A 72089-nucleotide genomic window follows, 5' to 3' on the forward strand; every position below is an offset into this window, starting at 1 on the left:
AAACACGTCTTAAAATACATATCGCAATTTATTCATATATCTAATTCTAACAGTTAATATTCCTTATTATTGTATGTGTCCAAATTACGTTATTTAAACAAACACTTTACCATTTATTCCGAATACCATTAAACATGAATGATTTCCCAAATCAACGTGGACCTCACAACAGAAACTCGTAATAATATTATAATTCTTAAGGGACTTAATAAATATCTTTTAATTCAATCGTTTGGCATAATCTTTTAATTTCGTAGCTAAATATATCAATCAGATAATCAAACCAATAAGTTTAATGCACAGTATCATTTTCTTAACACTTTGTTATGTTTTCAAGTTATAGTATATATATATGTATCTATTTACATATAATTGTTCGCGAATTGTTGAGAACAATCGAAGGGTATTTGAATAGTTTAAAATTTTGAGATTCAACTTCATAGACTTTGCTTATCGTGTCGGAAACATTAAAGATTAAGTTTAAATTTGATCAGAAATTTCCGGGTCATCACATTTTTGGATATGCATTAGAGTCTACTGCAGGCATACTCGATATGGTTCCAACCAAGAAGGTATAAAAGACACCATATGAGTTATGGCATGGGAAGAGTCCCAAGTTGTCTTATTTGAAAGTCTGGGGTTGTGAAGCGTATGTGAAACGTCACACTTCAAATAAATTGAAACCCAGAAGTATCAAATGTCACTTTGTGGGATACCCAAAGGAAACAATGGGTCACTACTTTTACTACTAAGCCGAAAACAAAGTGTTTACTGCTTGGTTTGCTGAATTCTTGGAAGGAGATCTTCTCTTACAAGAAGTAAGTGGGAGTAAAGTATATCTTGAAGAAATTCGAGAATCATAAAGTAACTTACCTTCTGAAGGCACTAGCCAACCACACGTTGAAGCCGAGCACACTGCTGGTGAGCCAGAACGTGTTGCACCTATACTTCATAGATCTAGTAGAACCTCACCTAGGAGGCTTAATCTTCTGATTAATTAAGAAGAACCTCATCTAGGGGATTAAGATCAACCCTCTAGCTATCATGAGGCCATATCAGATCCAGAATCTGAAAATGGCGAGATACTATGAACGCAGAGATGCAGTCCATGAAAGATAATCAAGTATGGGACTTGATTGATCTTCCACCCAATTGCAAGACAGTGGGGTGTAAATGGGTCTTCAAGAAGAAGGCTGACATGGACGATAATGTAAACACTTTTAAGGCTCAGTTGGTGGCAAACTGTTATACTCAAGCTCAAGGAATTGATTATGAGAAAATTTTTCACCAGTCGCGAGCATTAAATCAATTAGGATACTTATTGCCATAGCTACTTTCATGATTATGAAATATGGCAAATGGATGTCAAAACCGCTTTCCTAAATGGCGACTTAAGAGAGGATGTATATATGGTTCAGCCGAAAGGGTTTGTGAATCCTAAGCATCCTAATAAAGTATGCAAGCTTCTAAAATCCATTTATGGATTGAAGTAAGCATCCAGGAGATGGAATCTCAAGTTTTATGAGAAAATTTAAAGAGTTTGGTTTTTCTCAAAACAGAGATGCGCCCTGTGTTTACATTAGAGCTAGTGGGAGCAAAGTAGTCTTCTTGATCTTGTATGTTGATGATATACTACTTATTGAAAATGACATTCCAACTTTTGTAAGATGTCAAGTCTTGGCTTAGAAAATGTTATTCCATGAAGGATCCTGGAGAAACTACTTATATTCTTGGAATCGGGATCTATAGAAACAGATCAAAAAGGATTATTGATTTGAGTCAAAGTACATACATTGACAAAATCTTGCGTAAATTTAACATGCAGAACTCTAAGCGCGGAGCATTGCCTGTGCAAAAGGGTGTAATATTGAGCAAGTCTCAAAGTCCTATCACACCTGATGAGATAAGACGAATGAAAGGTATATCGTATGCTTCGGCTATAAGATCCATAATGTATGCTATGTTATGTACTAGACCTAATGTCTCGTTAGCTTTGAGTTTGATAGAGTCGTTATAAACAGAATCCAGGTGAATAGCATTGGATGGCTGTTAAGAACATTCTTAAGTATTTGCGGATAGCTAAAGATATGTTCTTGGTTTACGGTAGTTTGGAAAAGAGTTGAGTATTAACTATTATACAAATTTTAGCTACCAAACTAATCGATTTCTTAATCCTAATCAAGTTGTGTCTTTGTCATGATGGTCCAGGCAATTGATCGGAAGAGTTCAAAGCCGAGCAAGGTTGAAAAATCTACAACAATAGTAGAATACATTGTTTCCCTGAGAAGTTTCTCAGGAAACTATCTGGATAATCTCTATAAGGAAGTTTATTGTTGAACTCAAGCTCCCAATGTTAAATCTCCTATAATAATGTACTGTGATAGTTCGAGTATTATTATACTTGCGAAAGAATCACAATTACCTAAAGGTATCTGGCACATTCTTCAAAAGTTTGACTACATTCATGAAGTCGTTGAGAAGAATGAGATCAGTATTCTTAAGGTTCATACAAATGATAATGTAGCTGACCCGTTCACGAAGCCCATGATGTACAACAAGCATGATGATCATGCTAGTAATATTGGACTTCGTTATGCTACTAATACTTTTCATTTATAATTTAGTATTTTGATATTTTTGGAACATTAAACAGTTTTATCATAATGAATTGATATATTGATGGTATGATCGTTTTTATTTATATCACTGTGTTCTATATTAGCATGTTTAATTCACGAATAATTGTTGATTGTTCAAAATCTCCATAATCGATCATGTTATGGGATTAACATGAATTAAGATTAATGTGAATGTTTGGTTATATTTATTAATGATAAATAGTTAACTTGTAGAGACCAAATTTCATATGTATTCATTGATGATGAATATTGAAATGACCCAACCATGAGATATCACTACATGGATCATAGTCAGTAGTGAATCTTTTAGTGATTATGTCTTTATGTCCTTGGACTTGAGATACACGCAAGTCTCGATGTGTGGAGCATTGTACTTTGATATGGTTAAACGTTGTCCTGATAAGGCTGTAATAAAGGCCATCATTGGGTATAATGTAAAGCTCGTGACAGACACGTGTATGCAATATAGGATTTGTTCCTCCAAAATGTTTGGAGTTAGATACTTTTGAGCTCCTCGATGAATGAATAAGATATTTGTGTGGCCACTGAGATAATACTTAATTAATTTGGTGATCTAATTCAGTTCTAAGATCGAGAAATATAATTGTTAAACAAATGAGAATGACTGATGATCCATATCTCAAGTTTAACTAAAGTATCTGAAACAAAGGGACGAATGACATTTAACACTTACTATAATCAGTTTTGAGAAATTACCCTCACGTGAATTTAGGGACAATGGCATGTTGCTAGACGGTATCCATTGTTTGTATAGTTACTTGTTGTGTCATACACAAGTGGGAGTCTGTAGGATTTGTGTGCAAGGTACGACATATAACTATATGGCTTAATTCATTTGAGCTTTCAGGGTCACACATATATACACCTAGACGTCAAAAGATATATATATATATATATATATATATATATATATATATATATATATATATATTACTCAAGTAACGAAATAAATTAAAATATTTAATTTTGATTTAATTAATTAGTTGTGTAATTAATTTATCATAATAATGGAAATGTCGATTTTCAGTTAAAAAGGATATGGGCCGTTGTTGTTTACGTTCATGGCTAAAACAAGGTTTATAATTATTTTTTCTTCTAAGTCAACTTTGTATAATAAAAGGAAACGGTTTTAAATATTATAATATATCTTTCTATATATATGAATATTGAAAACGAGAATATACGCATTTTTTAACTAGGCTGACTTTGGAGTCAGACTTGGATATATGAATTAATATTAATATTAATATTAATTTAATATACTATCTAAAAGACAAAACTCTGCAGCACTATTCATCAATAGTAACCAGAGATATTTCCGTTATTTAACCTTTTTTTCTTGTCTCCAACGATAAAAGAAGCAACTTTCGTAAAAGAACCAACCCTTCAATGTTACCAAAAGATATCGAAAAAAATTCTTTTTTACAAAAAAATCAACTACCTTTTTTTTCCCTCAACGATAAAAGAGGCAACTTTTATAGAAGGAACAACCCTTCAATGCTACCAAAAGATGTCGAAAAACATTCTTCTAAAAGACAAAATCCTGTAGCACTATTCATCAATAGTAATCAGGGATATTTCCGTCATTTCACCTTCATTTTTTTTTTTTTTTTGTCTCTAACGATAAAAGAAGCAATTTTCGTAAAAGAACCAACCCTTCAATGTTACCAAAAGATGTCGGAAAAAATTCTTTTTTACAAAAAAATCAACTACCTTTTTTTTTTCCTCAACGATAAAAGAGGCAACTTTCATAAAAAGAACAACCTTTCAATACTACCAAAAGATGTCGAAAAACATTCTTCTAAAAGACAAAACCCTGTAGCACTATTCATCAATAGTAACCAGTGGTATTTCCGTCATTTCACCTTTTTTTGTCTCCAACGATAAAAGAAGCAACCTTCGTAAAAGAACCAACCCTTCAATGTTACCAAAAGATGTCGAAAAAAAATTCTTTTTTATAAAAAAAATCAACTACCTTTTTTTTCCCTCAACGATAAAAGAGGCAACTTTCATAAAAGGAACAACCTTTCAATGCTACCAAAAGATGTTGAAAAATATTCTTTTTTACAAAATAGATCAACTAACTTTAAAAAAAACAGGAACGCTAAAAGAAGCAACTTTCACAAAAGGAACAACCCTTCAATGTTAGATGTCGAAAAAAATTCTTTTTTACAAAATAGATCAAGACTTTTTTTTTTAAAATCGCATTCAAAACGTAGCTCCACAACTAGTTATATATATTGGCTAGAATCAATCTTGTTGAGATGGACATAAAAAGGGGAAAAATAATATATAACCCTCCTTACTGTTGTCGCACAAAAGGGAAAAAACATCCCACCATTCCTTTTGTTTTTCTTTTCGGCGTAAAAGAGATACGAGTATTATTTATTTATTCTTATTATAATAATTTGATTATTATAATACGTTACTTGGATTTAAAATAGCATTCATTGGTGTCGCTTGAAAGTGTAGTGGACTATCCAAAAAGATGATCATACTTTTGGTCATAGGTTTCTCTCTAACAAGACGATTCGTTTCAACATACAAGTGAACGTCAATTCGCAAAGGCATATTACTAACCCACTTTGTGATTCATTATTTAGACAATTATTAGTGGTGTAACTGGATCTAATTGGAGGTTTAATCGTGTGAATGTTTATTAAATATATGATTATTTAATTTTATGAATGTTTTATAAAATAATAAAAGATTATTATTCAACTGTCCGCTGCGTTAATCTGATAAAAAGTGCACACGATTTTCCATCAACATCGCCGTTAAAAAAATTTATTTATTATTTGTTTATCTACATTTTTTTTTTCATGCTCCTTTACTTAGACTGTTCCTAAAGCAGCGTGAAAATTTCTCGTCAACTGAGGTGGGTTCCAATGTGGCACATGTTTGACGTCATTGACGCCCCTAATGCGGCGTCAAATTTTGACACTTCGGGGCGTCAGTCAAAAAATTAACGGAAGAAAACAGGAGTGTCAAATTTTGGTCAGCCAATCAAATTTCGCCACCTATTTTATATATTACTAATTAATATATTTTATACTCAACTACCAATAATATTTTACCACATCACCCACAACAAATTTAACACTCAAATTTAACACTAACTTTTAATAAACTTCACTTATTAAGACCAATCCCAACAATGACGCCTTTCTCAACACTTCCTCAGCGCCACGTCAGTTTTCTCTCTCCTCCTTCCTCACAACTTCCTCACATAACACTCCTGTAACACATCATTGTCAACCATGACATGCTTTCTCAAATTTTATTATTATTATTATTATTATTATTATTATTATTATTATTATTATTATTATTATTATTATTATTATTATTTTTAACTAACAAATAAATATTGGTTTTTGAACATCACATTTATTAAATAACAATCATACGGTTACATTTAAAAAAAACGACATAATTGAAAACAAACACAAGTACATAAAACAATAAAAACTACTCGTCGTCGTCGGATAACTCAAATGCTTTTTGGTATTTCTTGGTGATTTTTGTTCGGACTCTCAATACCAAAGCGCGTTGTTCCTCCGTTAAGTCGGGTGCACATGGCTGGGTGAGAAATGACAATTGATCCAACATTTCACGGGTCTCGGTCGCGTCGTATATTCAATCCATCGCCCGCTTTGTAGCGTTGGCGGTTTCAATCAATTGTAAACGAGCTTCGTTGGAAGACAATTGTGAGGTCGCATCGGATAACCCCGAACTCCTTTGACTCTTGGTTCTTGAACGACCTGGTGGACGACACAGAGGTTATTCGTGAAATAACCTTTCAAACTGACTCGGATCCCCACCCGCACCTTCACCCGCACTCGCACCTTGGTTCGAACCTTCACCCAGTCTACTCACAAGCGCATTGTAATTTTCTCGGATATAACCCCAAAATGAATCTTTTGTTTGACCCGTTCCCGTTACTTCGGAGGCTTGCATCCACACGTTCGCCAAAATCATACTTTCCGCGTCCGTCCACGGCACTTTTTTGCATCTCACTTTCTTTTTTGCTTTTCCTTTTCCTTTCGGGTCACTTTCACCTTCGTCTTCAACTTCTTCGGGTTGAGTTTTTGGAACAGATTCGAGATCTACATCATCAGATTCGGTATCCGTTGGAATTTGTGTAGGAATTTGATTTGGGAAGATAGGTTGCCGTATTGTTGGACGAGTTTGTTGATGAGTAAATTTTTGTTGTAGAGGAAATTGTTGTTGTTGAGGATATTGGAATTGTTGATAAGGTTGAGTAACGTATTGTTGTTTGTGAGGATAATTGGTGTATTGTTGATTAGGAGAAAAAATTGGTGAAGATGATGCGTATTTGGCAAATCCCATGTCTTGAGCCGGGTTGAAAGATGACCCGGAAGGTGAGTTGAACATTTGGGAGTCGAGTAGTGTTTGAAAAAAATCGTTACTTCGTTGAGTATCGACAACTTGCTCGATCGGTTTGTTTTAAGATGATTTTTTAGGCATTTTGATAAAAGTATTGTTAGATGAAAGTGTTGGGAGTGTTGTGTTAGAATTTTTTAGAGTGTTGTATGTGTTTGGAGTGTTGGAAGTGTATTAGTTATATAGTGTAAATAAGTAATAAAAAAAATAAAAGCCATTAAATCAACGGCTTTGGTCGAAAAATTCAAACAAATAAATATAATGTCCGTGCTCCAATATGCTTAGATATGAAAATGGTGAGGGCGAGGAGCTCGAGGGAGGAGGAGGGCGGCGACAATGCCATCGACGCCCTCAAGGAAGGTTGATCATGACATGTTTGATAACGTGTCGGTGGGATTGGTCTAAGCTTGCACAAAAAAGTATATCACTTGCATTTAACTCACGGGTTTGATTGGTCAGATTGTTTTAATTAAATTTTTACTCTCTTCCATATTTATATATATTTTCTCTCCAAAACAAATCATTTTTTTCTGTTCCGTTTACTTTACTTCTCCAAAAAAAAAAAAAAAAAAAAAACTCGGGTAGGGATCGGAGTGAATTTAGAAACAGTTATAGATCCCCATCCTCTCCTCTCCTCTCATATTCATTTCATTCTCCTCTTTATTAAATATTTATTTCAATTTCAGTTTCAACACACATTACTGTACAGTTGAGTTAGGGCTCAAATAGTAGGAGCTATGGAGCTGATTATGGTCACTTTAATTATTGGTTTATTATTGAGTTTGTTATTTTTAGTCCCTCGATTTATCAAATCAGGTCCGTAAATATTGAATGTCGGTTACTAGTGATAGTTGTTCAAATTTGAATGTTTAATAATCCAGTATTTTTTTTATTATACAGTTCTTGTGTAATGCAGATAAAACAAATCATAATACTTATTCGGATGCCAAGAGTAAGGTACTCTTTCACAAAATTTGTAATTTTTGTGTGGTAATATGGAAGTTTGATGAGATATTAGCAATAATGTGTGTGGTCTGTTTGCATGTATAAGTTTTTGATAATGATTTGTTACCACTTAAGGGGTGTTTGGGATAATAGTATATAGGGCTTTGGCTGCCGAAATTGTTTATTACAGATCAAAGTAAACAAATAAGCACTTGCTGCCTTTTACATTCAAAAACTTAAAAATGCTTATTATCTTTATGTAAATGTAAATGTAAATGTAAATGTAAATGAATAAAGATATAAAGCACCTTAAAAGGGACGTGTGCTTAGAAAATTGATGGATGTACTTAATCTACCGAATTTATAATAGAATAGAAGCTAAGAAACTTCATATAATTATCATCAGATGTTGACTTAATGAAATGATTTTTCTGGCTTTGAAGCTCGTGTATTGTTTTGAGAAAGATGAAAAAAATCTACTTTAAGTTCGTATCGGGGAATCCTTGCTTTTTTTTCTTCTATTGTTTGAGTAATGTATATACCCACTGCACGTCAAATATAATAACTTTATTAGTGTGTCTCAAACTATTTAAGCTAAAGCCTCTTATTAAAGTGTAGATGACGGGCGTTTAGATTAAAATTATTAAGTACTGTTTACTATCCATACAGACTTTAAAAGGCCCAATCTCTCAATAATTTATTTGTAAATGCAGACTGTAAAAACATACAACATATCTGAAATTTCCTTGCACAACAAGAGGACAGATTGCTGGATCATCATCAAAGAAAAGGTTCTTTTATTAGGTTATATAACATATTATATTACTACTTAGTTGTGCACAACGAGTATATAAATGTGAAAATAAGAAAATGCCTAATAGATATTTGATTATTGATGAACCAATCCAATCATTAATAGGTATATGATGTTACTCCTTATGTAGAAGAACACCCTGGTGGTGATGCAATTCTGGCACACGCGGGTGATGACTCAACTGAAGGATTTTTTGGGTGAGCCCTCTACTTCTAATTTGCTGCTTTATGCTTCTTTCGTGCTTCTATCTACAGAATATTTATCTGAAGTAATATGCATGTCTGATACTCTCTGATCTTGAAATGCTAATTTTATCAATGCTAATCGATCAGACATTAAAACAAAAATACTTTTTTTTTTTTTTGTCAAAAACCTGCCTTTTTCTTTTGCTGTTTTTGACAAAAAAAAAGAGCACAAAGTTGTAGGCTCTTGCTATGGTTTTGTTTAGAAGCGTCAAGCTCAACCCGTTCCTGATAATGATTGGGGCGGTGTTCCTGATAATGTTCAGGGCGGTTTTGATTACACTACGTATAATATTCCAATCATTAAATAGTTATAGTTTAAAATAAAAAGAAAAAAAGTTGCAGGGAAACGAATCGAACGGGTCAAATGGATCAAAAGTGACCCTAAATTTCTTTTTAATGTTTTCAACTCTTTAAGTGGTTTATTAAGCAAACGTGTTTTGACCCATTATTACGATAAATTGCACACGATCTATACATAATCATATTAGACACCCTAACTATTTATAAAAAAATGTTGAAAGTGTTTTGGGCGACCCCAAGTTATGCTTGTAGAAATTTTGATATAGGAAGTACCTAGGACTAATGCATATTATATGTAAATAACGCATCTACATCGTTTACTCTATGTTAATCGACTAATCGTGTATGTATGTTTATGTCTGCAGGCCTCAGCATGCAACCCGAGTGTTTGATATGATTGACATCTTCTACATTGGGGAGCTAGAAAAATGACTGTTAAAATCATTATTATCTAGGATGTAAAAACTTGCTTCCAGAATCACGATATTTTTTATTTGGATTTCTCATATTCTTTGGTATAGTCCATTTAAACAAGATGGGGTGTTATCATTCAGGAATACAGAGTAAAATTTGTCTAAATACAGAGATGTTAATATGTTATCGTCTCACGTCATTTGGAACTTTGTTCCTTCATGTCATTGTATCTTGTTTAATTTTAATTGAAATAGAGAGTTATGTCTTCTTGTAACTGCAGCTCAACTAAATTCTATTGATAAAGTTAGTGATGTTCATTGTCATCAACTTTGTATGAAGCAATTAATACAGTGAATGAACTTTTATGGTCTTATTCAGTTGCAAACATCATGTGTTTACCAATCACAAAGTTATTTTTTCATGAATGGTCAATTTAAGACGAAAGACTATAGGTACAATTTTTTTTAATAGTTTTGCAAATATACCTGATCATCACTGGAAATATGATTAAAGTTGTATTATTGTTGAACTACTACACAACATTCACAGTTTCACACCCTAACATCTGTGTCCAAAATCACTCAAGAAAATAACAAAATGATTACAAAATACAAGAAGGAAAGACGAAATATGATAACATTATGACAAGAGACTCGAAAAAACAGAAACTCGAACCATATAGGAGTTGGCTAATTGTTTATCTGTAGCTTCGGTAGTTAGGAGTGTACATACAGCTCTCTGCATATTTCACTAGATCTGCAGGGCGGGGTAGACGTGTTGCCAAACCTGCAATTCATAGCCTCGATTTGTTAAATATTAAGACGACGAGTTACCATTGTCTTTCTAAATCCTAAATTTGGAACAGTTAAAGTAGAAAAAGAAAATAGTCCCTGAAAAAGGTAGCTCTTTTCTTATTTACTTAAGAAGGGGTCGATTTGGTTTATGTTCTATGTTTAACAGGTTACCACAAGTCAAAAGACACTAAACATACATATTCACATCATTCTGCTATTCAGATTAATTTCAAATAATCTGATTCTTGTAGTTTGTCTAGAATTGAAGTATCAGACAGAAAGTGGTTGGGGTCAACCAATCCAGATCTGAACTCTTCCAACTGTTAATAATTGTGCCAGAACCACCTGACCCGCCCATTGTGTAATAGGTAAGTGAAAATGGTACTCACCAAGTTCATATGCTTTAGCAGCAACACTAGCAGCAATATTAGCCGAAATCTTTCTGATGTTAGTGAGCGGAGGATAAATCATCCCTTTATCGTAGTGCTCTTGTGTTACTTGATTAGCCAATGCTTCCGCTACATTAGTGACACGGTGATACTTATTTACAACATTATAAAAAAGATTCATAATTATTTTTTATGTTAATTATTTATATTTATCATAACGCAATCTTAATGGTAAAAAGTAAGTATAATGGTACTTACATGCTGCCAAAAGCATCTCATCATGTACACGGATTGCACCAGCGATGACCAACCCAAAACCAAGTCCAGGAAAAATGTAAGCATTATTTGCCTGAATACATATTATAAATAAGTATATATGAGCATGCATGATCAATCCATATGTTGTATGACATCAACACTTCAATGTAAAAGTGAAGTAGTATGACCTGGCCAGGAATGAAGAGTTTGCCATTGTATTCATAAGGATCAAAAGGACTGCCACTGGAAAATATCGCACGACCCTACACAATGATGGATTAAGTGCTAAGTTAGTTTTAACATGAAACTCTTTATATGAAAGTTCAAGCAGTAAAAATTTGTTAGTTTAGTTACCTCAGTCCAGGTGTAAGCTTGTTCAGCAGTGCATTCAGCTTGTGAAGTTGGATTGGATAGAGCCATAATAAGTGGTGTCTGCATACATAGTTTTAATCATTACTTTAGTAGGTGTTTTTGAGTTTCCCTGATATATATGAAAACAAATGTGTGTGTGTGTGTGTGTGTGTGTGTGTGTGTGTGTGTGTGTGTGTGTGTGTGTGTGCATCATTCTATCAGAAAAAGAGAGAGAACCTTGTTGTTGGCTGCCATAGTTTCAACCACTTCTTTTGTAAAGGTCTGTCCTACCCCAGATGTTCCAATGAGGACAGATGGTTTGATGATCTGATAGTAATTGGAAAGGGAAATAAAAAATTACAAAAAATTAGTCATAAGTTTATCATAAATAGGTTAAAAAACAGAAAATTGTTATGTCGTCTCACCTTGACGGCATCTAAAAGAGTCGAAAGAGGTTCATGTTCATGGGCCCATGGTTGCTTGAAGTGCTGAAGGGATGCTTTACGGGAGCTGACAATCAACCCCTGAAGAAGGAGTTGCCATGTAAGAACAAAAGGAGCACAATAATAGAAGAAAATATTGATTACGTGTACCCACCTTAGAGTCCACAAGCCAAATCTTCTTACGAGTCTCTTCAATAGGAATATTTGTCTGTATACATTAATAGTGATAAGAAAACTAGCAATAATCTAAGTATGTTACAGAGTAATTTTGACAATTAAGCTTGTACCTTTGTTGATATCTCGAGGGCTATAAGATCTGCTATGCCAGTTCCCGCCTAAAATACAACGGGTTCTTAAAACTATTGAAATTTTAAAAAGTGGAATTTGTACACGAATAATATAATATCATAAAGATAAGAGTCTCGAGTCTCACTTCACCGGCACCAAGGAACATGAACGTGTGATCAGCCAAACTACCACCAAGTAATTTAAGTGATGCAACAAGTCCTGCAAGAACCACAGATGCAGTCCCCTGAAAAAAAATAAACAAAGTTATATACGAACACAGAGTTTAGTACAGCAAAAATTCATCAAAACCGGCTGGGTATATATACCTGGATATCATCATTGAACACCAAATGAGAGGTTCTATATTTGGACAACAGCTCAAACGCATTGTGATTTGCGAAATCTTCAAACTGCACAAGAACTTTTTCACCATAGTTCTGCTTGACTGCAGACATGAACTCTTCAAGTAACTCATAATATTCCTATACAGAAGAAAAATAGTCAAAAAGATGCTAAATTTGGCACCATGGGACATAACAAGTATGTTATGACTCTGTATCAGTTATCGATGTACCTTTCCAGTGGCTCTTTTTTGTTTGAGACCAATATAGAACTCATCATCTAGTAGCTTCTGGTTGTTTGTTCCCACATCAATGGTTATAGGTAAGCACTGCATAGTCAAGTTAGGAACCATTACAAAATTTGCAAACAAAAACATATATAATTTGGAAGTAATCATATAACCATTTTTTGGAATCATGACATAAATAACGAAAGCTTACCGCAGAAGGCCTAACTCCACCAAGTGCAGTATATAAAGCGAGTTTCCCAACTGGTATTCCCATACCCTAAAGTACAAATTTAAAGATTTCCATCTTTAGCAGTCAATTATGTTGCTAAAACGAAATAGGACTAGTTTATTTTTTATTTTACCTGGCATCCAAGATCACCAAGTCCCAAAATACGTTCACCATCTGTCACGACAATAACTTGAATACTCCTCTCAGGCCAGTTCTTTAGTACTTCAAGAACCTTTCCCCTGCAAATTTAGATTACTTAACTGTCAACTAACACTAAATTAATACAGAGTACAAATTATATCAAGTAAACATAGCTCAATTTAATAGTCATACTTCTCTTTCAAACTAATGTAAAGACCCTGAGGACGCTTGAAAATACTTCCATATTTCTGGCAGGCCTCTCCAACTGTAGGAGTGTATACAACTGGGAGAAGTTCCTCCACATTATCAATAAGAAGCTTGTAGAACAATCTCTCGTTTCGCTCCTACAAACCAAAATAAAATGTTCAAACCATACACCAAATGAGAAACTACTAAATTTGATCATTTGCTAAGTTAAATTTTCAATAGATTTGATCACTGAAAGTCAAGGAAAAAAGTCAATGAAGTTTCAAGTGATAGATACCTCTAATTCCATCATAGCCACATACTTGTGCAGGGGAACATCATAACTTCTAATATTTTGCATCAATTTCTTTTCCTAATTAATCACAAAACACAAAATACCTTACATAAGCATAAACGACAATTTTCAAACTAAATTGATCATTAGTGTTCATGAAGATTTCAGAACAAACTTAAACCTGAAGCTCTTGTGTCGAAATTGCCGGCGGCAACAAACCACGCAAGTAATGAGCATCCCTTTCCCTCTCAGTAAAAGCAAGTCCCTTGTTATGGTGTGGATCCCTCAACAAAGTGTATCCACTGCAAATAATCATGATTTTTACTTTCAATAAAATTATAAAAAATAAACCTAACTAGTTTAAACTTCCTTTTCTAAAAATCTGTTCAAACAAAATAAAATAACTTAAATCTGCATATCATAACTCAAAGGTCAAATCATCATCAGTTAGATATAACTCCGAAATTGATCAAACTGGATTTCAAGCTACACATCTACAGATTATACATAATGATTCTGTATACAGTTAGTATATATATCTAATATGAATATCATATTTTATAAATTGAATCCAATACTAGTAAAATTAACTTGCAAACTCAAATCATTCAAGCTTAATTTCAAGCAATAGAGGCGATCGATAACAACGATTAGTAAGTGATATAATATAATATAATTTATTAATTAATTAATAATTAATAGATATACCTAGCGACGGAAACAGTCCACGGAGTGACGAGTTGATCCTCGGTGGCACGATCTTCACCGTAAACATCCTCAACGCCACCGCCGACGGTGGAGTTAGGGTCAACGACGGACTCACCGTGCTTTGATGTGCTCTCCATTTTTTTATAATTTTGTTTTAAATTTTATGTTTTAGCTCCTCAAATTCTGTGATCAATTCATACATACATGCACTGCTTAAATATAGAGAGAGACACATGCCAACTTACCGAACATATATACGTGTAATAGTCAAACTTTATGTATTGACTTCTGAGATGGTATCAATTTAATCAATTTAAAAATTGTTTATTGGGTAACAACTTTATTGGTACTAACTGGTTGTGGAGTCAGCTGTTCTCAAACCAGTTCAATAGAGTTGTAACAAGATTCTAATGGGCAAGATAATTTTATCTTTGCCGGGAGCTCCATTTTGAATGCAAGTTAAAAAAAAATCTTGATCTATTTTGTAAAAAAGAATTTTTTTCGACATCTAAGATTAAAGGGTTGTTCCTTTTGTGAAAGTTGCTTCTTTTAGCGTTAAAGTTAGTTGATCTATTTTGTAAAAAAGAATGTTTTCCGACATCTTTTGGTAGCATTGAAGGGTTGTTCCTTTTAAGAAAGTTGTTTCTTTTATCGTTGGAGACAAAAAAAAATGTAGCACAGTAGTGGCCTATATGGGTCCTACTGTTTGAACGCAGTTTACAAGTTGGTAAAGCGTGGTGGGTGTTATTATTCAGTATTTTTGGTTTGTGATGGGATAAATAATAATTTAGAATATAGGTATAAAGTGGGGGGTTCGATTTGTATTTTAATGAAAATTAGGGGGTTAGGTTTGTGAAAAGTGAAAAACTGAATAATACTATTCATAATAAATAAGACAAATTTTGTCTATTAGTTATATTGGTAAATTAATAGACCAACAGTTGCGGTTAGGGACGTGGGTTGGTGGAGTGGGTTACTTTTTATACTTTTTTGATGAGTATGATGAGTGAGTTTTTTGTATGAAGTAGTGGTAGTGTGGGTTTTTGGTGTGGGTTATTAGTGGAATGCTGATGTAGCATTATATTTTCAATTTTTTTTGTTATATTAATGTTTTTTGTTATATTAATGTTTTTGATACATTTGTTGTTGGTGGAAAATTGTCCAACTTTGTTGAGGTAAAGGTTGATTTAACCCGAATAAATTCCGACTTACGTTGTCAAAATTTTGAGGACTAGGCGTATGGATTGGTTGAGATGATAACCTGGGTGTATTTGCTCTACCGAACACTAAAAGATTTTGTAAATTACCGGATTGATTTAGTGGTGTTTCGGGATCTTCGTTATCATTTTGTTGGGTGAATGGAGTATTTGGAGTAGACATTTTTTTTTAAAAAGTTTTTGAGATGAAGAAGAGTGTTTTAGAAGTGGTTTGAGATGAAGAATATGGTATAAAATTAAAATAAATAGTATAGATTTATATAAATTAAATAAAAATAATTTTTTTTTATTAATGTTCAGACGGTCAAAATGGGCCAACCAACCACACATCGCCACATGCTACTCCTGCCCGTTGCAAAATTCGTGAGATTCTCAGGCACGCCCAACAATTTTTTTAAACTGCCACCCCACTACTAGACCTAGGGGCGTAGGATTGGTGCCACATTAAAACTCACGGTCTTGAGATATAGCCGATACAAGTAGTCTAAGCATTAATCATGCAATTTTTTATGCTTTTATAACATTGAAATAAAGACCATTAAATTAATCTATATCATGTTTTGTTACAGAGATGGTCATTTAACTTTTATTTACAGAGTATTATTTAAAACCTAATTTTGAAAGGTAAATCCAAACACCGTTAACACTTAGGAGGGCGATCATCAGGTCAAATGTACACGAATAGATGCATAACGTGGTATTAGCGTTCTATTAACTAATATTATTTTATTTAATTTTAATTAGTATTAATATTTAATATTTAATACTGTATTTATTATTTATTATTATTAATTATTAATATTAATTATATGATTATAGGATAGGAATAAGAATATTTGAAATGGGATCCGAAGAATAAAATATTTAAATTGATTTTTAGATTAAAGACGGTAGGGACTGACAGGCAAATGGATAAACCCACCTTAGTCATGCGTGGCGGCTTTTGGTATAATGTTTTCAACTTCATTAATAATTGAATGAATTGATGATTAGTTGGTAAAAGAGTAATGATGAAATGACTGATAAGGAGATCTTATTTTATTTAATTTTGTATAAAAATAATATAATCCTGCACAAGACAGCTTTAGAGGTTGTTGTTAATCTATCTATGTATTATATTTTTTTATTTGAACGGCATTATTTCGCATCGAATCCTCTCATTTGCGATCCACACACGCTAGATAGGAAACTCCAAGAATTATCCCGGGTTGCTCGACAACTAATAGCGGGAACTGAGTTGTTTGGCCACTAATCGCAGTAAAACCTGGAGAAAGTCTCCCCCTCCTCGGAATCGAACCCAGATTGCTTGGCAACTAATCACGGGCCCGCCCTACTAACGCTTTGGATACCATTGAAGCAATGATTCGTTGGTTATATATGTAGTATATTATCGTAAACATCGATTACATGTTACTTTTACGATGAAAGTTAATGAATAACACTAGAACTTTATGCATGTTAACGACAGTCCCATAACAAAATTCAAATAATAGTTTGGAGATGCATATAAATTCTTAATTTTAATTTTATAGACAACTAATTATAATTATCGTTTATAGTATCATATCGTATCATATCTAACATAGTTATTTATATATCTAACCAGTTAGTGGTATATGGTAAATGCAGTGATATCCAAATTATCATATAATATTTGTTTCTTTTTTAACGGCCATGCATTTTTCTTAAGCCTCTAGTAAAAGAAACATAATACAAATATTACAATGACTTAGAAAGTCAAATTGTTCCAATTAATTCGATCTCTACTTCTTTAAAATAAAGAAGTAGAACAAATAAGATCAAACAAATCCCTTTTCTGAATATAACATTAACTCCATTTCGGTATCTCCAAAGAACAAGTCGTTACAATAGCATAAACTCGAAATTTAGTGATTTTTGATTCAACCGAATTGTCAAACCAATACAACCATTCAACCCAATTTGTAAAAATTGGAAGATCGATATCCAACTATATTTCTATCTTTTTCCGAACCTCAAATGCAATGTTACATGAAACTAATAAATGATCAATAGATTCCACCCCATACGACTATACGAGCAATTAGGACATCCAATTTTCAAGATCTTCAACTCGCGCTTAGATAGATTGAGACGGTTTGGGAGTCTTATCAAAATCAACTCTTCAAATAAAGATACTAGTATTAATTTTGATAGGTAATATCTTAAACCATCTTGTTGCCGGATGAATTGAAGTTAGTACTCTTTGATTAATGTATTTCCTTGTATCACTTGCAACATAAGCATTTTTATTACCAATACTCCATATGAAAGAGTCATCATCATCACTAGTATGCTCTTATTGTAAAAGCGTTTTTAAAATCGACAAGCTACTTCATTCCGAGTGCGAATCCAATCTCTATTCCAACTCCAATTCCACTCACTATTTTCAAACTCATCAGAGATACAAACAGACTTGTCCGATGCCAAATGATAAACACGATTAATTCTGACATTAAGAGGCCACCATCTACCCAATTACCAAGCCAAAACCGAATCGTATTACGTTACCTAGCTTGAATTTTATAGAATTGGCTGGAATAAAATGAGATACCTTTACCTAGCGTGTTCACCTTTATTTTATGTGTAGGTATTCAGTAGATTTGATGACTAGTGTTTTATGTCATCTTGTTTGTTCTGGACTGATTTTTTTTTTTCAACAATGTCACATGTTGTCGCCATCAACTACATGTTTTAACTTTCTGGAGAATCTTTTAGTTCGAAAACGTTTTTTTTTTTTAACCATTCAGGCAAGCCTGAGTGGCTACCGAGTTGCCCAATGAAGCACACCACCCGGGTTCAATTCCTGGCTATGCCAAATTGTTCAAAAAGGGAGTGTGACTAGAGGGTGCGCATAATGCGCAATTCACCCGGTACCAGGTCTCGCGCTCGGGGGGCTTGATTACCCGAGGTTTTACCTTCTATGGGGGAGCCAATGCGCTCGTTCATATGAGGGTTTCCTTGCTTACCAAAAAAAAAAAAAAACGTTGGTTTTTGATGTATAAAAAAAAAGAAAAAAAAAAAAAAAGAAATATCTTTGTATCTTATTCATCTTAATTTATATTGTTTTTAAAAAAAAATCAATTCAACGGCCCCTTGGTATAGTAATGTTCTTACCTTGCAAGATCCAAGAATTTGTATATATTTCTAATCGTCATTAATCATATTATTACACATATCAATGTAAAGAATGTTGTATGTTTGTGAAAAAATTAGGTGTTTATAGATTAATATGCATCTTTAATAATTAGGTAGGACCCTTCATGTTAGTTAGTTGAAAATTTATAAATAACAATGTTATATGTTTCTGAAAAATAAAGCAGCAACTCATAGTTATGACTTTAGACAAATTTTAGTCCAAACTCTTTCTTATATCAAAACGCGTTGATTTAATAAATACTTCAACGCGACTTTTCAAATATGTTCAGTTTTTTATTACAAGACTTTTATTTACAAAAAAGAAAATGGGATTTGATTCTGAATTCAAAATGAGTGCTTCCGTTTTGTTTGGAGAGAATTTAACATTTCTTTTCGTTTACAATTTTTTTCAATATCATAGACTAGTAAAAAATAGCATTATGAAGTGACGTTAAAATAATTTAGCGTATATATAATAGATTTGATTGATTACGATGTAGGGAAAAAATTACAACTTTGTAACTACAATGAAAGTCAATCTTAGAGATCAGGATATTGACTTGTAATCAAAATCCAAAGTACACAACCATACATGTATCAAATGATTCATCAACTTGCATATGATACCATGATAAATCTTAGATGTTATAAGGCAAATAAAAAATGATCATCTGAGAATTCATCGCCATAGAATCAAAACATACAAATTACGTTACTTATGATTACCGAGGTCAAACTATTATATTCGAGCTTATAGAAAAATAACTTCACATGTGCTAGTGTGCAACAAGGGCAGAGCTCGTTTTCAATACATACATCAATGATACCTTCTATTGAGTTTCTATCGTAATGATATACAACCCTTAATGTTTCTGAATCATCTCTTCCAATTTCCATTTCGAAAAGAAAGAAAAAACAACATACAATCAGGTAGGTACAGAAAAGCTCTGCAAAATGGATTAAACGTTATGAAGTTGGAATCAAATTTTCAGATTCCTGCACTTGTATTCTCACCCTTTTCAAACGCTGTTTAAAACTTAAGCGGGATGTCAGTTCTTATATAGGGTCGATACATTATACTGCCATCGGGAAACTAAAATTATGCAATTTCAATGGCAGTGTTGAAATGATGAAACTTATCATCAGGGTAATGTATGATTGCCAAGTCCCATAGATTCAGCAATTTCTCTTGAATACATGGTGTCTGCTTGCTCCTACACATTGCAAAAACATGCACGTCATTCGAATATAACTAGTATTCGAACCCTCGCTTCGCGCCGGGGGTTCGGTTTTCAATGTATTTTATTGCGTTTAGTTTGCAAAATTATTTCGTGGCTAACGATGATGTCGTTGAAGCGTTATTTTAAATTAACAATATATGTGCATCTCCGCGTTTCGACTTTTAAAAATTTAACGCAAAATCAACGTGTATGAAAAGTACCCCAAATATTTAGCGTTTTTTAAAAAGCGTCCGTTTTGCGTATAGTTAGTGACATTGTGTTCCTAAAATTATTTCGAGTTTAAGGATGGTGTCGGAAAAATTTAACTCGTTGCGAGCAAGAAGATATGACCCGTTGAATATTTGGGTGGAGTTTATTTAAGATTTTTTACGAGAATGGTTATTTGACACTTTACCCCCTGTTTGAGGGGTCGATTTGAATTTTTGGAAAAGTGTGGGGGGCTTTGTTGGTGAAATGAAATTTAGTTAAAATTAAAAAATAAAAAAATAAAAAGGTGAAAAGTCGAAAATAACCCTAGTTACTATTCATAACTTTTGTCTATTAGATATATGTATAGGAAAAAGTGTGAGGGGCTTTGTTGGTGAAATGAAATTTAGTTAAAATTAAAAAGGAAAAAAAGGTGAAATGGAGTTTATTTAAGATTTTTTATTAAAATGGTTATTTGACACTTTACCCCCTGTTTGAGGGGTCGATTTGAATTTTTGGAAAAAGTGTGGGGGGCTTGGTGAAATGAAATTTAGTTAAAATAATAAAAAAAAAAAAAAAAAAGGTGAAAAGTCGAAAATACAATTCATAACTTTTGTCTGTTAGATATATGTATAATATAATAAAGACTGGTTATCAAAATGGAATCGTATTCGTGTTTTAGCTTGTTAGTTTTTAATGTTTTTATCTATTGTAATGCATTATTACTATGTAATGTAATGATTATATTCTACAATCTGGAAGCAACATAATAAATATAAGTGATCCATAAGACCTGGTTACTAACTTTTACCAATGATCAATTCATTTGATACCCTAATGGTTCGCTATATGATGTTGGTTTTTTATTTAATTTGGTAAACTAGAAGTGGCAATTGGTAGATCCAAATTATGTTTTATCTCTAACGGGTTAAACAAGTCACATAAAAAATGGCTATAGAGAAAACAGGTCGAACTGGTACCTGGAGTCGATGCAGTAGATACATCATAAAGAGATGCACGAATACCTGAACAACATAAAGAGTTAGTTCCAAAACCAATACAAATTGGTGTAGATATCCAAATTCGATAAATCTATGATTCGCAGACTCTTAGTTCTTCCCTTATATTTGTTTAATTTGTATATTCCATTCAAAGGACAGAGTATCTTAAAGCATAAATACGTTAAAAAATCGAAAGATGAATTTTCATGGACAAGAGCATTCTTACCATGTAAAAGATGAGGAAAAGTCGTGCGAAAGGATATCGCCAGAGAAACCTCATACCCCTGACGGCACCAGAATCTATAATTTTTGCAGCCTTCTGCAGCTGCAGTGTATAGATACGGATATAGATGTAATACATGAGCAGCAAAAGGGAAAGGAATAAAAGAATCTGCAGTACGACATGGAACTATGTTATACCTGTATGCTAGCCCCAACCAAGTGGCGATGATGGAAGGGAAGAGGCCTGAAATTTAATGTAACAGAATGTTATTAAGTGAGTACATATCATGAAGAGTACACACCGTGGTATAGACGATTTGTAATAGATTCTAAGATTCTAGTAACATGCATATTAGAATGTTAACCAATTTTTGCTTCGACCACTTTTGATCGACTAAGTCCGACTTTGACCAGAAATCTGATTTGACCGAATAATTAAACGCGTTGTGGAAAATCGGATCGGCATGCTCTTATAAAGGAGTAATTGGGGATTAATCGGCAGTAATCGGGGATTTTTACATCAGTGCGTAATTGTAATCAGAAATAGATAATAACTTGAAACTATAATCACAAAAAAAGTTAAAAAGAACATGAAAGCAACATACTCGAGGGCTTTCATGTCAGTGTCTTCTTCCCAAACTGTTGATGCACGGCGGGAGACTCTACTCCTTTCTACTTCTACCTGGTCATTAAATAATTAAGTACATATGTAGAACTAGAACCAAGAGTAAATTATAGTAAGCTGGCGATTATAATAAACACATCATAACTTATTAATTATAAATATCAAATAAAAAAGACAAAGTGCTGGTGGGTCAACCCAACCCCGACTAAACCATTTCAACCCGTGCTAAAAAACAACCCCTTTTCACCCCTTACCCTGCCCATCTAAGTGATAACCATGATAAATGCCACCCTAAACTTTGTAAAAAATGCAACAAGTAGCCACTAATGAACCTGAGCTTCCTGAATACGCTTTATCTCCTTCTCTAATTGAAACTCTGCTGCAGCCTTTTCACTGGTCATTGCCTCCAACTGTGTTTGCTTGTAATACTGATGATGCATAGTGTAGTGTTTATGTCAAATGCAGTCACTAATTAACAGAATATTCATCAATTAGGGATCAGATGTTCACGTACCAACAAATCTGTAAGTTCTCTATATCTTTTCTCAAGTTCCATATGCTCCTGCTCAGTAGCAACATATATGCAGATAAGTATCTAGATAAGTGAAACAGAAGCACTAACACATGTAAATAGAAGGCCAATAAGATGGGAACTGAACTTCTTTTATCGTTCTCGGTTGTATGTATCTATATGGAGAGAAAAATAATAGTTGTAAATTTTACTATTTCCAAATGAGTCAAAGGTTAAAAACAAGAAATCAACAATCCACAAGGGTGGACTAAATTGTGCTTGAAAGACTTTAGAAGCACCAGAATTAGCGTTTCTATGTATTTCTTGCAACACATGTTACTCTGTTTATATCAACGTTGGAAATTCAATAAACTTTACTGATTAAAATCGTAAGATGTAACAAGAATGCTGAAAGTCATGTATTTATAGTCACAGAATGCAAAGCAAAATCTAAAATAAGGATATTACTTTAAAAACTGTACTTGGCCAGTTCAACAGAAATGCTAACGATCAATATGCAATTATTTTCAATTCTTACTCTTCGGTTAACGTTAACAAAAAATGTACAAAATGATCTTCATATACACAGTAATCGAGCAAAATAAGACAAAATCTCGTAAGCAAAAACAAGAAGGAACTACCTGTCGTGAATAATGCTCAGCATCCCTTTTCATAGCAGCCATTTCCACTCTCAATTTTTGAACTTCAGCCTGCAATCATCCACTGGTTCTTCATTTTAAGTCATAGAGTACATCATATATTAATATTGAATTGAGTTCTTAAATACTCTTTTTTGTTAACCAATATCTGTACAAAATATGAAGAAAAATATTACTGTGTCATCCGTTAAAACTTACCTCCACAGAAGAGAGCTTCCTCTCAGCATCTCTCTGGCCTTGACGTGCACGCTCAACTTCTTCTTGCCAAGCCTGCATCTACATATTAACAATTTGATGTCGACATGTGACTAGTTTACAACTACCTTTTTTATACAATACATAAGCTAGTGGTTACATTTAATATATATTGTTTAACAATGCTTAAAATAAAGTTATTTTAATCACTTGATAGCCTAACTTATTCTACCTGAATCACTTGATTGCCATCCTCGGGAGACTTTTTCTGCCCTCGGCGAGCACGGGCTTCCATATCTTGCAGTTCTTGAGTTAGAGTAGAACACTCAACCTGATGGTAGATGGTCAGATAACTTAAAGGTTCTCTGTAGGTTCACGTAAGAAACTTAAAGGTTCTGTAGTTACCTCAAGTAGTGCCACCTTCTGCTCAAGCTCTGTTGCTTTTGAAGTCCTATCATCAACAGTTCTCTGATACGGGGAAAACAGTTACATATAAAGGTTTAACTCACATGAATAACAAAATAAGTACTGAGGACCAAACACTTACTTGGCAAAATATATGTAACCTCATGAGAATATTTGAACAATAAAGTCTCTAAACTTGTTTAAAACAGACAAACAAAGTGAATTTTATTGGAAAATTGATAAGTTTACTGGTTAAAACCAGTCGAATATGACAGAGTGAATTTTTTTTTCATTTACATATATTGTCACCTCCACTATTTTAGCGCCCCCCCCCCCCCCCCCCCCCCCCAAACAACAACCAACAAAAAAAAAAAAAAAAAAAAAAAAACACTCATCTTGCTCCTCCAGCTACCGAAAGGCCCTACCCTTTCCCCTATCCCAAATCAACAAACACATACACGTCACAAATCTAGATAAGCCAACTGTGAACACATACAAACCCATATCTGCAAAGTGGTTTAAAAAAATGCAAACACATACAACACTAAAGCCAAACAACAGAAAGGGGATATGTGTTTTGGGTGGGGTGGGGTGGGGGATTATCATATATTCCATATATAAACCAACCAAGAAAAGCTAAAACAGAACACGAAAACACACATCCAAATGCAACAAATTCACATTAAATCAAATAATTGCCTACTTAGGTTGGCACAGGTTGAGGGGCTTTTTCTGTGAAAGAAAGTGAAAAGCATGTCAGGTTTTCTAAAGAATTTGGCCAACATACTTGTAATATAGTAGGAAAGTATAGCATACTCCGTTATGACAAACAAAAAGTGCGTCTTGAAAATACCTGTATCTTGGCCAAGGCTGTGGATGCATCAAGAGCTCGATGTTCTAGTTCTACTTCCCTTTCCATTGCAGCCTGTTATTGAAAAGAATCATGAATCCGAAATCTGAATTATTATATAATATAAAGAAAGAAATATTAGTTTGATCCTAACCATCTTAGTGGCATTGTGTGCAGCACGCTCTTCCTCTGCTCTTCTTTCGGCAGATGCAAGCTCTTCCTTTAAGGCCTGCATAGTCAAACAGTCGACAATGTCAGAAATACACTAGACGATAAGGGCCCTAATTATACATTCAGTGCATCATATTATGACTTTACACTTTCTTACTTGCATCATCCTCGTTTCATTTAGTTCTCTACTCCTCATTATTGCCTCCATATTTGCCTGGTAAAGGTAGCAAATTGAAATATATAAGCTTGATATATTTGGCACTCCTTTGTTAAAGAAAACATTTACACAAGAGATGGTTATAGCTTGTTTATTTCAGTTCTTAAAAAGTAATCTTCTGTTTATTATAATGCATATTCAAAAGGATCAGGTACAACATGAAGTAGATGTAATGAAGCAAGTACAAAATATCAAGAAGTCATTAGAGCGTTGAAAAAGAGAAACTCTAAGCCTTATTTTTTCCTAAAATTTGTTGCAGCAAGCTTCAAAATAATTTATTACTCACATACATGGTTTTAAAAAACGGCCGAAGCCTACGCCTCGAGGCGCACCTCAGAACGTTTTTGGAAAATTCCGTTTTGAAACGTACGCCTCGATGGCCTTTAAAAATCGTACGCCTCCTATGCCGAGGCGGATCGTTTTTTTGCTGAGGCGGTACGCCTCGTACGCCTCATGTTGTTTAGCAAAAAATGGCGGGAAAAATGGTCTTCCGGCAAAACTCTATTGGGCGGGAAAATGGCCCGGCGTGCGCCTCATGTTTGTTATGCGTTTTTAATGAGTATTTGTTGATGTTTGACTTTATATATTGTGAAACGGTTGAAAGTTGAAACAAATTCTTCTTGTGACTATGTGACCTCAAATTTTAATGACTTTGTCTATTGTGGAATCATTAATTTGCTGTAATATAATGAACTTATAATTTTTTGTTGATTTGAGACACACTTATAGAGAAGATGGTGGAAATAGTATAACGAACTTATAATTTTTTATGTATTTTTTTAACTCCGCCTCGAGGCGTACGCCTCGCCTCACAAAGGGGAAACGCCTCGAGGCGCGTTTCCGTTTTTTTAAACCTTGCTCACATATAACAATAAAATAACGACACACTCACACTTCTACATTCACACATTACAAGACTGATATTTGTTAGACTTTTACTATTGCTAAAATATAAACATCCCTTAAAAAAATAGTACTTTTCTATAAAAATTAAGATCTCAGTTAAATGGTTTAGTTTGTGCAAAACAGATTAGGAATGAATAAGAAAATTATTGATAACACTAGACTGCAATATTTGAAGAAGTTATTAAAGCCCTAAAAAGTAGCAAGAGTAAGATGTAAAACTTGCATTCTACATAGGAGAGCATAAACCTGCAATGATGCCAAATTTCCTTCAGATAAAGCTGCCTGCTTTTTAACTGTCTCCATGGAACTAACAAGTGCCTCAATTTCAGAATTCTTTGCACCCAAGGCTTCCAACATACTTGACTCAACTCTATTTACTTCCTCCTTTGCTAAAGACAAGTCTTTTTGCAACTGTTGTATGCGTGCCCCATAAGATTTACTCAGCTCTCTCTGTTAAAGTAAAGTAAGAATAAGATTTCTTTTTCTAAAAGAAATAATGCAACCTAACGCATACCAAACACAAGAACATCATGCATTCACACTGTACCTCTGCTACAAGAAGTTCCTCTAACTGTGAATTTTCTGATTTGTATTCTTGGAGGCGTGAGGAAAGGCCTGCGCAAACCTATACAGAGGAAGATTACCAACCACATTACAATTACAAAAATAAATTAAAATCAAAAGAACAACGCCCTACCTTCATAAAGGTAAGTATGGATGATAACCAACAAGCTATATACACCATAAACAACTATTACATAATTATAAGAATGAAAATCGGCTTGCAGCCTTACCCGTGCCAACCTAGCCTCTTTGGACTGACCAGTGGTTTTAGAACTTTGAAGCAACCCCTGTGCCTATTAAACAGTGAAGAAATTCTATTAAAATAATTATAACATGCAACCAACATATCGAGGAAACTAAAGCGAACAAATTGAACCCCAAAATATGATGCTACATCACTAGTAATTTACCTCGTCAAGTTGATCCTGTACTTTCTTAGTAGAACCAGGCTGGTCTTGTACTTTTTTTGGGGAACTAAGCTGATCTTGTACTTTCTTTAGGGAAGCTGGCTCGTCTTGTTTTTTCTTTGGGGAATCAAGTTGATCTAGTACGTTCATTGGGGAAGTTGCGGGTTTAAGTTCTTGATCATTCTTATCATCCAGCTGAGGTTTAATTCTGAGATCGGTAACTTCTGGTGTACTGACTTGCGTCTGTGTATCAGTATTAGCAGATTGAGATTCCTCTTTATCGATCACCATCTCATTTCCCCTATCTTTCAATAAAACATCTTTACCAGAATAAGTTGAATTACTTTTGTCAGCTTCATTCTCTTCCAAAGTTACCGGTAGTGACAACATCTCATCACCAGATTTTAAAGAATCTCCATTAACAAGATCCGCACTGATACTTGTTGGAACAGAATCTTGATTAGTAACACTTGTGGTAACTGCTTCATCAACAGTGTCATGTCTCGTTTGATCACCTGAGGATGATAAAGAGACAGAAAATTCTGATTTAGAGACTTCACTATCAACTTTGAGTTGATCCTCGTCTTTAGTTCTCAATGATGAATTAGTAAGACTAATTCCATCATTATCATTTGAAGCCGCGGGTAGATCTGTATCAGATGTTACTTTTGACAGTGATACACGTGATCCGGTTTTCTTCAAGGAAGTATCAACCGTCGCAGACGATTCATCTGAAGATTTCCCCTTCTTAAGCTGCAAATAGTTCCATTTCAGATTACTTACGAATAAGAATACCCACATGAGTTTGCTTGGATCCCAGAATAAATCTATGGAATACCTTTACTTTTGACTTTTGACTTCTTGAATGAGATCCTTGTCCATTCGAAGCTTAATGGTGCGGAATGGGACATGAAAAGAAAAAAAAAAGTAATTCAAACAGATGACCACGATGCAGATATGAGATATCAGAAGTATAGACTAATATATGTCTATGATGCACACACACACACACACACACACATTCTGATTTCTCGCTACAATTATTGATCTATATCACTGCCACCATAGTTGTGTGTGATCCATTTTGGAAAAAATAAACTCTATTTTCTATATCTGTTCTTGTATAATACGAAGAGCCTAATATAAGGCATAAATAACTGCACCCCCAAGAGACCCTTTCAAGTGCTTATCATACAAACACATGGAAAAATCCAGGTTTCAATTACAACATGATACAGAGATACACTTACTAACCTGGTGGCTGTGAATTGGGTTGTTCATCTCCAACTACAAGCTTTGCTCTTCGATCTACAACTTCAAACAAATCTGTGCAACACATAGCATGAGGTTTGCGAGTTTTACAAGAAATTCCAGGTTCATACAATTAGCCTATTAGGTATGTGATAACAAGTTTCCTAGCATCGTCCCATGATATAATATGTATGTATGTAGGCAATAAATATTTAGTTTATTACCAGTAAAACATAGTTATATTTTTCTGAGAAAAATAGCTAATATCGGATATAAATAGATTTAAAAACGATTATAACCAGACATGTATCATAATTGAATGTATAAATTGAACAATTATAGAGTTTAAAACTAATTTTATGAATAGCACATAAGAAAAAAAATGTAGTGATATCAAACTAAGAGAAATGTATTTGATCTCCCCTAAATGAGAGAAGCCCATCCACTTCTTTTGTATTAACCCAAGTAGCTTACTAATCGAAGACCCTTAAAATGTGATTCATGTATCTTTTTATGACATCATTTTTCAAGATAATATTTCTATCAAAAGATTCTTAGTTTGATTGTGACCAAGAACTTCATTCATAGCCTTCTACAGGGTAATGTTACTCCATTCTTACACCGTCTTGCAAACTATCCCAATTAATCCCTCGTTTACTCTTACTTTTTAGTTGGCTAACAAATTGACAACACGAGTAAGTTCGTATGATGTGGTCATGACTGAAGACAAAAGCTTATTCTCTGTTGACAATTTGCTTGATTTTAATACAAGAATTTGATATGCCTTGTTGCTATGACTGTGTAGCAATTGATCTACATGACCATAACCTTTCCACTTCAGCATCATAATAGCAGTAATCGTTAATGTAATTTTCAGTTTCATGATCGAATAGAAACACTTGTATAGATAGAGATGAATAAAAATTTAAGTATATAACTGTATACATATATACATAAACATACTTATGAATACCCTAAATAATCATCCTAATTTCGGTTTTATATACAGTACAGAGACCTAAAAATAAGTATATCATCCTAATTTGTTAAAAACCCTAGGGCACATGCACAATGAAGATACCATAGACACTAACTTCAAGGATTCAGATCTCATTACACAATAACAAATCACATCATGAATCGACGTCATCATTAATTACAAAACTAGCATTCTCAACTTACATCGTAGCGTATATTCAATTTTAATTTTTAATTAATACATAAAATAAGCAAAATTAAGCTAATAATTACTTGAAAGTATAATGTAAAAATAAATCATACCTTCAGCAGCTTTGAGCCAATGAGCCATTGCAAATTTGCATATGATTAAGGCAAAATAAGTAATATCATCAAAATGAAGCAAAATTGAATGAATAGATTTATCGAAGTGATGTAATTATAAGCGTAAATATGATCTGAATTAGTTTTTAAATATGTATTCGATTTGGATTTGTTATGAAGTGGTGAAGAACAGCGACGTCACAACGACGGAAATTGATCAAAGGTAGTCGTAAAAGGGTTGTATTGTAAGTTACTTGTGTGTTGTAAGGTCCATGGTATTACAGAACAGCACCGTGTAATCGTAACCGTCCAAAAACAGCATAGATCGCGGGTATGGAATGCAGTATGCCTGTATGCAAGGTTGCAAAATTAGCTATTCGAGACTTTGAAAGGATTAATCAACAATTTGAAGATTAATCGGAGTTTAATTGGATTGTACTTTATACATTTAAATATTAAATTTTAAAAATTATATGTGTAACTAAAAAAAAAAACCATAAATATAAAGATAATTTTTAACATAATTGTCTAAAATTGTTCATTTTACTTCAAAACTATAAAATTTTAGTTTAAATTTATGTTAACATGTTAATCATTTTTTACTTTGACTGACTTTGATTACTAAATTCGATTTTGATCCATCAATTGACGTTGACAGTTTAATTAAACGGATTTTTTGAAATCGGAACGAATTACTCTTAAAATGATTAATCGGGGATTAATCAGCGAGTAAACGAGTTTTTTACAACACTGTCGGTATGTATGCGTAGTTGCGTATACATACATCGGTCCCAAAAAAATACACGTTTAAAACCTTAGATATCCCAAATTAACTATACACATTCATAAATTGATTGTTGATAACTAGAAAAATTTCAGCCGCCCGTTGTTGCGGGGTATTTCGGGTTGCATATTTATGTTTAACGTGACATTATGTATTTATATAATTAAATATGTGTTGCTGCGGCCGCGTTGTGTACGGAAGATAGCCCGAAATATTTAGCGTTTTTCAAAAAACGCCCGTTTTGCGCATAGCAAGTTGCGTTGTGTTCGTAAAATTATTTCGAGTTGAACGGTAACGGCGGGAAAATACGGACCATTAAAGATTTGGGTGGATATCGGTTAAAGATATTTCATAAAATAATAATTTTACATTTGATATCCCTAAAAAAGTGCAAGTTGAACCATAGTTGATAGGGTGATTTTATATTTTTTTTTATTTGTCGTTTGAAAAAGGGGAAAATCCAAAAACGACTAAAATCTTGATGGCATTTAGCATATAGGATTAATGATAATGATAATTATAATGATAATGATAAAGTTATTTTATTTCTCTATTTATGAGTGTAAATTAAAAAATAAATAAAAAGATATGTGAAAGTATTTTATAATCAAAAATGAATAAAAATATAGTGTACTAATAATATTTCATACACGTGTGAAATGATAAAGTTAAGACGGATACAGTATTATTTTTTGATATCAATAACAATAAAATATAAGAGAGAGAGATGAGAGAGTATTAGAGAGAGAGAGTTCCCTAGAGTGAGAGTCCAAATTCTTCACACCGACGAGCACGTCTAGAGGAAGGAGAGAATACAATGGTAACTATAGGAATCGTTTCTCGTGGTCAAATGGACACCATTTGATCTCGTTCATGTTTTTTGATTTCCCGGAGTGGTTCAAGGTTGCAGATATGTGGCGAACTTTTAAACAACATGGCTCGGTTCGTGACGTCTATATGGCTCAAAAGAGATTAAAGAATGGCCAAAGGTTCGCCTTTGTAAGATTTGGAGAGGTAAAAGACGAGATTAGGCTGGGGAAAGCTTTATCAAACATACAAATCGATGGTAGACAGCTGAAAGTTTTCAAAACCTTTGATAGAAACCAAAAAAAAACACAGATTCAACAGAGGCAAAGCAGATGGCAAGGAAACTTCCAATAACAACAACAATCAACCATTCCAACAAAGCTGGAATCACTCATATCGTGATGATAGGAATTTCAGGGAAGTATTAAAGGAACGGGAAGATCTAAGAGCAAACTTAAACAAGAAAAAAGAAGAAGAAGGTCTACGAGCATTTTTATCAAAGAAAAAAGAAAGAGAAGAAGAAGATCTTAGGGTAAAGCTATATAAAAAGAAGAAAGAAGAAGGCAAGAGCAGCGATAACTGGTTCGGGGAAAAAAGAATTATCAAGTTAACAGACGAAGACCTAAACAGATCGATGATGAAGAAAGCTGTCATAGGTGATGTTAAAGACATTGAGCTATTGGATCAGATTGAAAGTCTTTACATCAGTGAAGGTCTCAATAATTTCACACTAAAATACTTGGGGGGGGGGGATATGAAGTAATGCTGCTCTTCGAAAGTAAATAGGTTGTGGAAAATATTCTGGGAAACCAAGATCACTCACTTCGTTTCTGGTTAGATAATCTTAGGAGTTGGGATGAACTTTGTCTTCCAAAAGGTAGAATAACATGGATGAATATCACGGGTGTCCCTGTATCGTATTGGAATATTGAAGTTTTCAAGAAAATAGCCAGAGTTTGGGGAAAGGTCCTGGAAACAGAAAACTGCTCTGTTCAACAAAATGCAAATCAAAACTTAATCATAGGGCGGGTCCTTATTCATATGGGTCATGCTAATACAATTGATGATGATGTCATGATAGATCTTAAACCAGGAACCCTAATGGTTCACGTTAAAGAAGATATTGATAACTTAATGGTCCTAGACATAGGAAAGGATTGTTCAAGTGAATGGCAGTCTGAACGTGAAGATGGGTCTGAAAATAATTCTGATGATGAAGGACCGGTGATGGATGAGGATTCCGGTGATGAGTCCGAAGGCAATGAGAATTTCGAGAAAGAAAATGAAGATGAAGTTGTAGGGTCAATAGGTAAGATGGAAGATAGAGGGTCCGGTTGTATTGGGAATAATAACATTTCATGCAATGGAAACCGTTTTGTCATTGGAAACATAAAGAATAATATGTTCTTGGATGAGGAGAATGACGGCGATACATGAGATGTAAGAGTTAATCCCTCGTGCAAAGGGGCATTTAATACGACTGATGGAAATAAAGGGACGCCTGCCAACTTGAGGGATAAAGCAAATATGGGTTTAAAAGAAGGGATTACTGAGTCTATAAGTCCAGTAAAAATTGGAAGCCCAACAAAGCTTAGCGGAATTCGTGAAGATAGCCCAACTGAGGTAATTAGCCCAGTAAGAGACACCTTTGATGATGATTTTATGGATCTGAGCCCAAATCGTACAAGCCCAATCAAGGACACGTTTGAAAGTCATGGGAATGCTTCGCAAAAACTGACAAGAGAAGAAAAGGTTAACGAGCCAGATGAATTGCAAAGCCCAACTAAACCAAATGGCCCAAGCACTAACGAGTTGAAGGAAAAGGATCCATCAGAGATAAACAATTGTGACGAGCAGCAAAAGGGGTCAAATTACAATGAGGAAGGAATCAGAACAGAAGCAAAAAGAGGCGAAAAAATAGGCGAGACTGAAGCAAAAAAATCCAATCAAAGGCAGAAGCAAAAAGAAGGAGCAATCATCCAAGTCGAGAACACAGAATAAAGAGAGAATTTTGTTGGAAATCTCTATGTAACTGGAGAGCCTCATCGCGCCTGAGATATGTCAAATCAGTTGCAAGAAATTATGATTCAGCCGAATTAGTAAGTTGTAGCTCATGTGGTAACCTTAAAGAGAATGAAAAGGAGGTGTGCAATAATTCATATAAAGTGGATGATGGGAATTGCAAACTGGCGAATGGGTCTGTTTCAAGCCAAAGGACTTCAGAGGACTCGAAAGCTTCAAGTAATTGCAACAGTAAACCGATCTCTGCTCCCAAAAAGACTGCTATATCCTCCAACTCATCCAGTATTGGCATTCAAGATTTTGGGGAGAGAATTGGCTTAGTCTAAAAGGACCCGTTCATATACATTATAAACGATACACAATAGTTGATTACATCGCGAAGTATTTGACCTCTATATGATACGTTTTACAAACATTGCATTCGTTTTTAAAAGACAAACTTTCTTTACATCAAAAATTGACGGCATGCATACCATTTCATATTACATCCAACTATAATTGACTTAATATTAATCTTGATGAACTCAATGATCCGAATGCAACGTCTTTCAAAGTATGTCATGAATGACTCCAGGTAATATCCTTAAAATGAGCTAATGCACAGTGGAAGATTTCTTTAATACCTGAGAATAAACATGCTTTAAAGTGTCAACCAAAAGGTTGGTGAGTTCATTAGTTTATCATAATCAATCATTTCCGTAATAGTAATAGACCACAAGATTTCAGTTTCCATAAATATCCGTACACTCGCAAGTGTTTAAAAGTATTCTATAAGTTGTAGGCACCCGGTAACAAGCCTTAACATTCATGTTTTACCCTCTGAAGTACACCAGATCAGGTGTGTTTAAAATAACCTCGAAGTACTAAAGCATCCCATAGTCAGGATAGGGTTTGTCAGGCCCAATAGATCTATCTTTAGGATTCGCGCCTACCGTACATAGACAAGTAGTTTAATGTTACCAAGCTAAGGGTATGTTTCTGGTTTAAACCCACATAGAATTAGTTTAGTACTTGTGCCTACTTCGTAAAACATTTATAAAACAGCGCATGTATTCTCAGCCCAAAAATATATATTGCAAAATCAATTAAAAAGGGAGCAAATGAAACTCACAATACTGTATTTCGTAGCAATTATGTATATGACGGCACTGAACAAGTGCAGGATTTGTCTCGGATTCACGAACGTATCAATATTGTGATTAAATATTGCAGGAAAGTACGTAGACGCAACGAGAATGATAAACGTTAGGTTGACCTCACGAGCAATACCCTCGATCAATACCCATAACCTCCATAGCTATAACCCATAATTTCCTTAGCTCTATCTCATTTGAAAACTTATTTTGAAATCGTCTGAGTATAACTCTGTCGTAGTATTTTATGTATACTAATAATATCTTGAAATAATACAAAGAAAATATATATATGTAATTCGATTGAGAGAGTTTAGAGAAATATATTTTCAAGTTTCTATGAAATAATGAAACCTATTCAATTCTATTTATAATAGATTTTTGAATTATTAAAGTGAATTATTAAAGTATGAATTATTAAAGTGAATTATTAAAGTATGAATTATTAAAGTGAATTATTAAAGTGAATTATTAAAGTATGAATTATTAAAGTTAAAGTAAAGTAAAAGTAAAGTAAAGGTAAAGTTAAAGTATAGTAAAAGTATAAAACTATATACGTATAATACGCGTATAAATATATATAATATTAATTTAAATTGTTATATATATTTAATAAAATAAAATATAAATATCGTTATCTTTATCATACTGGTTAAGTAATGAGTTGTCAAAAGTTGTTCTAGATATTTATAAAAGATATATACATTTTAATAATAAAGTTCTTTTTAAACTGAAAACGTTTTTTTGTACTTTTGAAACTAAATCAAATAAATATGATAATTTTGTTTTCCAAAACTAAATATATTTAAGAATCATTTTGTTAAAAGGTTAAAATAATGGAAATCGTTATATCATAAAACATTTTAGAAAAGTAGAATTATATATATTCATAATAGGTTTCAAGTTTTTAAATTACAGTCTATTGGTGAAGCATGGGATAAAGTCCAAAGGTTAAATAAACGTATGAAATCATCTTAATGAAAAATGTCGAGTTACTTAACTTGTCGATATCCAACATCTAAGTTATTTACACTCCACGTTCTTATTTTCATATTAAATAAAATGAAAGTTAACATAGTTATCTTATCAAGGTCACGAGAAAAATATTATAAAACATGCCTTGGAAATTAAACAGGAATTTCCACTAACCCTTGTCTAGTTCCTGTTAATTGACACAGTTGTTCTTATTTATAAATCACTTTACCATTTTCCGAATGTTGTCAAAAAGAATAGATTTCTTAAATCACAGTGGACCTCATAACATAGGCCCGTAATCATATCATAATGTATCTGATAATTCAATCACTTGATATTATCTCTTAATTCTGTCGATAAATATATCGAAACAAATACGTTCATGTAAAGTATCATATATCTAATACTTTGTTAATGTTTTCAGTTAATATTATATATTATATATACATATCTATATACTCATAATTGTTCGTGAATCGTCGAACACGGTCAAAGGGTAATTGATTACATGAATGTAGTTCCAAACTTTTTGAGATTCAACATTACAAATTTTGCTTATCGTGTCGGAAACATATAAAGGTTAAGTTTAAATTTGGTCGGAAATTTTCGGGTCGTCACATAGTCTGGAAAGAAAAGCATAGATACAAGCAGTAAGCTCCTCTCTTCTGTTTTTTCGTTTAGTTTATTTAACTATGAAGATTGTTTCTTTGAATGTATGTGGGTTCGTGAAGGATGGGAAGTATAGTGGGGTAAAGAGGTTATGTTTGTTAGAAAAACCGTCTATTCTTGCTTTACAAGAATCAAAGTGCTCCACTGTAAACGAATTTTGGGTTGGGGGTTATGGTATTCGAAAAATTTTGGTTTCATTCAAAAAGAAGCCAGGGGGTTCTCGGGTGGTTTGCTAATTATTTGGGATTCTGATTGCTTTAAAGTAGAAGATTCGATCATAAGTGACCATTTTATTGGAATCTATGGTACGTGGGTTCATTCGGGCGAGCATTCTTTTGTGATAAACGTTTATGGTCCCCAATCAGATGAAAATAAGATCGAAATGTGGGAAAGGCTTGATAAACTTATCTTTGATATAGATTTATTGTGGGTTATTTGTGGGGACTTTAATGAGGTAAGGGAGCCATCCGAAAGGAAAAATTGTCAATTCATAGAAAGTCGGGCTAAACGCTTTAACGATTTCATAAACAACAACAGCCTTAAAGATGTCCCTTTAGGTGGAAGGAAATTCACAAGAATAAGCGGAAATGGCTTAAAACTAAGCAAACTCGATAGATTTTTAGTGTCGGAAAAATTCTACCAACTGTGGGGGAATATTTCTACTTCTGCCCTTGATCGAACAATTTCTGACCATTGTCTGATCGTATTAAAAGACATACAGTAGAAATTCGGGCCTAAACCTGTTTAATTATTCGATGAATGGCTAAAGTTAGAAGGTGCAGATGAGTTGATCAACAACCTGTGGAGTGAAACAATTTTGGAAAATAGATTAGATCAACTATTCCTTCAGAAATTAAAAAAGGTGAAACAAGGCTTGAAAGAACTCAGTGCCTCTAAGGTTGGGAACATTGACAATGAAATCAAAAACCTCAAAGATGAAGTCGATCTATGGGAACATGCTGCTGAAAACAGAGAGCTTAGTGAAGATGATGGAAGCAAGTGGTTAAAATTGAGGAAAGAATTAATTAAAAAAGATAAAATCAAGATGAGTATATTAAGGCAAAAGGCAAGAGTTAGATGGACGGTTAATGGAGATGAAAACACCAAGTATTTTCATTCAGTGATCAAGCGGAACTATAACAAATCAAATATTAAAGGGCTGATCGTAAATGGGCTGTGGAATGAGCAACCGGATGAAATAAAAGATGCGGCTTTTTTGCATTTTAAAAAACTGTTTGAGCAAAGCAATCATGTAAGGTCGAGCCTATGTAATCTGACTTATAAAGTACTTACGAATGATGAAGCGGATAGGTTGGAAGTTAGTTTTAGTGAATAAGAGATTTGGAATGCGATAAACAAATGTGCAAACAATAAAGCACCGGGTCCCGATGGGTACAATTTTCTTTTCTTCAAAAAATATTGGAGCATTTTAAAAGATGATCTGATTAATGCACTCGGGAATTTTTGGATAAATAGGGAGATTTCGAAAGGTTGTAATGCTTCCTTTATTACGTTAATCCCTAAGAAGTCGAATCCCAATAGCTTAGCAGAATATCGACCAATAAGCTTAATAGGATGTTATTACAAGATATTGGCGAAAATTTTGTCAATTTGACTTAGGAAAGTGGTCCCAAATTTGATTGGAAGTGAACAGAGTGCTTTTGTTAAAGAAAGATTCATTCTTGACGGAGTGTTGGTTGCAAATGAAACCATTAGATTTCTAAAAAACAAACGAGAGAAAAGTTTCTTATTCAAAGCTGATTTCGAGAAGGCTTTCGACTGTTTAGATTGGGATTTTTTAATAGAAGTAATGACGAGCATGGGGTTCGGGACCAAATGGAGGAAGTGGATCTTGTCTTGCCTTGAGACGGCGTCGGTTTCGGTTTTGATTAATGGGTCTCCCACAAAGGAGTTCACTTTAGAAAGAGGAGTTAGACAAGGAGACCCACTGTCTCCTTTTCTTTTTATTCTTGCGGCCGAGGGTCTAAATATGATAATTAAATCCACTAGTGATCGAGGTTTTTTTGATGGGGTAGAGGTTGGTAAAGATAAGGTCCGCATCACTCATTTGCAATACGCGGATGACACGTTGATTTTTGGGAAATGGAGTAAAAGAAATGTTAAAAACCTTATGAAAATACTTAAGTGTTTTGAACTAGCATCGGGCCTTCGTGTTAATCTTCAAAAAAGTACAATCTTTGGTGTCGGGATTTCAAATGGAGAACTAAGTGAAGTTGCTAATCATTTTTCGTATGGAGTAGGAGAATTACCTTTTTCATATCTTGGGTTACCAATCGGGTGTAGCATGAAAAAACAATCGGATTGGAAACCAATTATTGAAAAATTCCAAAAACGACTATTGGAGTGGAAATCTAGAGCGTTATCTTTTGGTGAAAGATTGACTCTCGTGAAAGCGGTTCTAAATAGCCTTCCATTGTATTTTTTTCTCAATCTATCGTGTCCCGTCAGGTGTTGTCAAAGATTTGGAGAGAGTGAGGAAAAACTTCTTTTAGGGCGGGACAAACGGGGAATTTTTTTTTATCATGGGTTAAATGGGAAAATGTGTGTTTGCCTTTCGAGGAGGGTGGTCTAAATGTTGGATCACTTGATTCGAAAAACCTTGCCTTACTCGGGAAATGGCGATGCCGTTTCCTCACCGAGCCTCATTCACTATGGGTCCGAGTCATCTCAAGTCTCTATGGCCCGAATGGTGGTTTTGGTGTTGGCTCTCTTCGTCCAAATTCCCTTTCACGTGGTGTTTGGTTTGATATAATTTCTGCAGGTCACAAGTTAGAAGACATGGGAATTCCTTACAACAGTTCTTTCACAAAAGTTGTTGGTAATGGTGCTGATACGTACTTCTGGAGCGATACATGGCTGTTGCCGATCACTTTAAAGCATCGTTTTAAGCGTTTATACCATCTGGAAGCCGAGAAGGACACGAAAGTCTGCAGCAGGGTTCTCTTTTCAAACACAGGTCACGAAGGGGTCTGGAATTGGAGCCGAGACCCAACGGGTCGAGCACTTGATGAACTAACGGAACTTACAAAATTAATTAACGACTTTGTTTTTGATAACAGCGGTAAAGACTCTTGGAGATGGAATATGGCTATAAGTGGCAAGTTTACAACTAAAAAATTGCATTCGATAATTGAAGAAAAAGTAAACGAGGGGAGATCTTTGCACATCGAAACAAAACGAAACTACCTCATTCAAAAAAAGGTGGAGGTTTTCATTTGGAAAGCGAGGCTTAAGAGATTAGCGGTTCGAGAAGAATTGGACAAAAGCTGTGACGACCCGGAAATTTCTGACCAAATTTAAACTTTATCTTTAAATGATTTAATGTTTTCGACACGATAAGCAAAGTCTGTAATGTTGAGTCTCAAGTTTTGGAACTATATTCATGTAATCAATTATTCTTTGACTGTTTTCGAAGATTCACGAATAATATATATATAACTTAATGTGCATATATATATATATATATATATATATATATATATATATATATATATATATATATATATATATATATATATATATATATATATATATATATATATATATATATATATATATATATATGATTTCAAGTTATTTAGTAAACGATAAGAACATTCGATTATTGATTCGATTGATATTTAGATAAGTTAACTAAAACGTTTAAGATGAACCAGTAAAACACTAATTTGCTACAGTATTTTCGAATTGCTACAGTAACCGAAAAGCTACAATGTTTTCAAAAATCACTATTTGCTACAGTAAAAAAACTTTACTACAGTGACTTTGCTATAGTAAAATACTATTTTAAAATGAAAATATATATATGTATATGTATATACTACAAGACGATGATTTATAGAAGCAAATAACCAAAATACTTAATTGATTAAAGCTATATTTCGAGTGACATAGTTTATCAATGATTAAGTTTAATTTTTGATAAAGGTACACGTCGCGTAACGAAAAGTACTAGTTTTCTAAGCATACGAAAATGCATTCGATAAACCGGAACTGGGACATAAGTCGAGTGACAATGTACGAGTCAACGGATCAAAAATTACAAATCAACTATGCACGTGAATTTAATATAATATATAATTAATTATATAAATTAAATATATTATATTTATATTATAAAAATATGTCGACAAACTAGAAGTTAAAACGATGAGTGCAGGACAGCTAGCCCATGCGATCGCATGGGAAGCAACCTACAAAGCCATGCGATCGCATGGCAGTCAGGGTCACAAAACTTCTATAAAGCTCGATCAGTTTTTCGTACGAATTCACTCAACAATCTATCTCTCAATCTCACTGTCTCTTTAATATATTATTATTATTATTATTATTATTATTATTATTATTATTATTATTATTATTATTATTATTATTATTATTATTATTATTATTATTATTATTATTATTATTATTATCATCATCATCATTATTATTAATCCTAATATTATTAGTAGTATTGGTATTAATATTATTAGTATTATACATAAAATACTACGACAAAGTCATGAGCGTGTCACTTTCAAAATGGGTTTTCAAGCGGGATAGAGCTAAGGAAACTATGGATTATAATTATGGAGGTTATGGGTAATGTCCGCGAGTATTATTTGCAAGTCAAACCTAGTGTTTATCATCTCTGTTGCGTCTACGTACTTTCTTGCAATATTGAATCACAATATTGATACGTGAGCATTCATATCGTATCTTTTATATATTAATAGTGTATCCATGGCTAGTGCTCGAGTATATATGTTTATGCATTCTTGTATGCTAAATTTTGTCATTAAACTGTTTATGATGAATCACGAATTAAATACATATATTACTGATAAAAGGTTTATGATATGCATGTTTTTGGAAAGCTGGCGAAAAATCAATAACTTTTCATTTAGAAATCGCGTAATTTCGATGAACGAATTTAAAGATATGGTCAACTGAATTATGATTAACATTAATTGAAATTGCTTTTGAATCTGCAATTGATATTTAAACAACTTGTTTATAAGATTGATAAATTGAATTTTCAAATATTACTAATCGAGTAAGTGAATTTTATATAAGGCACGTCTCGTCTTGTTGAGCAATTGTCAAAACTAATTGTTTTATTATATTTTAAAGCCTTATAAAAACTATAGTTTAATTTTACAAGAATTGGGAAACTATGTGAAATGTTAAAATGTTTCGATTGACATGAACATTCAACTATAGTATTGAGTCAAATTGACTTTTTGAAATGACTTTTGATAACTTTTGTATGTCGATTTCGAGCATTAGGATTGTGATACACTATGACCTGACCTAGCTTGATAGACATTTATTGACCAACATATGTTCTCTAGGTTGAGATCTACGGTTATTTGGTATTCCGAGTTTCGGTCACATTTCGGTGAACGACTTTATGTGCTGCTAAAGTGAGTTTCATTTGCTCCCTTTTTAATTGCTTTTGCAATCTATATTTTGGGCTGAGAATACATGCACTTTATTTTAAACGTAGTGGATACAAGTACATACTAAATTCTACACCGAGTTAGAACCGAAAATCCCTTAGCTTTGGTAACTAGTAACTGCCAGTTATAAGAACTGGTGGGCGCGAGTAGTAGTATATGGATCCATAGGGCTTGATATCCCCGTCCGAGCTAGAGCACTAGCCTTTTAACGGACGTATGCTCTTTGAGAAGCGTACACGTTGGTTTGCGTGTATTATTAAGATGATTATACAAAGGGTATAAATTATATATACGTTAAGTTTAGTTACCAGGGTGCTCAATTTCGTAGAGTATTTTGATAAACGTTTCTGGATGAAACAACTGAAATCTTGTGATCCACCTTTATGTACAGATTATGCAAAACATTAAAACTATGAACTCACCAACCTTTGTGTTGACAATTGTTAGCATGTTTATTCTCAGGTTCCCTAGAAGTCTTCCGCTGTTTGCTTATATGTTAGACAAGCTATGTGCATGGAGTCTTACATGGCATATTTTTCAAGGAAACGTTGCATTCACCAAATCATCACCATGTATCTTATTTTGACTGCATTGTCAACGGAAGTACTATTGTAAACTATTATTTACGGTGATTGTCTATATGTAGAAATCATCAGATGTCGAAAACCTTTGATTTAAATATTCATTTATGGTGTGCCTTTTTAAAAGAATGCAATGTTTACAAAACGTATCATATAGAGGTCAAATACCTCGCAATGAAATCGATGAATGACGTGTTCGTCCATATGGATTTGGAGCGATCGTCACAGTTGGTATCAGAGCGTTGGTCCTAGCAAACCAGGTCTTTCATGAGTGTGTCTAACTGATAGTTGTTAAGATGCATTAGTAAGTCTGGACTTCGACCGTGTCTGCATGTTAAAAGTTTTGCTTATCATTTCTTGTCAAAAATTACATGCTTATCATTCTTAAGTCTAGACACGTTTTCCTGCATTTATTGCATAAATAGTGTATAGACAAAAATTCATATCTTAGCGTATCTGTTACTGTAAACTTTTCCTGACATATTCCGAAAATTTCTCCGTGATTTATGGAATTTGGTATTATATATACATATGTAAATTATGTATTGATACCAAACTAAATTCTATAATCTAATTCATATCAAAAATCATCTCCCTAATTATACAGGATGGATCCTGAAATGTCCCGTTCTTATTGATTAAAAACGTTCCATATTAATTGATTTCGTTGCGAGGTTTTGACCTCTATATGAGACGTTTTTCAAAGACTGCATTCATTTTTAAAACAAACCATAACCTTTATTTCATAAATAAAGGTTTAAAAAGCTTTACGTAGATTATCAAATACTGATAATCTAAAATATCCTGTTTACACACGACCATTACATAATGGTTTACAATACAAATATGTTACATCGAAATCAGTTTCTTGAATGCAGTTTTTACACAATATCATACAAACATGGACTCCAAATCTTGTCCTTATTTTAGTATGCAACAGCGGAAGCTCTTAATATTCACCTGAGAATAAACATGCTTTAAACGTCAACAAAAATGTTGGTGAGTTATAGGTTTAACCTATATATATCAAATCGTAACAATAGACCACAAGATTTCATATTTCAATACACATCTCATACATAGAGATAAAAATCATTCATATGGTGAACACCTGGTAACCGACAATAACAAGATGCATATATAAGAATATCCCCATCATTCCGGGACACCCTTCGGATATGATATAAATTTCGAAGTACTAAAGCATCCGGTACTTTGGATGGGGTTTGTTAGGCCCAATAGATCTATCTTTAGGATTCGCGTCAATTAGGGTGTCTGTTCCCTAATTCTTAGATTACCAGACTTAATAAAAAGGGGCATATTCGATTTCGATAATTCAACCATAGAATGTAGTTTCACGTACTTGTGTCTATTTTGTAAATCATTTATAAAACCTGCATGTATTCTCATCCCAAAAATATTAGATTTTAAAAGTGGGACTATAACTCACTTTCACAGATTTTTACTTCGTCGGGAAGTAAGACTTGGCCACTGGTTGATTCACGAACCTATAACAATATATACATATATATCAAAGTATGTTCAAAAATATATTTACAACACTTTTAATATATTTTGATGTTTTAAGTTTATTAAGTCAGCTGTCCTCGTTAGTAACCTACAACTAGTTGTCCACAGTTAGATGTACAGAAATAAATCGATAAATATTATCTTGAATCAATCCACGACCCAGTGTATACGTATCTCAGTATTGATCACAACTCAAACTATATATATTTTGGAATCAACCTCAACCCTGTATAGCTAACTCCAACATTCACATATAGAGTGTCTATGGTTGTTCCGAAATATATATAGATGTGTCGACATGATAGGTCGAAATATTGTATACGTGTCTATGGTATCTCAAGATTACATAATATACAATACAAGTTGATTAAGTTATGGTTGGAATAGATTTGTTACCAATTTTCACGTACCTAAAATGAGAAAAATTATCCAATCTTGTTTTACCCATAACTTCTTCATTTTAAATCCGTTTTGAGTGAATCAAATTGCTATGGTTTCATATTGAACTCTATTTTATGAATCTAAACAGAAAAGTATAGGTTTATAGTTGGAAAAATAAGTTACAAGTCGTTTTTGTAAAGGTAGTCATTTCAGTCGAAAGAACGACGTCTAGATGACCATTTTAGAAAACATACTTCCACTTTGAGTTTAACCATAATTTTTGGATATAGTTTCATGTTCATAATAAAAATCATTTTCTCAGAATAACAACTTTTAAATCAAAGTTTATCATAGTTTTTAATTAACTAACCCAAAACAGCCCGCGGTGTTACTACGACGGCGTAAATCCGGTTTTACGGTGTTTTTCGTGTTTCCAGGTTTTAAATCATTAAGTTAGCATATCATATAGATATAGAACATGTGTTTAGTTGATTTTAAAAGTCAAGTTAGAAGGATTAACTTTTGTTTGCGAACAAGTTTAGAATTAACTAAACTATGTTCTAGTGATTACAAGTTTAAACCTTCGAATAAGATAGCTTTATATGTATGAATCGAATGATGTTATGAACATCATTACTACCTTAAGTTCCTTGGATAAACCTACTGGAAAAGAGAAAAATGGACCTAGCTTCAATGGATCCTTGGATGGCTCGAAGTTCTTGAAGCAGAATCATGACACGAAAACAAGTTCAAGTAAGATCATCACTTGAAATAAGATTGTTATAGTTATAGAAATTGAACCAAAGTTTGAATATGATTATTACCTTGTATTAGAATGATAACCTACTGTAATAAACAAAGATTTCTTGAGGTTGGATGATCACCTTACAAGATTGGAAGTGAGCTAGCAAACTTGAAAGTATTCTTGATTTTATGAAACTAGAACTTTTGGAATTTATGAAGAACACTTAGAACTTGAAGATAGAACTTGAGAGAGATCAATTAGATGAAGAAAATTGAAGAATGAAAGTGTTTGTAGGTGTTTTTGGTCGTTGGTGTATGGATTAGATATAAAGGATATGTAATTTTGTTTTCATGTAAATAAGTCATGAATGATTACTCATATTTTTGTAATTTTATGAGATATTTCATGCTAGTTGCCAAATGATGGTTCCCACATGTGTTAGGTGACTCACATGGGCTGCTAAGAGCTGATCATTGGAGTGTATATACCAATAGTACATACATCTAAAAGCTGTGTATTGTACGAGTACGAATACGGGTGCATACGAGTAGAATTGTTGATGAAACTGAACGAGGATGTAATTGTAAGCATTTTTGTTAAGTAGAAGTATTTTGATAAGTGTATTGAAGTCTTTCAAAAGTGTATAAATACATATTAAAACACTACATGTATATACATTTTAACTGAGTCGTTAAGTCATCGTTAGTCGTTACATGTAAGTGTTGTTTTGAAACCTTTAGGTTAACGATCTTGTTAAATGTTGTTAACCCAATATTTATAATATCAAATGAGATTTTAAATTATTATATTATCATGATATTATCATGTATGAATATCTCTTAATATGATATATATATACATTAAATGTCTTTACAACGATAATCGTTACATATATGTCTCGTTTAAAAAATCATTAAGTTAGTAGTCTTGTTTTTACATATGTAGTTCATTGTTAATATACTTAATGATATGTTTACTTATCATAGTATCATGTTAACTATATATATATCCATATATATGTCATCATATAGTTTTTACAAGTTTTAACGTTCGTGAATCACCGGTCAACTTGGGTGGTCAATTGTCTATATGAAACATATTTCAATTAATCAAGTCTTAACAAGTTTGATTGCTTAACATGTTGGAAACATTTAATCATGTAAATATCAATCTCAATTAATATATATAAACATGGAAAAGTTCGGGTCACTACAGTACCTACCCGTTAAATAAATTTCGTCCCGAAATTTTAAGCTGTTGAAGGTGTTGACGAATCTTCTGGAAATAGATGCGGGTATTTCTTCTTCATCTGATCTTCACGCTCCCAGGTGAACTCGGGTCCTCTACGAGCATTCCATCGAACCTTAACAATTGGTATCTTGTTTTGCTTAAGTCTTTTAACCTCACGATCCATTATTTCGACGGGTTCTTCGATGAATTGAAGTTTTTCGTTGATTTGGATTTCATCTAACGGAATAGTGAGATCTTCTTTAGCAAAACATTTCTTTAAATTCGAGACGTGGAAAGTGTTATGTACAGCCGCGAGTTGTTGAGGTAACTCTAGTCGGTAAGCTACTGGTCCGACACGATCAATAATCTTGAATGGTCCAATATACCTTGGATTTAATTTCCCTCGTTTACCAAATCGAACAACGCCTTTCCAAGGTGCAACTTTAAGCATGACCATCTCTCCAATTTCAAATTCTATATCTTTTCTTTTAATGTCAGCGTAGCTCTTTTGTCGACTTTGGGCGGTTTTCAACCGTTGTTGAATTTGGATGATCTTCTCGGTAGTTTCTTGTATAATCTCCGGACCCGTAATCTGTCTATCCCCCACTTCACTCCAACAAATCGGAGACCTGCACTTTCTACCATAAAGTGCTTCAAACGGCGCCATCTCAATGCTTGAATGGTAGCTGTTGTTGTAGGAAAATTCTGCTAACGGTAGATGTCGATCCCAACTGTTTCCGAAATCAATAACACATGCTCGTAGCATGTCTTCAAGCGTTTGTATCGTCCTTTCGCTCTGCCCATCAGTTTGTGGATGATAGGCAGTACTCATGTTTAGACGAGTTCCTAATGCTTGCTGTAATGTCTGCCAGAATCTTGAAATAAATCTGCCATCCCTATCAGAGATAATAGAGATTGGTATTCCATGTCTGGAGACGACTTCCTTCAAATACAGTCGTGCTAACTTCTCCATCTTGTCATCTTCTCTTATTGGTAGGAAGTGTGCTGATTTGGTGAGACGATCAACTATTACCCAAATACTATCAAAACCACTTGCAGTCCTTGGCAATTTAGTGATGAAATCCATGGTAATGTTTTCCCATTTCCATTCCGGGATTTCGGGTTGTTGAAGTAGACCTGATGGTTTCTGATGCTCAGCTTTGACCTTAGAACACGTCAAACATTCTCCTACGTATTTAGCAACATCGGCTTTCATACCCGGCCACCAAAAATGTTTCTTGAGATCCTTGTACATCTTCCCCGTTCCAGGATGTATTGAGTATCTGGTTTTATGAGCTTCTCTAAGTACCATTTCTCTCATATCTCCAAATTTTGGTACCCAAATCCTTTCAGCCCTATACCGGGTTCCGTCTTCCCGAATATTAAGATGCTTCTCCGATCCTTTGGGTATTTCATCCTTTAAATTTCCCTCTTTTAAAACTCCTTGTTGCGCCTCCTTTATTTGAGTAGTAATGTTATTATGAATCATTATATTCATAGATTTTACTCGAATGGGTTCTCTGTCCTTCCTGCTCAAGGCATCGGCTACCACATTTGCCTTCCCCGGGTGGTAACGAATCTCAAAGTCGTAATCATTCAATAATTCAATCCACCTACGCTGCCTCATATTCAGTTGTTTCTGATTAAATATGTGTTGAAGACTTTTGTGGTCGGTATATATAATACTTTTGACCCCATATAAGTAGTGCCTCCAAGTCTTTAATGCAAAAACAACCGCGCCTAATTCCAAATCATGCGTCGTATAATTTTGTTCGTGAATCTTCAATTGTCTAGACGCATAAGCAATCACCTTCGTTCGTTGCATTAATACACAACCGAGACCTTGCTTTGATGCATCACAATAAATCACAAAATCATCATTCCCTTCAGGCAATGACAATATAGGTGCCGTAGTTAGCTTTTTCTTCAATAACTGAAACGCTTTCTCTTGTTCATCATTCCATTCAAATTTCTTCCCTTTATGCGTTAATGCAGTCAAGGGTTTTGCTATTCTGGAAAAGTCTTGGATGAACCTTCTGTAGTAACCAGCTAGTCCTAAAAACTGGCGTATGTGTTTCGGAGTTTTCGGGGTTTCCCACTTTTCAACAGTTTCTATCTTTGCCGGATCCACCTTAATACCTTCTTTGTTCACTATGTGACCGAGGAATTGAACTTCTTCCAACCAAAATGCACACTTTGAAAACTTAGCGTACAATTCTTCCTTCCTCAATACTTCTAACACCTTTCTCAAATGTTCACCGTGTTCTTGGTCATTCTTTGAGTAAATAAGTATGTCATCAATGAAAACAATGACAAACTTGTCAAGGTATGGTCCACACACTCGGTTCATAAGGTCCATGAACACAGCTGGTGCATTAGTTAAACCAAACGGCATGACCATAAACTCGTAATGACCGTAACGTGTTCTGAAAGCAGTCTTTGGAATATCATCTTCTTTCACCCGCATTTGATGATACCCGGAACGTAAGTCAATCTTTGAATAAACAGATGAGCCTTGTAGTTGATCAAATAAGTCGTCGATTCTCGGTAGTGGGTAGCGGTTCTTGATGGTAAGTTTGTTCAACTCTCGGTAGTCGATACACAACCTGAATGTACCATCTTTCTTCTTGACAAACAAAACAGGAGCTCCCCACGGTGATGTGCTTGGTCGAATGAAACCACGCTCTAAAAGTTCTTGTAATTGGCTTTGCAGTTCTTTCATCTCGCTGGGTGCGAGTCTGTAAGGAGCACGAGCTATTGGTGCAGCTCCTGGTACAAGATCTATTTGAAATTCAACGAATCGATGTGGGGGTAATCCCGGTAATTCTTTCGGAAATACATCGGGAAATTCTTTTGCAATGGGAACATCATTGATGCTCTTTTCTTCAGTTTGTACTTTCTCGACGTGTGCTAGAACAGCATAGCAACCTTTTCTTATTAGTTTTTGTGCCTTCAAATTACTAATAAGATGTAGCTTCGTGTTGCCCTTTTCTCCGTACACCATTAAGGGTTTTCCTTTTTCTCGTATAATGCGAATTGCATTTTTGTAACAAACGATCTCCGCTTTCACTTCTTTCAACCAGTCCATACCGATTATCACATCAAAACTCCCTAACTCTACTGGTATCAAATCAATCTTAAATGTTTCGCTAACCAGTTTAATTTCTCGATTCCGACATATATTATCTGCTGAAATTAATTTACCATTTGCTAATTCGAGTAAAAATTTACTATCCAAAGGCGTCAATGGACAACTTAATTTAGCACAAAAATCTCTACTCATATAGCTTCTATCCGCACCCGAATCAAATAAAACGTAAGCAGATTTATTGTCAATAAGAAACGTACCCGTAACAAGCTCCGGGTCTTCCTGTGCCTCTACCGCATTAATATTGAAAACTCTTCCACGGCCTTGTCCATTCGTGTTCTCCTGGTTCGGGCAATTTCTAATAATGTGGCCTGGTTTTCCACATTTATAACAAACTACATTGGCATAACTTGCTCCGACACTACTTGCTCCGCCATTACTCGTTCCGACACCATTTGTTCCTTTCGTTCTATTAACCCCTGGTCCGTAGACCTCACACTTCACCGCGCTATGACCATTTCTTTTACACTTGTTGCAAAATTTGGTGCAGAACCCCGAGTGATTCTTTTCACACCTTTGGCATAGCTGCTTCTGATTGTTGTTGTTGTTGCGGTTATTATTGTTGTTGGGATGATTGTTGTAGTTGCTGTTGTTGTTGTTGTTGTTGTTGTTGTTGGGCCGTTTGTTGTAGTTGCGATTGATGTTGCGATTGTTGGGATAATTGTTGCGATTATTGTTGTAATTGCTGTTGTTGTTGTATTGGTGATTCTTATCACCGTTTTCCTCCCACTTTCTTTTGACTTGCTTCACATTGGCCTCTTCAGCAGTCTGTTCTTTAATTCTTTCTTCAATCTGGTTCACTAGTTTGTGAGCCATTCTACATGCCTGTTGTATGGAGGCGGGCTCGTGTGAACTTATATCTTCTTGGATTCTTTCCGGTAATCCTTTCACAAACGCGTCGATCTTCTCTTCCTCATCTTCGAATGCTCCCGGACACAATAGGCACAATTCTGTGAATCGTCTTTCGTACGTGGTAATATCAAATCCTTGGGTTCGTAACCCTCTAAGTTCTGTCTTGAGCTTATTGACCTCGGTTCTGGGACGGTACTTCTCGTTCATCAAGTGCTTGAATGCTGACCACGGTAGTGCGTACGCATCATCTTGTCCCACTTGCTCTAGATAGGTATTCCACCATGTTAACGCAGAACCTGTGAAGGTATGCGTAGCGTACTTCACTTTGTCCTCTTCAGTACACTTACTTATGGCAAACACCGATTCAACCTTCTCGGTCCACCGTTTCAATCCGATCGGTCCTTCGGTTCCATCAAATTCCAAAGGTTTGCAGGCAGTGAATTCTTTGTAGGTGCATCCTACACGATTTCCTGTACTGCTAGATCCAAGGTTATTGTTGGTATGTAGCGCAGCCTGTACTGCGGCTATGTTTGAAGCTAGAAAAGTACGGAATTCCTCTTCATTCATATTCACGGTGTGTCGAGTAGTCGGTGCCATTTCCTTCAAAATAGTTAAATGGAACAAGTTAATCATACAGAATATTAAGAGTAGTTAATAGTATTTCGTAGCATAATATGAACTCATTTATAAAAGCTTTTTCTTCATATTAGCGTTTTATAAGTTTAAATTCGGGTAGTACCTACCCGTTAAGTTCATACTTAGTAGCTAATATACAATTCAACTACTACAATTCTATATGAAAAACTGATTGTAATAATATTTCGCGTTCAAACTTTTATACAATATTTTACAAACTTACAATACCGCTTATTTTACATAAAGCATGAAATATAGCACACAATAACTTTGATACAAGATAGTTGTGAAGACAATTCTAGCTAGTACACAAGTCGTTCGGCAAAGGCAATAAAGACACGTAATTCATACGTCCAGAAACAAGTCATGCATTCTGGTTTTACTAGGACTACTTCCCATCCTTGGTCTTGTGCAACATAACCGTTATGGCCGTTGATAAGACAGCGTGTTGTAACGTCATCAAAGGGACGAGGGTTACGTAATGTCCAACAGTCCCGTAATAATCTAAAAACCTCATTTCTTACCCCAATTACCGACTCCGTCACTTGTGGAAACGTTTTGTTTAATAGTTGTAGCCCGATGTTCTTGTTCTCACTTTGGTGAGAAGCGAACATTACTAATCCGTAAGCATAACATGCTTCTTTATGTTGCATGTTAGCCGCTTTTTCTAAATCACGAAGTCCAATATTCGGATATATTGAGTCAAAATAATTTCTTAACCCGTTGCGTAAAATAGCATTTGGGTTCCCCGCAATATATGCATCAAAGTAAACACATCGTAACTTATGGGTTTCCCAATGTGATATCCCCCATCTTTCAAACGAAAGTCTCTTATAAACCAAGACATTCTTGGAACGTTCTTCGAATGTCTTACAAACTGATCTCGCCTTAAATAGTTGTGCCAAAGAATTCTGGCCGACTCTAGACAAGATTTCATCAATCATGTCTCCGGGTAGGTCTCTTAAAATATTGGGTTGTCTATCCATTTTGTGTTTTTAAACTGTAAAATAGACAAGAGTTAGTTTCATAAAAAAATACTTATTAATACAAGTAATTTTTACATATATCATAAAGCATAAGAACACTATATTACATATATTACACCACACGAATACAACTATCTTATTCCGACTCGCTCGTTTCTTCTTCTTCGGTTTTGGTTCGTTTTGCCAAGTTTCTAGGGATATATGATGTTCCCCTAATACGAGCCGTCGTTGTCCACATTGGTTTAGAAAAACCTGGTGGTTTAGAGGTTCCCGGGTCATTGTTACAACTTAAGGACTTCGGGGGTTGACGATACATATAAAGTTCATCGGGGTTGGAATTAGATTTCTCTATTTTTATGCCCTTTCCCTTATTATTTTCTTTTGCCTTTTTAAATTCAGTTGGGGTAATTTCTATAACATCATCGGAATTCTCGTCGGAATCCGATTCATCGGAGAATTGGTAATCCTCCCAATATTTTGCTTCCTTGGCGGAAACACCATTGACCATAATTAACTTTGGTCGGTTGGTTGAGGATTTTCTTTTACTTAACCGTTTTATTATTTCCCCCACCGGTTCTATTTCTTCATCCGGTTCCGATTCTTCTTCCGGTTCCGATTCTTCTTCCGGTTCCGACTCTTCTTCCGGTTCCTCTTCGGGAACTTGTGAATCAGTCCACAAATCATTCCAATTTACATTTGACTCTTCATTATTATTAGATGAGTCAATGGGACTTGTTCTAGAGGTAGACATCTATCACATAATATCAAACACGTTAAGAGATTAATATATCACATAATATTCATATGTTAAAAATATATAGTTTCCAACAAAAATGTTAAGCAATCATTTTTAAAGAAAACACGGTCGAAGTCCAGACTCACTAATGCATCCTAACAAACTCGATAAGACACACTAATGCAAATTTTCTGGTTCTCTAAGACCAACGCTCGGATACCAACTGAAATGTCCCGTTCTTATTGATTAAAAACGTTCCATATTAATTGATTTCGTTGCGAGGTTTTGACCTCTATATGAGACGTTTTTCAAAGACTGCATTCATTTTTAAAACAAACCATAACCTTTATTTCATAAATAAAGGTTTAAAAATCTTTACGTAGATTATCAAATACTGATAATCTAAAATATCCTGTTTACACACGACCATTACATAATGGTTTACAATACAAATATGTTACATCGAAATCAGTTTCTTGAATGCAGTTTTTACACAATATCATACAAACATGGACTCCAAATCTTGTCCTTATTTTAGTATGCAACAGCGGAAGCTCTTAATATTCACCTGAGAATAAACATGCTTTAAACGTCAACAAAAATGTTGGTGAGTTATAGGTTTAACCTATATATATCAAATCGTAACAATAGACCACAAGATTTCATATTTCAATACACATCTCATACATAGAGATAAAAATCATTCATATGGTGAACACCTGGTAACCGACAATAACAAGATGCATATATAAGAATATCCCCATCATTCCGGGACACCCTTCGGATATGATATAAATTTCGAAGTACTAAAGCATCCGGTACTTTGGATGGGGTTTGTTAGGCCCAATAGATCTATCTTTAGGATTCGCGTCAATTAGGGTGTCTGTTCCCTAATTCTTAGATTACCAGACTTAATAAAAAGGGGCATATTCGATTTCGATAATTCAACCATAGAATGTAGTTTCACGTACTTGTGTCTATTTTGTAAATCATTTATAAAACCTGCATGTATTCTCATCCCAAAAATATTAGATTTTAAAAGTGGGACTATAACTCACTTTCACAGATTTTTACTTCGTCGGGAAGTAAGACTTGGCCACTGGTTGATTCACGAACCTATAACAATATATACATATATATCAAAGTATGTTCAAAAATATATTTACAACACTTTTAATATATTTTGATGTTTTAAGTTTATTAAGTCAGCTGTCCTCGTTAGTAACCTACAACTAGTTGTCCACAGTTAGATGTACAGAAATAAATCGATAAATATTATCTTGAATCAATCCACGACCCAGTGTATACGTATCTCAGTATTGATCACAACTCAAACTATATATATTTTGGAATCAACCTCAACCCTGTATAGCTAACTCCAACATTCACATATAGAGTGTCTATGGTTGTTCCGAAATATATATAGATGTGTCGACATGATAGGTCGAAACATTGTATACGTGTCTATGGTATCTCAAGATTACATAATATACAATACAAGTTGATTAAGTTATGGTTGGAATAGATTTGTTACCAATTTTCACGTACCTAAAATGAGAAAAATTATCCAATCTTGTTTTACCCATAACTTCTTCATTTTAAATCCGTTTTGAGTGAATCAAATTGCTATGGTTTCATATTGAACTCTATTTTATGAATCTAAACAGAAAAGTATAGGTTTATAGTTGGAAAAATAAGTTACAAGTCGTTTTTGTAAAGGTAGTCATTTCAGTCGAAAGAACGACGTCTAGATGACCATTTTAGAAAACATACTTCCACTTTGAGTTTAACCATAATTTTTGGATATAGTTTCATGTTCATAATAAAAATCATTTTCTCAGAATAACAACTTTTAAATCAAAGTTTATCATAGTTTTTAATTAACTAACCCAAAACAGCCCGCGGTGTTACTACGACGGCGTAAATCCGGTTTTACGGTGTTTTTCGTGTTTCCAGGTTTTAAATCATTAAGTTAGCATATCATATAGATATAGAACATGTGTTTAGTTGATTTTAAAAGTCAAGTTAGAAGGATTAACTTTTGTTTGCGAACAAGTTTAGAATTAACTAAACTATGTTCTAGTGATTACAAGTTTAAACCTTCGAATAAGATAGCTTTATATGTATGAATCGAATGATGTTATGAACATCATTACTACCTTAAGTTCCTTGGATAAACCTACTGGAAAAGAGAAAAATGGACCTAGCTTCAATGGATCCTTGGATGGCTCGAAGTTCTTGAAGCAGAATCATGACACGAAAACAAGTTCAAGTAAGATCATCACTTGAAATAAGATTGTTATAGTTATAGAAATTGAACCAAAGTTTGAATATGATTATTACCTTGTATTAGAATGATAACCTACTGTAATAAACAAAGATTTCTTGAGGTTGGATGATCACCTTACAAGATTGGAAGTGAGCTAGCAAACTTGAAAGTATTCTTGATTTTATGAAACTAGAACTTTTGGAATTTATGAAGAACACTTAGAACTTGAAGATAGAACTTGAGAGAGATCAATTAGATGAAGAAAATTGAAGAATGAAAGTGTTTGTAGGTGTTTTTGGTCGTTGGTGTATGGATTAGATATAAAGGATATGTAATTTTGTTTTCATGTAAATAAGTCATGAATGATTACTCATATTTTTGTAATTTTATGAGATATTTCATGCTAGTTGCCAAATGATGGTTCCCACATGTGTTAGGTGACTCACATGGGCTGCTAAGAGCTGATCATTGGAGTGTATATACCAATAGTACATACATCTAAAAGCTGTGTATTGTACGAGTACGAATACGGGTGCATACGAGTAGAATTGTTGATGAAACTGAACGAGGATGTAATTGTAAGCATTTTTGTTAAGTAGAAGTATTTTGATAAGTGTATTGAAGTCTTTCAAAAGTGTATAAATACATATTAAAACACTACATGTATATACATTTTAACTGAGTCGTTAAGTCATCGTTAGTCGTTACATGTAAGTGTTGTTTTGAAACCTTTAGGTTAACGATCTTGTTAAATGTTGTTAACCCAATATTTATAATATCAAATGAGATTTTAAATTATTATATTATCATGATATTATCATGTATGAATATCTCTTAATATGATATATATATATACATTAAATGTCTTTACAACGATAATCGTTACATATATGTCTCGTTTAAAAAATCATTAAGTTAGTAGTCTTGTTTTTACATATGTAGTTCATTGTTAATATACTTAATGATATGTTTACTTATCATAGTATCATGTTAACTATATATATATCCATATATATGTCATCATATAGTTTTTACAAGTTTTAACGTTCGTGAATCACCGGTCAACTTGGGTGGTCAATTGTCTATATGAAACATATTTCAATTAATCAAGTCTTAACAAGTTTGATTGCTTAACATGTTGGAAACATTTAATCATGTAAATATCAATCTCAATTAATATATATAAACATGGAAAAGTTCGGGTCACTACAGATCCCGTATCTAGTTCAAATTCCTTAAACTCTGACAGCTATTCCGATATGGATATTCACCTGAATTCCGAAGACAGTGTAACCGGAATGGATCAAACAATCAGCCATCACCTATTCTGGATGAATTGGGGATGAGTTCGTAGCCTACTTAATCATTGGAGACAAGAAGAAGGTGATCCCTTCCATCCACCACATTCCCCTCTTGGCGAAGAACCTGAAGCACTTACCGGCGAACCTGTTCGAGACACCATTTTCTCTCTCATTTCTAGAGTATCTCGTCACGATAATATACTATCTCAAATTCTGAATCTTATTCATCCGCTCGTCCGAACCAACAATCATCTCGGTGTAATAGAAGAAGTCAACGAGCTTCGTGCTCGGGTAGTGGCTTTGGAGAATATGGTGCAAAGGTTACAAGCACCAGCTGCATCACCGGCATCAACAGTACCACCGATAACAACACCAACAGTACCATTACCACCACCAACAACAACCGCATCGCAAACCTCAACTTCACAATCTGTCCCACGAGCATCAATGTCATACACCCTATAGATACCAAGGAATATCAACAACAACAAATGATGAAGTATTGATTCATAACTTCATCGAAAAAATATTCTGCAGAGAATATGTAGTTTCTAAAAGTTTTAGAGATTATATATTGTAAATTAGTAGTGGGCGGATAGAAATAATAAAGTGAAACCCTGACAGGAATAGTGCGCGATTTACAAGCTAGACTTGTTATACAAGCAGCATCAATAGTACCGTCAGCAGCACCAGCACGTCAGTACTATCAGCATCGTCAGCACTAGCAGCACCTATAACATCACGATTTCCACCAGCTCCATAATCACCAACATCATCACAAACCAACAACGCATATATTGTATCAACGAGTTATGAAGTATTAACTCATTTCCCCTGAAGAAATTATATGTATATTTTATATATATATGTGAAATTTGAAATCAAAGTAAATCTTTTCGTACTAAGCTATTACATGTGAATCATAACTGGTAGGTACTACTCGGTTAATTCATGTTACTAATATGCTATACATCCTTCGTTAATGACTTAACAATCATTAATTATAATCTCTGCTTCGACTTAATAGATTCCATTTCATAATAAATCAAGTGTATTATTCAAATACATGATTGATTTAACACTTTCATTTTCGATGTACTTGAAACTTTCCAGAAAACATCATTCATACCTTGCAAAGTTAGCAAGAGTTCCATAAGCACCAACATGATTCACTGAGGAAATATCAATAAAACTGAATAACGAAGTATTGATTACATTAGTAAAATACTCCACGAAGATTATGAAATCTTTAATGTTTTAGAGATTATTCATTTCTAATCCAGCCGAAAATTAAATGAGCTTAATATGATATTAACTCATTAAATCTATATTACATCTGAAGAAAATATTCATACATATATTTTCATAAAGACTGTAGTAAAATTCTTCTGTACAAAATATTACTTGTGAAATTTTTAACGGGTAGGTAATACCCGGAAAATATATAAGTTCACAATTAATATATTACACTGTACATTCTTCAATTTTGATTCAAAAATTATTGACTATACCCACTACTTTCACAACGCTATACATTCGTTCATAGAAATCTGAACAACCATTCTTATTCAAATTCAATTACAGAACAGAATCCAAGTCAAGATTTAACAAGTGACATCATTCTTAGATCTCTACATTTTTCAAAGCTATACTTTGACTTCAAAACTGTGAAAGATCCTTTAGCATTGTTATTACGGAAAATAATCTTGCAATCCCTGTTCAAAGTATCCAGTTTTACCACACTTCTAACCAGTCAACTTTGACTTTTCAGATTAGCCTTATTATAACCTTAACATATACGTTCTTGTTACTGGGGAACCTTTCATGTTCCACCACATTAGCAGTAAATTTACCAACAGCTTCATTGATCCCTGACCTTCCGAAAAATCATTATACTCATTGAAACCCTATCATGTACTCATCCACATCTTGTAACGGTAATTTCCATACCAACTACCGGGAATTAGCAATCAGTATTTCGAATTTTGCAGTAATTCTACGCCAACAGTTATATATACATATAATGTCTATCTTATAGAATTACATACTTCGAATGTGAAGTTTCTGAAAAACACCCCAAACTGCGAAACTAGTGCTCCGAATTTTGGAAAAATGCTGATGAAGCAGCAAAAACTGTAAATGACCTTAACAGCCAAAAGTTTGATGATAAAGAATAGTGTGTTGGCAAAGCTCAGAAAAAGAGAAGATTTGGAACTGGAAAACGGATTGAGTAGACCATGAAGGAGGCTGTGGATAAATCACAAAGACTAAACCTGCCTTCAAAGAATCCAAATGATTCAGTGTCTGCTGAAGTCATTAACGAATACCTTGCTCCTGACTCTAAACCTTTACGAACAAATCTTCTTCAACATCCTTCAATATTAGAAATTCTAAGGTATCATCGTATCTTTCATTATAAATATCTTCGATATTCCTGAAGATATTTTCACAACTATTCTTATCTGAAATCATTTATCTCTTTGCGCTATCTGTATTACATCACAAAAGAAACTATTTTAGTTTGTAAATCCTGAAAATTTCGAAAAATGGATGTTTTTGAAGTAGTGTTGGGAATTGAAGCATGAGTTATTATAATATAACGACACTTGATCAACATGATTATATTACAGTAAGTCATGCTGAGTTTCTAATGGAACGTGATAAAGATTCACGGATCATACCCTCATCATGAACCATGTTACATAACTCTTTCATTCTATTTAACCTCTAAATATATCAAGAAAATATTTTTCTTGATGATTCGGTCTGAAATGTCCCGTTCATATTGATTATAAACGTTCCATATTAATTGATTTCGTCGCGAGATTTTGACCTCTATATGAGACGTTTTTCAAAGACTGCATTCATTTTTAAAACAACCATAACCTTTATTTTATCTATAAAGGTTTAAAAAGCATTACGTAGATTATCAAATAATGATAATCTAAAATATACCGTTTACACACGACAATTACATAATGGTTTACAATAAGAATATATTACATCAAAAATAAGTTTCTTGGATGCAGTTTTTACATAATATCATACAAGCATGGACTCCAAATCTTGTCCTTATTTTAGTATACAACAGCGAAAGCTCTTAATAATCACATGAGAATAAACATGCTTAAAACGTCAACAAAAATGTTGGTGAGTTATAGGTTTAACCTATATATCATCAAATCATAATAATAGACCACAAGATTTCATATTTCAATATACATCCCATACATAGAGATAAAGTTCATTCATATGGTGAACACCTGGTAACCGACATTAACAAGATGCATATAAGAATATCCCCTATCATTCCGGGAAATCCTTCGGACATGATAAAAACGAATTCGAAGTACTAAAGCATCCGGTACTTTGGATGGGGTTCGTTAGGCCCAATAGATCTATCTTTAGGATTCGCGTCAATTAGTAGATCGGTTTACTAATTCTTAGGCTACCAAGCAAAAGGGGCATATTTGGCTTCGATCATTCACTCATATAATGTAGTTTCATTTACTTGTGTCTATTTCGTAAAACATTTATAAAACTGAATATATTCTCTTCCCAAAATATTAGATTTTAAAAGTGGGACTATAACTCACTTTCACAGATTTTTACTCCGTCGGGAAGTAAGACTTGGCCACTGGTCGATTCACGAACCTATAAAAAATATGTACATATATATCAAAGTATGTTCAAAATATAATTACAACATTTTTAATACGTTTTACTGTTTTAAATTTATTAAGTCAGCTGTCCTTGTTAGTAACCTATAACTAGTTGTCCACAATTAGATGTACAGAAATAAATCGATATATATTATCTTGACTCAATCCACGACCCAGTGTATACACGTCTCAAGTTAGATCACAACTCAAAGTATATATATTTTTAGAATCAACCTCAACCCTGTACAGCTAACTCCCACATTACTGCATATAGAGTGTCTATGGTTGTTCCAAATAATATATATACATGGGTCGATATGATATGTCAAAACATTTGCATACGTGTCTATGGTATCCCAAGATTACATAATATATTAGAATACATGTATAATACAATATAAGTTAGCTAAGATATGATTAATATAGATTTGTTACCAATTTTCACGTAGCTACAACAAGAAAAATTATCCAATCTTGTTTTACCCATAACTTCTTCATTTTAAATCCGTTTTGAGTGAATCAAAGTTTAACATAGTTTTTAATTAACTAACCCAAAATAGCCTGCGGTGGTACTACGACGACGTATATCCGGTTTTATGGTGTTTTTCGTGTTTTCCGATTTTAAATCATTAAGTTAGCATATCATATAGATATAGAACACGTGTTTAGTTGATTTTAAAAGTCAAGTTAGAAGGATTAACTTTTGTTTGCGAACAAGTTTAGAATTAACTAAACTATATTCTAGTGATTACAAGTTTAAACCTTCGAATAAGATAGCTTTATATGTATGAATCGAATGATGTTATGAACATCATTACTACCTCAAGTTTTCTGGATAAAGCTACTGGAAATGAAAAAAATGGATCTAGCTTCAAAGGATCCTTGGATGGCTTGAAAGTTCTTGAAGCAGAATCATGACACGAAAACAGTACAAGTAAGATTTTCACTCGAAATAAGATTGTTATAGTTGTAGAAATTGAATCAAAGTTTGAATATGAATATTACCTTTAATTAGAAAGATAACCTACTGTAAATAACAAAGGCTCCTTGATCTTAGATGATTACTTGGAATGGATTAGAAAGCTTGGAAGTAGACTTGCAAACTTGGAAGTATTCTTGATTTTTATGAAACTATACTTATGGAATTTATGAAGAACACTTAGAACTTGAAGATGGAACTTGAGAGAGATCAATTATATGAATAAAATTGAAGAATGAAAGTGTTTGTAGGTGTTTTTGGTCGTTGGTATATGGATTAGATATAAAGGATATGTAATTTTGTTTTCATGTAAATGAGTCATGAATGATTACTCATATTTTTGTAATTTTATGAGATATTTCATGCTAGTTGCCAAATGATGGTTCCCAAATGTGTTAGGTGACTCACATGGGCTACTAAGAGCTGATAATTGGAGTGTATATACCAATAGTACATACATCTAAAAGCTGTGTATTGTACGAGTACGAATACGGGTGCATACGAGTAGAATTGTTGATGAAACTGAACGAGGATGTAATTGTAAGCATTTTTGTTAAGTAGAAGTATTTTGATAAGTGTCTTGAAGTCTTTAAAAAGTGTATGAATACATATTAAAACACTACATGTATATACATTTTAACTGAGTCGTTAAGTCATCATTAGTCGTTACATGTAAATGTTGTTTTGAAACCTTTAGGTTAACGATCTTGTTAAATGTTGTTAACCCATTGTTTATTATATCAAATGAGATGTTAAATTGTTACATTATCATGATATTATGATATATAATATATCTTAGTATGATATATATACAGTTAAATGTCGTTACAACGATAATCGTTACATATATGTCTCGTTTCGAAATCATTAAGTTAGTAGTCTTATTTTTACATATGTAGTTCATTGTTAATACACTTAATGATATATTTACTTATAATTTAACATAATTAACCAAGTGTATCAATATCTTAATATGATTCATATGTACCTAGTAAGACGTTGTTATAACGATAATCGTTATATATATCGTTTTCGAGTTTTTTAATTTAATAAACTCAATTTTATGTATATAACTCATTGTTAAAATACCTAATGAGATACTTACTTATCATAATATCATGTTAACTATATATATAATCATATATATGTCATCATATAGTTTTTACAAGTTTTAACGTTCGTGAATCACCGGTCAACTTGGGTGGTCAATTGTCTATGTGAAACCTATTTCAATTAATCAAGTCTTAACAAGTTTGATTGCTTAACATGTTGGAAACACTTAATCATGTAAATATCAATTTCATTTAATATATATAAACATGGAAAAGTTCGGGTCACTACAGTACCTACCCGTTAAATAAATTTCGTCCCGAAATTTTAAGCAGTTGGAGGTGTTGACGTATCTTCTGGAAATAAGTGCGGGTATTTCTTCTTCATCTGATCTTCTCATTCCCAGGTGAACTCGGGTCCTCTACGAGCATTCCATTGAACCTTAACAATTGGTATCTTGTTTTGTTTAAGTCTTTTAACCTCACGATCCATTATTTCGACGGGTTCTTCGATGAATTGAAGTTTTTCGTTGATTTGGATTTCGTCTAACGGAATAGTGAGATCTTCTTTAGCAAAACATTTCTTAAAATTCGAGATGTAGAAAGTGTTATGTACAGCCGCGAGTTGTTGAGGTAACTCAAGTCGGTAAGCTACTGGTCCGACACGATCAATAATCTTGAATGGTCCAATATCCCTTGGATATAATTTCCCTCGTTTACCAAATCGAACAAAGCCTTTTCAAGGTGCAACCTTAAGCATGACCATCTCTCCAATTTCAAATTCTATATCTTTTCTTTTAATGTCGGCGTAGCTCTTTTGTCGACTTTGGGCGGTTTTCAACCGTTGTTGAATTTGGATGATCTTCTCGGTAGTTTCTTGTATTATCTCCGGACCCGTAATCTGTCTATCTCCCACGTCACTCCAACAAATCGGAGACCTGCACTTTCTACCATAAAGTGCTTCAAACGGCACCATCTCAATGCTTGAATGGTAGCTGTTGTTGTAGGAAAATTCTGTTAACGGTAGATGTCGATCCTAACTGTTTCCGAAATCAATAACACATGCTCGTAGCATGTCTTCAAGCGTTTGTATCGTCCTTTCGCTCTGCCCATTAGTTTGTGGATGATAGGCAGTACTCATGTCTAGACGAGTTCCTAATGCTTGCTGTAATGTCTGCCAGAATCTTGAAATAAATCTGCCATCCCTATCCGAGATAATAGAGATTGGTATTCCATGTCTGGAGACGACTTCCTTCAAAGACAGTCGTGCTAACTTCTCCATCTTGTCATCTTCTCTTATTGGCAGGAAGTGTGCTGATTTGGTGAGACGATCAACTATTACCCAAATAGTATCAAAACCACTTGCAGTCCTTGGCAATTTAGTGATGAAATCCATGGTAATGTTTTCCCATTTCCATTCCGGGATTTCGGGTTGTTGAAGTAGACCTGATGGTTTCTGATGCTCCGCTTTGACCTTAGAACACGTCAAACATTCTCCTACGTATTTAGCAACATCGGCTTTCATACCTGGCCACTAAAAATGTTTCTTGAGATCCTTGTACATCTTCCCCGTTCCAGGATGTATTGAGTATCTGGTTTTATGAGCTTCTTTAAGTACCATTTCTCTCATATCTCCAAATTTTGGTACCCAAATTCTTTCAGCCCTATACCGGGTTCCATCTTCCCGAATATTAAGATGCTTCTCCGATCCTTTTGGTATTTCATTCTTTAAATTTCCCTCTTTTAAAACTCCTTGTTGTGCCTCCTTTATTTGAGTAGTAAGGTTATTGTGAATCATTATGTTCATAGATTTTACTTGAAATGGGTTCTATGTCCTTTCTGCTCAAGGCGTCGGCTACCACATTTGCCTTCCCCGGGTGGTAACGAATCTCAAAGTCGTAATCTTTCAACAATTCAATCCACCTACGCTGCCTCATGTTCAGTTGTTTCTGATTAAATATGTGTTGAAGACTTTTGTGGTCGGTATATATAATACTTTTGACCCCATATAAGTAGTGCCTCCAAGTCTTTAATGCAAAAACAACCGCGCCTAATTCCAAATCATGCGTTGTATAATTTTGCTCGTGAATCTTCAATTGTCTAGACGCATAAGCAATTACCTTCGTTCGTTGCATTAATACACAACCGAGACCTTGCTTTGAGGCGTCACAATATATCACAAAATCATCATTCCCTTCAGGTAATGACAATATAGGTGCCGTAGTTAACTTTTTCTTCAACAATTGAAATGCTTTATCTTGTTCATCCTTCCATTCAAATTTCTTCCTTTTATGCGTTAATGCAGTCAAGGGTTTTGTTATTTTGGAAAAATCTTGGATGAATCTCCTGTAATAACCAGCCAGCCCTAAAAATTGGCGTATGTGTTTCGGAGTTTTCGGGGTTTTCCACTTTTCAACGGTTTCGATCTTTGCTGGATCCACCTGAATACCTTCTTTGTTCACTATGTGACCGAGGAATTGAACTTCTTCCAGCCAAAATGCACACTTTGAAAACTTAGCGTACAGTTTTTCTTTTCTCAGCAACTCTAGCACTTTTCTCAAATGTTCCTTGTGCTCTTGATCATTCTTCGAGTAAATAAGTATGTCATCGATGAAAACAATGACAAACTTGTCAAGATATGGCCCACACACTCAGTTCATGAGGTCCATGAACACAGCTGGTGCGTTAGTCAATCCAAACGGCATAACCATAAACTCGTAATGACCGTAACGCGTCCTAAAAGCAGTCTTTGGAATATCATCCTCCTTCACCCGCATTTGATGATATCCAGAACGTAAATCGATCTTCGAATAAACAGACGAGCCTTGTAGTTGATCAAATAAGTCGTCAATTCTCGGTAGTGGGTAGCGGTTCTTGATGGTAAGTTTGTTCAACTCTCGGTAGTCAATACACAACCTAAATGTACCATCCTTCTTCTTGACAAACAAAACAGGAGCTCCCCACGGTGATGTGCTTGGTCGAATGAAACCACGCTCTAATAGTTCTTGTAATTGGCTCTGAAGTTCCTTCATTTCGCTAGGTGCGAGTCTGTATGGAGTACGAGCTATTGGTGCAGCTCCCGGTACAAGGTCTATTTGAAATTCAACGGATCTGTGTGGAGGTAGTCCCGGTAATTCTTTCGGAAATACATCAGGAAATTCTTTTGCGACGGGAATATCATTGATGTTCTTTTCTTCGGAATTGACTTTCTCAACGTGTGCTAGCACATCATAGCAACCTTTTCTTATTAGTTTTTGTGCCTTCAGGTTACTAATAAGATTTAACTTCGCGTTGTTCTTTTCTCCGTACACCATTAAGGGTTTTCCTTTTTCTCGTATAATGCGAATTGCATTTTTGTAACAAACTACCTCTGCTTTCACTTCTTTCAACCAGTCCATACCGATTATCACATCAAAACTCCCTAACTCTACTGGTATCAAGTCAATCTTAAATGTTTCGCTAACCAGTTTAATTTCTCGATTCCGACATATATTATCTGCTGAAATTAATTTACCATTTGCTAATTCGAGTAAAAATTTACTATCCAAAGGCGTCAATGGGCAACTTAATTTAGCAAAAAATTCTCTACTCATATAGCTTCTATCCACACCCGAATCAAATAAAACATAAGCAGATTTATCGTCAATAAGAAACGTACCCGTAACAAGCTCCGGGTCTTCCTGTGCTTGTGCCGCATTAATATTGAAAACTCTTCCACGACCCTGCCCATTAGTATTCCCCTTATTCGGGCAATTTCTAATAATGTGACCCGGTTTTCCACATTTATAACAAACAGCGTTGGTATTACTTGCTGCGACACTATTCGTTTCGGCATTACTTGTTCTGACATTATTTGTTCCTTTAGTTCTGTTAAACTTTGGTCCGTAGACCTCACACTTTGTCGCGCTATGACCATTTCTTTTACACCCGTTGCAAAATGTCGTGCAAAACCCCTGATGATTTTCTTCACACCTATGACATGGCTGTTTTTGGTTTTTGTTGCCGTTGTTGTTATTGAGGTTGTTGTTGGGATTGTTATTGTTGTTGAAACGGTTGTTTTAGTTGTTGTTGTTGTTGGGATGTTTTTTGTAGTTATTGTTAAGATTGCGGTTATTGTTGCGATTGTTGTTGCGGTTGTTGGGATAGTTGTTGCGATTGTGGTTGTAATTGTTGTTGTTGTTGTACTGGTGACTCTTGTCACCGTTTTCCTCCCACTTCCTCTTGAGTTGTTTTGTGTTGGCTTCTTCGGTCGCCTGTTCTTTAATTCTTCCCTCGATCTGATTTATGAGTTTATGAGCCATTCGACTTGCCTTCTGTATAGAAGCGGGCTCGTGTGAACTCACATCTTCTTGAATCCTTACTGGTAACCCTTTTACAAACGCGTCGATCTTCTCTTCTTCATCTTCAAATACTCACGGACACAATAGTCACAACTCTGTGAATCGTCGTTCATATGTGGTAACGTCGAACCCTTGTGTTCGTAACTCTCTAAGTTCTGCCCTGAGTTTATTGACTTCGTTTCTAGGACGGTACTGCTCGTTCATCAATTGCTTGAATGCCGACCACGGTAGTGCGTAAGCAGCATTTTGTCCTACCTGTTCAAGATAGGTGTTCCACCACGTTAACGCAGTACCTGTGAAGGTATGTGTAGCGTACTTAACTTTATCCTCTTCAGTACACTTACTTATGGCAAACACCGATTCGACTTTCTCGGTCCACCGTTTCAATCCAATTGGTCCTTCGGTTCCATCAAATTCCAAAGGTTTGTAAGCAGTGAATTCTTTGTAGGAGCATTCTACACGATTTCTTGTGCCGTTAGCTGCATTGCTAGATTCAGAGTTATTATTGGTATGTAACGCAGCCTGTACTGCGGCTATGTTTGCAGCAAAAAAAAGGTACGAAATTCCTCTTCGCTCATATTCATGGTTTGTCGAGTAGTCGGTGCCATTTCCTTCAAAATAGCCAACTGAATCGAGTTAATCATACAGAATATTAAGAGTAGTCAATAGTATTTCGTAGCATAATATGAACTCATTTATAAAATCTCTTTCTTCATATTAGCGTTTTATAAGTTTAAATTTGGGTACTACCTACCCGTTAAGTTCATACTTAGTAGCTAATATACAATTCAACTACTACAATTCCATATGAAAAACTGATTATAATAATATATCACATATAAATATTCTTCAAACTTACAACATCGCTATATTACATATAACATGAAATATAGTACACTTTGATACAGGACAGTTTTGAAGATAAACCTAGTTAATACGCAAGTTGTTCAGCAAAGGAAATAAAGACACGTAATTCATAAGTCCAGAAACAAGTCATGCATTCTGGTTTTACTAAGACGACTTCCCATCCTTGGTCTTGTGGAAAATAACCGTTATTACCATTGGCTAGGCAGCATGTTGTAATGTCGTCAAAAGGACGAGGGTTTCGTAATGTCCAACAGCCCCGTAATAATCTAAAAACCTTGTTTCTCACCCCAACTACTGAATCCGTCACTTGTGGGAAGGTTTTATTTAAAAGTTGCAATCCGATGTTCTTTTTCTCACTTTGGTAAGAAGCGAACATCACTAACCCGTAAGCATAACATGCTTCTTTATGTTGCATGTTAGAAGCTCTTTCTAATTTACGAAATCCTATGTTGGGATATGTTGAGTCAAAATAGGTTCTTAACCCGTAGCATAAAATTGCATTTGGGTTCCCCGCATTTGATGCTTTAAAGAAAACACGGCATAACTTACGGTCTCCCCAATGTGATATACCCTACCTATCAAAGGAAAGCCTTTTATAAACTAAGGCATTTTCGGAAAGTCTTTCAAATGTTTGACAAGTTAATTTCGCCATAACTAAATATGCTGATGAATTCTAACTGACTCTAGACAAGATTTCCTCAATCATATCCTCTGGTAGGTCTTCTAAAATATTCGGTTGTCTACCCTTAACGTCCATTTTGTTTTTATACTGTAAAATAGACAAGGATTAGATTCGTAAAAGATAATTATCAAACAATACAAGCAATTTTCACATAGAACATAAAAGTACAAGTACAATACAATACATATAATACACAACATGATTACAACCCTCTAATCTGAATCACTGGTTTCTTCTTCTTCGGACTTGGTTCGTTTTTCTAATGTTCTAGGAATATATGATGTTCCTCTAATACGATCCGTCGTTTTCCATAATGGTTTAGAAAAACCTGGTGGTTTAGAGGTTCCCGGGTTATTGTTACATTTTAGGAAATACGGATGTTGTCGATACATATAAAGTTCATCGGGGTTGGAATCGGGTTTCTCTATTTTTATACCTTTTCCCTTATTATTTTCTTTCGCTTTATTAAATTGGGTCGAGGTAATTTCTATAACATCATCGGAATCCTCATCGGGATCCGATTCATCGGAAAATTGGTAATCCTCCCAATATTTTGCTTCCTCTGCGGAAACACCATTGACCATTATTAACTTTGATCCGTTGGTTGAGGATTTTCTTTTATTTAATCGATTTACTATAGGTATCAATATTTCTTCCTCCAGAACCTCTTCTTCTTCTGGTTCCTCCTCTTCCAATTCCTCCTCTTCTGGTTCCTCTTCTTCCGGTTCCTCCTCTTCCGGTTCCTCCTCTTCCGGTTCCTCCTCTTCCGGTTCCTCCTCTTCCGGTTCCTCTTCGGGAATTTGTGAATCTTCCCAAAATATACTTGATTCTTCATTATTATTAGGTGAATCAATGAGATTTGTACTAGAGGTAGACATCTATCACACAATATCAAACACGTTAAGAGATTAATATATCACATAATATTTACATGTTAATAATATATAGTTTCCAAAAACAAAAATGTTAAGCAATCGTTTTTGAAGAAAAACACGGTCGAAGTCCAGATTCACTAATGCATCCTAACAAACTCGGTAAGACACACTAATGCAATTTTTTGGTTCTCTAAGACCAACGCTCGGATACCAACTGAAATGTCCCGTTCATATTGATTATAAACGTTCCATATTAATTGATTTCGTCGCAATGTTTTGACCTCTATATGAGACATTTTTCAAAGACTGCATTCATTTTTAAAACAACCATAACCTTTATTTTATCTATAAAGGTTTAAAAAGCATTACGTAGATTATCAAATAATGATAATCTAAAATATACCGTTTACACACGACCATTACATAATGGTTTACAATAAGAATATATTACATCAAAAATAAGTTTCTTGGATGCAGTTTTTACATAATATCATACAAGCATGGACTCCAAATCTTGTCCTTATTTTAGTATGCAACAGCGGAAGCTCTTAATAATCACCAGAGAATAAACATGTTTAAAACGTCAACAAAAATGTTGGTGAGTTATAGGTTTAACCTATATATCATCAAATCATAATAATAGACCACAAGATTTCATATTTCAATATACATCCCATACATAGAGATAAATTTCATTCATATGGTGAACACCTGGTAACTGACATTAACAAGATGCATATAAGAATATCCCCTATCATTTCGGGAAATCCTTCGGACATGATAAAAACGAATTCGAAGTACTAAAGCATCCGGTACTTTGGATGGGGTTCGTTAGGCCCAATAGATCTATCTTTAGGATTCGCATCAATTAGTAGATCGGTTTACTAATTCTTAGGCTACCAAGAAAAAGGGGCATATTCGGCTTCGATCATTCACCCATATAATGTAGTTTCATTTACTTGTGTCTATTTCGTAAAACATTTATAAAACTGCATGTATTCTCATCCCAAAATATTAGATTTTAAAAGTGGGACTATAACTCACTTTCACAGATTTTTACTTCGTCGAGAAGTAAGACTTGGCCACTGGTCGATTCACGAACCTATAACAAATATGTACATATATATCAAAGTATGTTCAAAATATAATTACAACATTTTAAATACGTTTTACTGTTTTAAATTTATTAAGTCAGCTGTCCTCGTTAGTAACCTATAACTAGTTGTCCACAATTAGATGTACAGAAATAAATCGATATATATATTATCTTGAATCAATCCACGACCCAGTGTATATACGTCTCAGGCTAGATCACAACTCAAAGTATATATATTTTTGGAATCAACCTCAACCCTGTATAGCTAACTCCCACATTACTGCATATAGAGTGTCTATGGTTGTTCTAAATAATATATATACATGGTTCGATATGATATGTCAAAACATTTGCATACGTGTCTATGGTATCCCAAGATTACATAATATATTAGAATACATGTATAATATAATATAAGTTATCTAGGATATGATTAATATAGATTTGTTACCAATTTTCACGTAGCTACAACAAGAAAAATTATCCAATCTTGTTTTACCCATAACTTCTTCATTTTAAATCCGTTTTGAGTGAATCAAATTGCTATGGTTTTATATTGAACTCTATTTTATGAATCTAAACAGAAAAATTATAGGTTTATAGTCAGAAATATAAGTTACAAGTCATTTTTGTAAAGGTAGTCATTTCAGTCGAAAGAACGACGTCTAGATGACCATTTTAGAAAACATACTTTCACTTTGAGTTTAACCATGATGTTTGGATATAGTTTCATGTTCATAAGAAAAATCATTTTCCCAGAAGAACTAATTTTAAATCAAAGTTTAACATAGTTTTTAATTAACTAACCCAAAACAGCCCGCGGTGTTACTACGACGGCGTATATCCGGTTTTACGGTGTTTTTCGTGTTTTCCAGTTTTAAATCATTAAGTTAGCATATCATATAGATATAGAACATGTGTTTAGTTGATTTTAAAAGTCAAGTTAGAAGGATTAACTTTTGTTTGCGAACAAGTTTAGAATTAACTAAACTATGTTCTAGTGATTACAAGTTTAAACCTTCGAATAAGATAGCTTTATATGTATGAATCGAATGATGTTATGAACATCATTACTACCTCAAGTTTTCTGGATAAAGCTACTGGAAATTAGAAAAATGGATCTAGCTTCAAAGGATCCTTGGATGGCTTGAAAGTTCTTGAAGCAGAATCATGACACGAAAACAGTTCAAGTAAGATTTTCACTCGAAATAAGATTGTTATAGTTGTAGAAATTGAATCAAAGTTTGAATATGAATATTACCTTTAATTAGAAAGATAACCTACTGTAAATAACAAAGGTTCCTTGATCTTAGATGATTACTTGGAATGGATTAGAAAGCTTGGAAGTAGACTTGCAAACTTGGAAGTATTCTTGATTTTTATGAAACTATACTTATGGAATTTATGAAGAACACTTAGAACTTGAAGATGGAACTTGAGAGAGATCAATTAGATGAAGAAAATTGAAGAATGAAAGTGTTTATAGGTGTTTTTGGTCGTTGGTATATGGATTAGATATAAAGGATATGTAATTTTGTTTTCATGTAAATAAGTCATAAATGATTACTCATATTTTTGTAATTTTATGAGATATTTCATGCTAGTTGCCAAATGATGGTTCTCACATGTGTTAAGTGACTCACATGGGCTGCTAAGAGCTGATCATTGGAGTGTATATACCAATAGTATATACATCTAAAAGCTGTGTGTAACGACCCGGAAATTTCCGACCAAATTTAAACCTTATACTTTATATGTTTCCGACACGATAAGCAAAAACCTTAATGTTGAGTCTAGAAATTTAGAAATCTATAATCAGATACCTTTCTGACCGTGCCTGACGATTCACGAACAAATAATTATATATAGGTATATAAATATTCAATATATGTAATTATATAACATATGATCTGATTATTAGGTATTACAAAAATTAATATAATAAAACATTAAAATATTAATTGTAAATACAAATTTAATTATAGTTATTAATATTTTATTTTATTTTAACATCAGTATTATTATTATTATTAATTTCTTTTATTTGATATACGTAATTTGTTATATTTAATATAATTATTATATTTACTTATTAATATTATCATTTATATTGTCACTAATTTTATTATTGATATCAATGGTATTAATATTATTACTAAAAGTGCTATAATTGTTATTATTTTTTTTATATTGCAGCATAATTATTGGTAATATATATATTATATTTATTAATTATTAATTAACTAAAAATATATATATATATAAGTGTTTGAAATTGTGAAACGTATCTATCGACTTTCCAAATTTTTGTTTCTTTTCTTTTAGTGGTTAAATACTGTCCCTAATTTTGTTAACAAATCAAATTACGTAACAGTTCTAATCCAAAAATCAACTAAATATCAACCACAATGTTATTTTATTTATTTATTTCAAATCTGCTTTACATGATTTTGTTTGTTACCCCTTGGATTGAATCATGTTGTTAAAGCACTCATAATATATATATCGAAGCAAGTCTATCAATCTGTGCACACAATTCGTTCAGCTCACCATCACAAATAACACTTATAACTGATAATTAAAAACAGATTTCTTTAAAAAAAAAAATGAGGAAACTGTCGGTTCCCTGCCCATCCAACTTTTTGCCTATATTTCGAATATGAACCAGTGATCAAAATATAATAGTGCAATCTTTTTAGTAATCATGTTTTCAAACTGTCTGTAAAGTTTCGTAACCTAAATCTTTATATTGAATTCTAATTTAGAAGTCAAAATTCAAGTTTTTA

At 33.8% G+C, this 72089-nt stretch overlaps 3 protein-coding genes across 5 annotated transcripts; 1 reads left to right on the forward strand and 2 right to left on the reverse strand.

The window, feature by feature from the left end:
* Positions 1 to 7635: 7635 nt before the first annotated feature.
* Positions 7636 to 9937, forward strand: LOC139855953 (cytochrome B5-like protein). Its single transcript, XM_071845187.1, has 5 exons — positions 7636 to 7883; positions 7984 to 8024; positions 8726 to 8803; positions 8932 to 9023; positions 9737 to 9937. Exons 1-5 carry the CDS (start codon positions 7805 to 7807, stop codon positions 9801 to 9803), a joined length of 357 nt encoding a protein of 118 aa, XP_071701288.1. The 5' UTR covers positions 7636 to 7804; the 3' UTR covers positions 9804 to 9937.
* Positions 9938 to 10271: 334 nt separating this feature from the next.
* On the reverse strand, positions 10272 to 14668 carry LOC139856141 (NADP-dependent malic enzyme-like). Its single transcript, XM_071845372.1, has 18 exons — positions 14439 to 14668; positions 13912 to 14032; positions 13734 to 13808; positions 13442 to 13593; positions 13242 to 13347; positions 13091 to 13156; positions 12883 to 12978; positions 12635 to 12790; positions 12454 to 12552; positions 12308 to 12355; positions 12175 to 12228; positions 12003 to 12101; positions 11815 to 11904; positions 11581 to 11658; positions 11415 to 11489; positions 11227 to 11317; positions 10969 to 11097; positions 10272 to 10571 (listed from the first exon to the last, which is right to left on the reverse strand). Exons 1-18 carry the CDS (start codon positions 14573 to 14575, stop codon positions 10483 to 10485), a joined length of 1761 nt encoding a protein of 586 aa, XP_071701473.1. The 5' UTR covers positions 14576 to 14668; the 3' UTR covers positions 10272 to 10482.
* Positions 14669 to 19462: 4794 nt separating this feature from the next.
* On the reverse strand, positions 19463 to 29679 carry LOC139851568 (golgin candidate 1). Of its 3 annotated transcripts, none has more exons than XM_071840650.1 (21): positions 29504 to 29679; positions 28226 to 28297; positions 27810 to 27859; positions 26975 to 27724; positions 26795 to 26857; positions 26548 to 26625; positions 26247 to 26450; positions 25035 to 25091; positions 24861 to 24935; positions 24710 to 24781; positions 23857 to 23919; positions 23684 to 23782; positions 23455 to 23526; positions 23239 to 23307; positions 22601 to 22648; positions 22419 to 22514; positions 22067 to 22143; positions 21660 to 21705; positions 21466 to 21564; positions 21219 to 21263; positions 19463 to 20025 (listed from the first exon to the last, which is right to left on the reverse strand). In XM_071840650.1, exons 1-21 carry the CDS (start codon positions 29529 to 29531, stop codon positions 19954 to 19956), a joined length of 2235 nt encoding a protein of 744 aa, XP_071696751.1. In that variant the 5' UTR covers positions 29532 to 29679; the 3' UTR covers positions 19463 to 19953. The 3 variants fall into 3 exon arrangements, 2 of the variants coding, with proteins under 2 accessions (XP_071696751.1, XP_071696750.1); XM_071840649.1 differs by having other exon boundaries at positions 19464 to 20025; positions 23455 to 23532; XR_011760654.1 differs by lacking the exons at positions 19463 to 20025; positions 21219 to 21263; positions 21466 to 21564 and having other exon boundaries at positions 22067 to 22139; positions 23455 to 23532.
* Positions 29680 to 72089: the final 42410 nt, after the last annotated feature.

This window comes from Rutidosis leptorrhynchoides, chromosome 6 (genome assembly GCF_046630445.1).
Source record: "Rutidosis leptorrhynchoides isolate AG116_Rl617_1_P2 chromosome 6, CSIRO_AGI_Rlap_v1, whole genome shotgun sequence".
In the NCBI taxonomy this organism is placed as follows: Eukaryota; Viridiplantae; Streptophyta; class Magnoliopsida; order Asterales; family Asteraceae; genus Rutidosis; species Rutidosis leptorrhynchoides.

Coding starts and splice junctions, on each gene's coding strand:
- LOC139855953 (XM_071845187.1), top strand. CDS start 7,805: ATGGAGCTGATTATGGTCACTTTAATTATTGGTTTATTATTGAGTTTG. Junction 7,884..7,983: donor CCCTCGATTTATCAAATCAG/GTCCGTAAATAT, acceptor TGTGTAATGCAG/ATAAAACAAATCATAATACT. Junction 8,025..8,725: donor ATTCGGATGCCAAGAGTAAG/GTACTCTTTCAC, acceptor TTGTAAATGCAG/ACTGTAAAAACATACAACAT.
- LOC139851568 (XM_071840649.1), bottom strand. CDS start 29,531: ATGGCTCATTGGCTCAAAGCTGCTGAAG. Junction 23,783..23,856: donor AGAAGGTGGCACTACTTGAG/GTAACTACAGAA, acceptor ATCTACCATCAG/GTTGAGTGTTCTACTCTAAC. Junction 21,706..22,066: donor ACTGACATGAAAGCCCTCGA/GTATGTTGCTTT, acceptor ATTAAATTTCAG/GCCTCTTCCCTTCCATCATC.
- LOC139856141 (XM_071845372.1), bottom strand. CDS start 14,575: ATGGAGAGCACATCAAAGCACGGTGAGTCCGTCGTTGACCCTAACTCC. Junction 13,594..13,733: donor TGGCTATGATGGAATTAGAG/GTATCTATCACT, acceptor TTTGGTTTGTAG/GAGCGAAACGAGAGATTGTT. Junction 11,318..11,414: donor AACTCTTCATTCCTGGCCAG/GTCATACTACTT, acceptor ATATGTATTCAG/GCAAATAATGCTTACATTTT.